The 72,089-nt window shown below is 36.0% G+C and overlaps 1 protein-coding gene across 1 annotated transcript; it reads left to right on the top strand.

Annotated features, from left to right (window-relative positions):
* Positions 1–53,152: 53,152 nt before the first annotated feature.
* LOC126713419 (late embryogenesis abundant protein At1g64065-like) lies at positions 53,153–54,145 on the top strand. Its single transcript, XM_050413172.1, has one exon. The coding sequence runs from the start codon at positions 53,316–53,318 to the stop codon at positions 53,943–53,945; it is 630 nt and encodes a 209-aa protein (XP_050269129.1). The 5' UTR covers positions 53,153–53,315; the 3' UTR covers positions 53,946–54,145.
* Positions 54,146–72,089: the final 17,944 nt, after the last annotated feature.

Below are 72,089 nucleotides of genomic sequence, written 5' to 3'. Positions count from 1 at the left end.
GCTTTATTTCCTAGTTACAATCTAGAAATTGAAAATTACAAGGATAAACATTGGTCTATCAACCCTTGATCTAAGTTCAGAGGTTATGTTACAAAGTGAGAAGGTGTTAGGCACCCACCTTGCCTGGTGGAACTGGTCTTCTAGACTATAGTGGCCAACATTCATATCACATCATCCAATATATTATCAATCAATTTGCATGTTGAATTTAAAGTATATGCATGTGATAAACCCTAATTCAATTTATTAAGCATTTCATTTGGATTGAAAAATAAATTCTAGTGAATGTGTGTGGATGGTGATATCCAAGATTCAAGAATTTAAAAGAATTATCAAACAAACATCTTTTTCATATTTTTTATGTGGATTTAAGTTCAAAACTAGTGTTATGCATGAACATGTGATGAACAACCAAGAACATATGAAGAACACATAAGAATATTTAAGAACATTCAAACATATTCAAGAGAATTTAAATAGTTACTATCATGCTTTAATCCTAAATTATCATCATGACAACACAAAAAACAAGTTAAGGAAAGGGATTATACCTTCATGCAAGATCCATATGGTGGAGGAGAAGACTCTTGGTAGAGGTCCTAAGGGTGGAGGAAAAGAAGAGTTAGAAGAGGAAGAGTGAGTCTCACTTAATACCTTGAGTCTCAAGAAGACCAAGATATAACAAGACTATTCAACTTCATTAAAACTCAAGAGAGGGAAAGAAATGGGGTTTTTGTGTGTCTTGAAATGGATGAGAGGTGGGTTTATATAGTAGTGGTTGAGGAAATATGAATGGGAGGCCATTTAATGAGGATTGACAAAGAATTATGAACCTAGACCTCATTTTAGCCTTTGGGAAAATCTGGTACATTAAATGGAAAGATTGGTGGGAGTGAGGAGCAAGTCAAAATTCGGTTTTCCCGTAGCTGTTATAACAGCTTGTAGAACCAATTTCGAAAAATCATATCTGACTCAATTCTGATCGGAATTGTCTTGTTCTTATACTTAAATTGAAGCGTCGGATGTCTAGTTTCTGAGAAAATTAACCTCATTCACAAATTCAAAATATTCTGAGAGATATCGATGAAATGGTGAGCAGATGTCATTTATTAGAAAATGGTTTCAGCACAATTAACATTAATAGGTCCCAAATCAGCTCCCAAAGAACATTAAATGGCTCCAATCACTCCCATTTCAGATTTAATTGGTTCCAAATTTACTCTAATTAAAAGATAATTGCACAAATTACTCATTGAATAATTAATGTTTAACTATCTAATTAATTAAGTGTGTGCAACATTACCATAAAATGTAGTCATAACCAATCAAATTATGACACATCATTAATCTCAAATTGATTATAATTATAACCAATTGGAATCAATTATTCATAATCACATATAGTCGGACTCAATTTGTGATGATGCATCTCGGCCGTTAAAACTTGATTTAATGATAACTTTCAATCTGATGATCCGATTAGGGCTTATAACCAGTCAATTTGATCGTTACAATATCAAGATCATTTTGGTGAAGTGAGATTAAGGATCTAGTGACTAGAATTAAGATGCATATTTCTAAGGCAAAATTACCTTTTTACCCTCCATGTGAGGCTAAATGCGGGTTGCAAAATTGGGTGTCAACAAATATGTGATAATGCATTTCGGTCATTAAAACTTGATGTGATGATAATTTTCAATCTGATGGTCCGATTAGGGCTTATGACCAATCGATTTGATCATTACAACATCATAATCGTTTTGTTGAAGTGAGATTAAGGATCTAGTGACCAAAATTAAGATGCATATATTCAAGGTAAAATTACCCTTTTACCCTCCATGTGAGGTTAAATGCGGGTTGCAAAATGAGGTATCCACAATACTATGTTAGAATTCATGCATGTAACAAGCTTCATCAATGGAGTGATCGAATCAGATATGAAGAAGGGAGAGAGTTATCTGAATATGCATTGAATTCTCATTGATCAAATAAATAGACTATGTTTCTTATATAGGAAACAAATCGGAGGGAAAGACTAAACACATAACCAACTAACCAACTAACCAATGAAATAAAGCCATCTGTTAACTACTTCTAACTAACTCTTCTATATAGTAAAACTATATATAGCCTAACTAACTAATACATAAACGACTTGTACTTCATCTTCATGTACAAACTTTACACTACTATCTTTACACTACAAACTACAGTAATGAATTACAAACTAACATCTAACATTTTCTATAATTTATGTATAAAATAGAGGAGATTTTGAGTGGTATTGTTTTGCACATAGATGGCGGTTTTGTCTGAGTCATTCTAGTTTTGTTACTCAGTCAATACCACTAAGATTTTTTTACTATTTTATGGATAGAAACTAGAAAGAGAGAGAGTTCGGTGATATTGTGAGAGGAGGGAGAGAGAATGTGAAGAGTGAGTGGATTATATTAGTGTAAATAAATGGGTGACTAGACGTGATTTGACAAGTGAATAGTTTAACTAATAGGACTGTAATTACTTTATTACCCCCAAGTATGTATAGTACAAAGCATTGTGAAGTTTTCTGGTCTTTTTGGTCTCATACTTACTCCAGCGACTCCTAAATCCCAATGATCCCAAGGAAGATGGTTTTATTTTGTCTGATTTTTTTTTTTTTTTTTTTTTTGACTTGAAACCAAACACAACTTCTCTTAATATTTATTTTATTGAATATAAATTTGACAAATTTATTGTTAGATTATATTTCTTTGTCAATATACAGACAAAAGTGTGTGGTGCAATAGGTTATGAACTCACCTTTTTAGCCTTAAAAGCATTTATAAATTACATAAACTTAAAGTTTCTTGGTCTTTGCATTTTGGTACTTCCTTTGAAACTTCGACAACCTCTCTTGCTCACTCACTACTCTCAATTGTTTGTCTCTCTTGCGTTCAGCTAACTCATTTGTTTCAACATTGAAGGAATTTTTATTTTTATTTTTATTTTTATTTTCTTTCATCATTATTTGTTAAATTAGTATATACCATTGCGTTTTGTAGTTGATAAAGTAGCTAACGAATTAGATTGTTTGGGCCCACCTCTAACATCACTTTTTTACCCACCAATAATTGTCTGTCGCCAAGGATTTGTTATAAAAATGTTGTGAAAGTGTTGTGAACCCAATATTTCTCTTTAATAGAATTGTTGTTTACTTTTAAATATTATATTTCTTGTGCCAATGATAATTATGTTTACTTGTAATTGCTTTTGTTGATGAAACCTTACACATTTTTTTGCATTTTCGTATTTAGGATCAAGGCAATCAGGTTTAGGCAATACCATGACAATATCATTTGATAAATACAAGTAATAGATCTAGCTGATTTTGCATTTAAGCACTTCACTAAACATTTTATTTAAAGAAATTTAACTTTTATTGAAGCAAGTTTTACACCCATTGTGTGGAATTCAAGTAAGCCCATTGTGTAGAATTCAGACAAAGGTTTGTACGCATGAAGGGTTATTCATACACCGGAGAGAAGCCGATCGTGATCATAGAAATGTTCGCTACCACTCCAGCAGCAATGATAGCATCTTTAGATTAAATTTTGCTTAGAGGTATTATATTTGATCACTATTACATGTTGTAGGAATTGTAGATTTTTGTTTATGTTTGTAATATTAATCACTCATGCACACCAAGTTACTATTGTATTTGTATATAAATTATTAGTGTTCATTCTAAATGATATAGAGAAATTAATTTTTAATTAAAAATGATATGAGAGAATCATAATTTTATTTATTATTAATATTCTCTAAAATTAATTTACATTTGTCTTGGACGTGCTTCAAAACTAGTAATAACAAAATGTCACACATACAAATAAGAAAAAGATTTTACACCATGAGCTAAGAGGACAAATTGAATGGCGTACTCATTGACTATACACCCATCACCTCTGACCAACTCATGTATGTTCAATGGTACAAGCAATTAATAAGCATAATTATTAAAGGAATAACCGAATTAGATCCCAGGTTACTATATAAAGCTTAAATACTGTTGTGTAATAAATGTAATTAATAGACTTCAAACACTTAATAAATTAATGTTTAAATTATATTTTACTGATTTGTGATACATCAATGTAGGTGTTGAGAACTCTTTGAGGCTTTGAGCACATAATCAATCTCCCACAAGTGTATAATCCCTATCCCACAAATAACAGGTAAAATATAAAGAAAAATTTTGTATAGTGGTCCCAAAATACTGATTAGAAATTTTGAACCTCAGATATCATAAGTCTCATAGGTACTGAGAACTACCATTTATTGTAATTTAATTAAAACATTCGTATTGTCCTGTGAATATTGGGAGGGGAAAAATAGAACTTTGAGAACATTTATGTTGATTCAACCATCTCTTTTCCAAATTGCCTAGTTGACTCGTATGTTTTCAATACCAACTAATTGCACAATACCTCTTAGTTACTTGAATCTCTTTTGTGCCATTTAGGACTTATTAACAGGCATATCCACAAAAAAAAAAAAAAGGACAGATAGAGAATATATCGAACATATTTCATCTTTCATGTGTTAAAACTTAAAACTTTAGCATGTACTTCCTGCGCTTATACAACAAGAGTAAGTTCGAAACTCTTCCAAGAGAATTTTTTAGGACTCAAACGATGACTATCATGAACAATGTAGTGGGTCTTTCCTTTTTCTCTCACTTCAGAAAGAGTAGAAGTAACTCTAAGGGGTTGCTTAGTGGTTCCTAAGGCCTCATGATATCTATGAAATCCTAGATTTGAAACCTCTTGCCAGCATCTTGGGGCCACCCCAAGGGAATTCCTCTCTGTAATAATCTGGTGTGTGGGACGAGAGAATTGCATACACCCAAGAGTAATCAAATACTTGAAGATATCTAGACACCCTAATTTGTCAAAAAAAGAAAGATGTAGAAGTTTTATATATATATATATATATATAACCCAATTGAGAGTGTATATTACATCAATGTAAAATAGTGAGTGAGATGTACAACTATAAAAATATAGATTGAAATGTTAAGTTTACAACATTTTTACAAAACTTTCATAACAAATCATAAATAGTAAGTTGTTATTGGTTCTAATTTGAATTCACAACTTAAATTACTTTTTATCCACCCATATCTGCCAATAACAACCTATCGCTTAAAATTTGTTGTGAAAGTGTTGCGAACGTAACATTTCTCAAATTTAAATCCTCTATTCTACCTTTGGTATTCCACTTTATATTCTATCAATCATAACTTTGTTATCTTTCTCAAAAAAAAAAAAAAAAAAAAAAAAAAAATCATAACTTATTGTCATGTATCATTTTAACTTTCCTTATAAAATAACACAAGTTTAAAATATCTTTATTGTATTCCACATACGTTTTTCCTAATATATAGAGGTTCATTCCCCTTTCCTTATAAAATAACAAATATATACTCTCTTCTTTAGCTTTTAGTTTCTCACCTTCTCCCTATACATTTATATCTCCATTCAAACCTCAATAGTCAATAGACTCAATACACTTAATTTGACCTTATTATGCCCGTTTGGATTCAGCGTTTTCCGTTGAATCCTAGGCTGCGTTTTTTGATTTTTTTTTTTTCCCCAGCCGCACCATTTGACCAAGTCAACCGTGAACAGTGCACGAGTGCACTGTTCATAGACCCACAAATTCCACTTTTTAGCAACTTTTTCATTAAAAATGAGTCTCACGACACTATTCACACATTTAAAAATTATTTTGCTACAGTATTTTCAGTTTCAGTTTTCAGTTTCAACAAAAATAAGCTCAATCCAAACGGACCCATTGCCTTCTTAAAAAAATCAACCATATTAAATTAAACGAGCCTATGCATTATTCCTTAAACGGTATTATCTTACCGTGTTTCTTTCCAAAAGGGTGGCTTTTTTACTAGTATTACCTTATTAAATGAGCCTTTTAATATTATCATTATTATTGCGTAAAATTTGTCATAAATATTACATAAAATTATGCCTTTTAAAATTATTTCTTTTCTTTTAACCACCATGCACCCTTAATGTGATGGGCACTTTACAAATACAAGCTCAAAAAAAAAAAAATTATTATCAGTTTGAATGGAGAGAGTAGTGTAGACTTACTACAACAAAATTTATTTTCAGTGATGAAAATATTTGTCACTAAAAGTCTAGTTTTTCGTTGTCAAGGACCTTTAGTGACGAAATTTACTAATTAGCGACGAAACTCATTTCGTTGCTAATACCCCATCACTAAAGGTCTTAGCGATGAAAAATTTCGTCACTAAAGGTTCGATTAGTTTAATAAATAAAAAACTTTTAGCGACGAAAACATGTCGTCGCTAAATGTTTTCCTCACTAAAAACACTATTCAGTAACGAAAATATTTTGTCACCAAAAACACTTTAGTTTATTAAATCATATTTAGTGACAAAAACTTTTGTCACTAAAACTATTTTCAGGTACATATAGTGACGAAAAAGTTCGTCACTAAAACTATTTTTAAAATCCAGGCACACATAGTGACGTAAATTTTTGTCACTAAAACTATTTCTTAAAAAATTCGGCTACATTTAGCGAAGAAATATTTCGTCACTAAAACAGTTTTTTGTTGCTATATTTGGTGACGGAAAAATTCGTCGCTAAAACTAATTTTCTGTTTTTATTTTTTTCATGTCTTTGATATTAACCTGTAACCTATCATTACATTATTAAAACCTCACATTTGAATAACACATTTATTTCAACACCACATTTATAAGAAAATGATCCATACATTTTACAAGTAAAAAATAAAACAAGTATCCAATTCAATCCATCCATACAATAATTGTTTGCAACAAATACAATAACACAAGATGTTTTATAATAATACAAAAAGTGTAGCATAATATAATTAGGACCAAAAGAAGATGTCCTCAAATGTCTTCAAGTAATGCAACATTAACTATGTTATAAGAAACATTTCTAACGATGCATTAAGAGTAACCACACCAATGAATTAAAATCACGACTCCTAATGTATAAGCTATAGAAAACAAATATAGATTTTCAAGTGTAATGTAATACAATTAGTTTCAAATAATGCATTAAAAAAAAGTAGTCACACCATGTAGTGTAGCTCAATTGCTAAAATAAAGTACTAACCAATAAGTCTTTTAACTTGAAGACGAACCACCCCCATAGGTAAGAGTGTCATCATAACCCTTACACCTCAAAAATTTAAGAATATTTTTTTGGACCTCTTCTTGCTTAGCTTGTGTCTCTTGGTCCCTAGTTCTTGCCTCTTTAAGCTCAATTATCTCACTTTCTAGACGATGGATATATTCCACCGAGGAACTAGATGAGGTGGTTGTTATTAGAGAAGAGGAAGGTCTCATGCCAAGTCCTTTTACAAAACCAAATTTCTTCTTAAAAACCAAGTTTGATATCTCCTCTTGTGTAAGGGAAATTGCATCAGGATCTTGACAATGGTCCTCTTGCACTTTGATAATAGTTTCCTATCATTTGAAAGAGAGAAAGAAACAAATAATCACAATATTAATATTACATATGTTATAGGTTTACAAACATGAGAGGGATGGAGTGATACACAAACATATGTCGCTTCATTCTCAGGGTGTATCCACATATTTGTCTTTGGATTGAAATGAACATCTTTGAAGATTTTGGCCAATTCAGGAACTTGACCTCCATTATTATTTGTCTGATTAATTAACATTTTAGTGTTAGATAGATATAGCTAATTAATCACAACATGTAATATACTAAGGTTTAAGAAAATGAAAAAACACGCACCTCCTCATCTACCCTAATAGCAAGTGCATCTGTCTTGCATCTATATTTGCCTAAAGTTTTTTTCCTATTTTTAGAGTTTTTTGCTGATTTTTATTAATAAAGAACATTCAAGATATTTATTAGATCATGAATCTTACAGTATACATTTACTTCATCTAAGTATTAATCTAATCATTTGACAACATAATATAATAAACATTGGATAATAATAATAAACGTATAAATAATTTACCAGCCATTCCTTGTTGGTCCATTTCCCATCAATGAGTCCAGTCCACTACTCAAATGTGGCATTCTTTTGTAGGTGGCTTCTTGCATAGTCAGCACCATGAGAATTTACGATCTTTTTATAAGCCTGATGCAACTTGTTGGAGTTGGTACTCAATAATCTTCCACATTTTGTACTTAATGTTTTTGTTACCAAGTTAGAATCTCCTTATAGCTCAAACTGGTCCTATGAAATGAAGTGTATATGTCTTATAAAAATATTATTATATGAATTTAATATGCTTAGTGGCAACAAAGATGAGTTAGATGTTATCAATGTAAATTTACTACGACATTTTGAAGCACCACATCTCTAGTAGTAGCATCAACACTTTTCCAATTTTTCACGTTGTAACTAGGCATATTACTTTGCATTTGTATGCCAATTTCATTGACAAGCTTATATGCATTCTTCCGAACAGGAGCATCATACTTTGCAACTATACATACTTGCAGCTTACCACTTTTCTCAACAAGTGCCCATACTGCTATACCACTAATTGTTCATGGGTATTTCTGCTAGTAGACCCTATTTGGACATTATCAATGTTAAAAAATTATACATCTCATGTACATTATAGCTAAATTAAGTGAAGTATAATCTCAATAGTAAAGACAGGGTGCAGTTGTAATGAAGTATGTTCTATGTAATTACCAATTGTGCTAGTTAATGTGCCAGTAGGCTACGCCTCCACACTAGAAGAACTTTGGATGGGAGGATTTGCTTCAGGAGGTGTTCCCATAGATTGAACAGTAGATTGGACCATTGGGAAAGATGCCTCACCTTGCGAGCGTGTAAGTCGTCCTAATGTCATCTATAACTAACAAACATACATATAATGGAACAATAAAGTTATTATCTAATATAATAATTCTAATAACAATAACATCTATTGTAGCAAACAATACATCACATTTATAGTACCTTGTGGATTAAAGAATTAGATGACTCATCATCATTGTCATCATCACCAATAGGTGCTACATAATCATCATCATCTATCACAACATTAGCTCTATTTCTTTTCCCTTTTGCACAATTAGACTAAGCAGAATCCTTTAGAAAAGTTGAGATGTACTTCAATCCCAAAGCATCAATTCTCTCTTGATTTTGCCTCATTCTATCCAATCTTGTCATCTCATACTTCGATATATTATGAGTGTATTTGGCATTTTTGGACATTTTTTGAAACTATGTATTGACATAAAAGATAAGTATAATTGCTACTAACTTTACATATAATAATCTACACCATTATCCATATCAAGCAATTCACAAGTGCAAATTTTTAACACAATTGTTACTAACTCAACACAACAAATGACCACGTCAATATCCATATCAAGTTCAAGATAAATACAAAACTTTAAGAAATTACTACTAACTTTACGTATCATAGTCCACACCATTATCCATATCAAGCAATTCACAAGTGCAAAATTTTAATACAATTGCTACTAACTCAACACAACAAATGATCACATCAATATCCATATCCAGTTCAAGATAAGTACAAAACTTTAAGAAATTGCTACTAACTTTTCATATCATAGTCCACACCATTGTCCATATCAAGCAATTCACAAGTGCAAAATTTTAGCACAATTGCTACTAACTCAACACAACAAATGACCACATCAATATCGATATCAAGTTCAAGATAAGCACAAAACTTTAAAACAATTGCTACTTTGATGACTCATCATAACCCACATCATTACCTATAAAGATTAAGACAAGCATAAAACATTTAAGACAATTGTTATGAACTCTACATATCATAATCCATATTAAGATCAATATCAGGTATGTCATGCTTTTCATTTTGATTAGCATCTCTTGAAGTTCCACCTTCAGGAACAACTTCAGTTTCAACATCACCCATACAATACTCAATATTGTCTTCAACATTATAAGGAACGACATCAACAATCGTTTCTCGTTGGAATGCATCACTATCTTCTGTATTATCATTGGATTCTCCACCCCTAACTTCTGAGACATCAAAAACTCCTCTATGTTGGATGCATTGCACAATTTTCCAAGATTCACCCAATTTGGTATCTTGAAGGTAGAAAACTTGTTTCACTTGACTAGGAAGTATAAAAAGATCATTTTGATACCACCGACTTGTAACAGCAATGCTTGTGTAGTGTGCATCGGTTCTTATCGTTCTCCCTCGACCACTACTACTAGTATTGTACCATTCACACTGAAACAAAACAATTTTATGGTGAAACATATACTCTAATTCTCAAATTTTGCACACATAATCATAGAAGTCGTGCATTTTCCCCTCATGGTCCCCTTCGATACATACACCACTGTTTTGGGTTACATGGCAATTATCTGGGTCCCTTGTATGGAACTTTACACCATTGACCATACAAACTGTGTACTCCTTTACATGCAGCTTAGGACCATTTGCTAATGACCATAACTGTTTAGTAGCTTCTGATAACTCGTTAACTTTCAATCTATTCATCTATAATGACATACAACAAGTGACATTAATTAGTAATAAGTAATGACAAAACTATTTAAATGTTTAATTTTTATTAGCGTGTGATTAAATTTCAAATGTCTTACACGTTCTTTGAACCACTTAGGAAACTCTTGTCATTGTATTTCAGTTATGGTTTCTCTAGTAGAATTATGCAATGTGCTTCTGTGTTTACTATTAAAAATAAGGTGATTTATATTCAACTAAGCATTACAGATAATATTCAAAACTTGATCAAACAATATATGCATATGAAATCATATACTTTGAATAAGGCTTTAGCTCAGGACAATTGTACAACAAGTACCAATGAGCAGTATCAAGCAATGCACGAGACAAGTTACCGTCATTCCGTCTACCACCTGTAGGCTGGGTAGTTTGTGAAAAAACTATCAATCCTTAACTAGATTCACCAAAATTTTCATATTTTTGCCTTCAATTATGCACAATTTCGATCCCATCAATATAGAAAAACTAGTTGTTAATACATTCTTTAAGAATGTAAGCCTTTGCAATCGAACATTCTGGTCAAGCTCGGTTGAAAATGTATTTTTTCAATTTTCCAAGGTACCTATGAGGAAAAAATATTTGAAGTATGTGATTTTATACCATATGGGAAATATACAATTGATGGATGCATTAAAGGATCTAATTACCTTTCAATTGGGTACATTCACTGATATTGTACCGAGCCTTCTAGAATTGCCTCTCAAGACAAGTGAACAACAAGGTGGACCATAACATCAAAGAATGCTAGAGAAAAGATCCTCTCAAGCTTGCATAGTATAAGAACTATACGTTCTTCTAATTTCTCCAATTCACTCCGTTTTAGGGTCCTTGAGCATTAGTCTTAGAAGAAGCTACCCAACTCAAACAATACAATAATAATGTCTTTATCTACAAACCCTCACAACCCAATTGGAAGAATTCGTTGTAATAGCACATGATAGTCGTGGCTTTTCAAACTAGATAATCTACCATTTTTTACATTCACTGACCTTGATATGTTGGTTGCATAGTCATCCGAATACTTGACTAATTTCAAAAGTCATAAAAACCATCCCTCTCATCATGGTTTAATGAAAAGAAAGCACGAGGCTTGTCATATGATCCATCAGGACATTATTTAAAATGCAACGCATGCCTAAAATTCATATTTTGCAAGTCTATTTGTGCCTTGTCAATGTCCTTGTTTTTCCCCTCAATGCCCAACAAAGCACCATAAGTACTCTCAATAATGTTCTTCTCCACATGCATAACATCAATGTTGTGCTTAAACTTCTTATTTTTCTAGTATGGTAGCTAGTACAAAATAATTACCAATGACCAATTTGGCTCCCCAATAAGTTGTCTCTTCTTGTTACTTGGATGCTTTCCTAAAATTATATTAGGCATTTTATCTAGCTACTCTTGTATCTTTCCCACTGATAACTGCAAAGATCTCTTTTGCTTCTCCGATAAACTATTATGCAACAGACTAAGTCACCAACGATGTTCCATAGGCAAATAAGTTCGATGGTTAATGTATCCAATTTTACTTTTCAAAGCTTCTAAATATGGTTCAACGTTGCAAGTGTAACAAGAATGATAACCCTTTGTCCTCCACCCAAACATGTTACCAAATTCAAGATAGTCATGTATTGTCCACAACAAAGTTGCACACATCTAAAAATGCTCTTTACTATAAGTATCATAAGTTTTTACACCTTCTTCCCACAACTCCTTCAACTCGTCAACCAACGGTTTCAAATAAATATCAATCTCATTTCCCGGTTGATGGGGACCAAGAATAAGGAAGGACAACAAAAAATATAGCTCCTTCATAACCAACCAAGGCGGTAGGTTATAAAGGATAAGTATGACAGGTCACATACTATAGTTATTGTTTATATTCCTAAAATGTTTGAATCCATCTGTAGCCAACCCCAACCTTACATTGCAAGGTTCGAGGGCAAAATCAGGATATTATAAATCAAACTCCTTCCACTCCTCATTATCAACAAAATGCCTCATTATCCCATCACCCACACATTTGTCTATATACCATCTCATGTCGTTAGCTCTTTGGCCTGACATGTACAATCTCCTCAGTCTCGGTGTCAACGGGAAGTAACGCAATACCTTATGAGGAATCTTCTTACCTTGGGCACGTGTATCCTTGTACCTGGGCACCTCACACACTGAACATTTATCAAGGTTTTCATTTTCCTTCCAAAATAGTGCATAATCATTTTTGCATGCATCTATATGCTCGTATAACATGCCCAAGTCACGTAATATCTTCTTTACTTCATAAGTTGACCTCAGAACCAAGTTACCTTTCAGCAAAATCTTTATCAGCAATTCTTGCATCATATCAAGTCCCTTATTACTCAAGTTGGTTATTACATTTACATTCAACATCTCAATAACAAACTTCAAGATTCTATAATCAGTGCAACTCAGATACAACTCACGCTTTGTATCTTCCTCAAATTTGTCAAAATTATGCACTTCCTCATCTTGGGTTGCATTTCTTGGTTCTCTTCTAATTCGGTCACCTACCAAGGCAACGATACCATCCATATGATCACCATCTAACATTTTATTATCATGAATGTTCTTGTTCAATACACGAGGTTCTCCATGATTATACCATTTAGTGTAAGATTGCATAATCCCATGATGAAGCAAATGGATACGCACAGTATGAAGAGATTGTCGATAGCAATTCACATAATGAATACACGGGCACGAAATATTACCACTCAAGTCCACAATCGCCCTTGCAAAATTAATAAATTCATTGACCCCTTCAATATATGGATGACTTAATCTGCCATCAAGTTTCTTACCTATTGTCATCCAACTTTTATCCATGTTTGACTACAATTGCAATGTGAATGTTACTTTAGCAAAATATGGACAACTCATGCATAATGTATTCTAACATCTAAGTCTATAAGCTATTTAGATAAAGTTCTATCCCATTCACGAATAAACAAGTCTATATTAATACTTAAACAAATATACATTGCACAATCAAACGCTCCCAATATCAATTTATACCACCTTATAGCACCATGCAAGCCACCAACTTGCTCCAACACAACAACCCACCACAATACCAATTATCAACATCACAATATAAAATGTTTACAAGCTGTTGATACCGTATTTTTTCCGCCCTCAATTTGCATGCCGAAAAATCCAAAAATATTATTTTCTCTCCATGGGGCCATGAGAACATCCAGAATGACGTGGCACAACTCGTTTGGACACCAAAGCTCCCAAAGTGCATTTTTCAGCTAAAATGATCGAAATGCTCCTGGATAACCCTAGGTTAACCGAAAGTCAAGCAAAGTCAAAATCCCCTTAAAACAACACCTTTCATAGTTTTACATCAAACCCGAGCTTTTTGGAGATTTTTGGCAACTTTGACCAAGTTTGACCTGGAGTTTACTCTTGGTGGGCCCCAGAAACTCTAATTTTGATCCGACCGTCAGAACAGGTTGAAACCAATGCCATTGCGAAGATTATCAAATCCTGAGTCCAACGACTATTCATGGGTCGAAATCGGAGTTATAACATCCGAGATATCATGAAAACCGAGTTAACACACCAATCGATGCATCACTAACTTCCTAGAGCCATAACTGTTGATTCAACCATTGGATTTTTGAGCTCCATACCTTTTTAGAAACAGGAAGTCAAGATCTTTCCAAGAGTGTCAACATCAAACCTATCCAAGACAACTTGAAGGTGGCGGTCCTTGAAGGGCCACCGCCTTATAATCTGTGCCAGGGCTATAAAAGGCCCCAGGCACCTCCAAACCAAAAAAAGGAGAGACTTCCTGGTTACATGCTCTCTGCTTGGATGAATTCTGAGCTTTTCTCATCTCTTCCAAATACAAAAAACACATTAAAGCCTCTTAATTCTTCTATCTTCACCAAAAATACAAGGTATTGTTCTTATACCCAATCTTCTTCTCCTTGGATTTTTATCTTGGATTTGGGGTTTAGGGGTGCGGACGTAGCTTTTTAGCTACTATCCACACCCCCTAGCTCGCTAAATCTTTCCCTAGCATTTGTCCTGCTTTCTCTTGCTTTAATAATATGATTTATTGCTTTATCTAGCATGTTACTTGTTCACCTTGCTTCTAGCTTGGTCTTGGTTTATTTCCATATGCTTCCATGTTTGCTTACATGTTAGTTACCCTTTTCTTACATGTTTTATGCTTTGTGTCGTGTTTTCTATGTTAGATCCTTTCTCTTATATGTGTTGATGTTTGGATCTATATGTTCACATGCTTGATATTATGTCTCCGGCTATGCCTTGCTTGGATCTACATGTTTGTATGCATGTTCTATGCTCCTATGCCTATGTCTATGACTTCATATGTTTGTATGTTTGGATTCGTGTTCTTCCATGCTTTTATGATTACACCCGCATGCTTAGATGTACATTCACATGCCTACATGCATATTTCTATGCTTATATGTGTAGATCGATGTGTTTACATACTTAGATTGAGGTTCTCTACGTGCTTTATGCCATCATCTATGTGCTTGCGTGCTTCACACCAAGTTTATGTGTTTAGGCCTAGACCTTGTTTGTCATGCCATGTGCTATTATAGCCCTTTTGTTCCTTTTATCGCATTTTCTTATGTTGTGGCGTAATGGTTAGGACCCTATCTAGACCCTATGGTCTTTGTCATCGTCCATACACCAAGGCCCACATTAAAGGGTTTGGATCATCCTATTTGCATGTCTATGCTTGCTTGCTTCTATGCTTTATGCTTGTGTTAGCCTCTCTAATTCTAGGCTTTGCCATGTTTGGCGCCCTCCACAAGCTTGACCTGGTGTGGTTACATCCGACTCCCATGAGGCCTTGTTTGAATGTAACCATTTGGGAGGCATCTCTGGTTGCCAGGTTGCTCCGTGCATACCCTTCCCTTTTCCGCTCCGCACAATGCTATGCTTACCATGCTTGTTTGTGCTACCCATTGGCTTTCTATACATCTTTACATGCTTGCTCACATGTCTATACATGGGACTTGCTTGCCAGTGTGTCGTCCATGCTTCAACACAATCAAGTTATTGACATTCGATCCAAACCTACATTTGTCCCTCGCAGATACCACCTTTTGTTTGCTTTCTTGCTTGTTTACCTTCTCGCTTGTTTTTTTGCTTTCTTTTTTCTTTGCTTGGATGTCTATCATGCTTATCTGCTTTATGCCTCTTTCATATGCTCTTTGCATCTTTTCCTTCCATTGCTTGTCTGTTAGTTTCTTGTTTTTGCCTTTGCATGTACACACATGGAGCAAGGACACATAGAGTTAGGGCACAGTCTCCTTGGCGCAAGCAAAAAGGGCAAGGATGCAAGCATGTGGATATAAGCCAAGCGGCTATGTTTAGTAGATTTAGGGGTCTAGCCTCTCCCATTTGGTTGTGTACTCCTTTAAACTCCCTTCTTTCCTCCCTCATTTCTCTCTTAGATAGGTTATATTAGGTATATCATGCCATTTACCATTCGTCCTCATCTCTAAAGTATGGCAACCCCTGTTTACTTTCCTACACCTATATTTTGGGCCATGCTTTAGGCATGTAGGCATTACTTTCTTGCTCTATATGCTTGTATTGTGCATGATGTATGTATGTATATACTTGCTCGCCCCTTCCGGTGTGATTGTCACACGCCATCATCGAGAGGGGCCTCCAGTGGGCCCCACGCACGCGAGAGCGTCGCGACGGTGGGTGGTTGAACGAAGGCCCGACGGTGGTTTTCTAGCTATTTACGGCCAAAGCGTCGACGGAAGTATTGAAAAAAACGTTAATATAATCATACAAAAGTAACTCAACATATTCATTCACAATTCCAACAAAATAAGAAACACTCCCAATATAATATTGAACCACCTTATATCACCATGCAAGCCACCCGCTTGCTCCAAGACAACAACCCACCACAATACCAATTTTCAACAAAACAATATATAATTCTTACAAGTATTGAAAACAATTAAATAATATCCATCACATATACTTCAACAATATCCATTTACAATTCCCAAAAAAAAATTTAAAAAAAAAAAAAAAAAAAAAAAAAAAAAAAAAAATCCTAATATGAATTTAAACCACCTTATAACACCATGCAAGTCACCCGCTTGCTCCAACACAACAACCCACCACAAAACCAATTATCAACATCACAATATATAATGCCACAAGTATTGAAAACAATTAAATAATGAAAGCTTGAATTTGTGTGAAAACATGAGTTGTTTAGACCCCTAAATTAAAATTATGGCTCAGTTGATTTTACTCTAACTTAAACTAAGTGCAAAATAGAGTAAATGTGAGGGGATAAACAATATAACTACTCTAAGTCATATTCATCAAATCATAGTATTAAAATAAAAGCTAAAAGAGTAGGGAAGAAGAATGTAAACACAAGATAACATGCTGATGTGTTATCGAAGAGGAAACCGAAGAACTTGGCGAAAAACCTCTCTGCCGCCCTCCAAGTGGTAAATTGATCCACTAGAGAATAAGTTGGAGTACACGAATAACAAAAGACCCTCCAAGCCTAGTCTACCCTATGTACTTGAGCCCTCCAAGCTCCTGCTACCAATTGACTTAACGAAGCCTTGTCTTTTCTAGCTTTCTGGATCCTGCAATATGCCCGATTGCATCCACCAAGCCTTACCGGCTTCTTTTGGCAAATCCTCAAAACTTCTCGAACTCCAAAACACTCTCTACACTTTGAATAGGTGTGGGTTGTGTTTAGGTACAAATCTCCTCTCAAGGTATGACAATGAGAGAGAGAAGAAGAAAAGGCTACAATGATTTCTCACTAAGGATGAGTGGCTCTCTTTCTAAAAGATGGGTGTGTGTTGTAGAAATCCTATCTAGGGTTTTTCTCTCTAAATGACCTCTTTACAATTTATGGGTAATGATGGTATATATAGTATGGGTGAAGGGTAAGAAAGTCACTCTTAAAAATCCTCCAGGCAGAATGATTCGCGGGTACCTTGTGGGAAGGTCTTACCCGCGAGACACTCGCGAAATTGACAGCCTAGCATGACTCTTCAACTTTTAGTCATGTGCTTCTCACGTTGCTACTTCGCGGGTTAGCTTCTCGCAAATCCACTTGATCTTCAATTAAACTTGAGTCTTTACCAACTTAATACTAAACCCAATACAATAAAATCCCACAATATACAAGGAACAAAATTAAGGCAATCATAACACTTTTTGTCATGGAATAAAGCCAACATAAAACATAGTTGTAAATCACAATTGTACAATCTCTCCATTTGGCTATTCCATAACAAAAAACCCTATAACAGACTCTAGACTCTAGACTCTAGACTTATAGTAAAGTGATGAGAAGAATATCATCCTCAGGAATTGGTAACTTACTTTTGACAAATACCAAAATTATGTTAATCTCGATTTTATCTAGAGAAGTCACTAAGGTTTTTGTAATTGGAATTCAAAATAAAATCAATTTAAATAAAAGATACGTAGAGAAAAAGAAAGATGTTGCTTGAAAATCAACTTAATGAGAAAGAAACTTCTAGGAAATCGATTTCACCTAATACCTCACTATGCTTTACTCATCTAGCTAATTGAATTTAATTCTCTCTGTTTGTTAGCAATCTCCAAACTCTTCTAAAAGCCTCTTTCGACAGTCAATTGGAAACATTCTTGTTCATCAATTTACACAAGAGTATGCAATTTAATAAAGCAAGAAAGCATTAAGACCAACGATTTTAATACTACATAGGTTCATACAAGTCTTTCGATCTCTATATTTACCTATGCTAAAAATATTCAAGATCTATCCTATAATTCCCTCTTTCGGCAGCAAATCACAAGATCAAAATCATCTAATTAATGACTAGTTAATTAGAAGCAATAAGCTTAGAATAAATCAGACAGACATGAAGAGAATTTGTTCAAATTAACATAGAAAAGCAAGCATAGTTCGGAACTAGATTACATTGTTTTCCTAGAATAAAGAAAATTTAGTTCATGCTAAAAATTAAATTCAACATAAACGAATTCACCATAATTTTTCTAAGAAGATTTGAAGGAAAAAATGAACACAAAAGAATCTCCTTCAGCCTCTACCAGCTTCAGCATCCCCTCTCTTGTTTTTCCGTGTCTTTTCTGCTTCAGCCCCCTTCTCTGCTTCAGCACCTCTTTTTCTTTTCAGTTTCGGCGCTTTTCTTTCTGCTTCAGCGTCCCTTCTTCTTTTTCTCCAGCCCTCACTTTTTCTTTTCTTTTGACGTGTTGCCCTTTTTTCAGCCCAAAATACTTTTTTAGCCCAAAACGTTTTTCAGCCCAAGATACTTTTTCAGCCCAAAAATCTCTCCCTGTTTGTGGTTCAGCGCCTCCTTCTTTTCTTCCTTTTCAACGCCTCTTTTCTTTCTTTTAATGTGTTGCCTTTTTAGTTCAGCCCCTCTTTTCTTTTGTGCGTGCCTCCTTCTCTATTCCTTGCCAACTTCTAAGGCCATAAAGAAATCTTCCTTTGGTTCCATTTATCCAAGACCCAATATTCTCTCTAACTGCTTCACATCTCTTTTATTTGAGTAAATCTTTATTTTCTTCAAATCCATAATAAAATTTAAATAACAAAAATCAAGTCTAAAATCAACAAAATAAATAAAATTAGACTAAAGTTTAAAGTTGAGAAGTGATAAATTACACTCAATTATGCAAGTCATCAAACACAATACCTGTAACCTGAAACACTTGCACAAAGCGCATTAGACCCTCAAGGTAAATCAAGTAATAAAAGGACAAGTATAATGTAACAAGTAAAATGCGATCAAGTAAACATGTTGTGAAACATATGAACAACTTGATCAAATACAAAACAATCATATGGAAATGACTACAATGATCATATAGCAAAACAAATTATCATTTGAACATACAACCAATAAAACACAATAACATAAGGATATATGCATGTCCAACACATAAGCATGATGCGATGAGTGCAACAAAACATAGATACCAAAAATAACTCAAGGCACCATAAAACAACGAGAAAACAAGCATAAAGTAAAACGAAATTAAACAAGGTTTTCTAAAAAAGGATGTCTTCTTCCCCTTAGTATATGCATCTCCCCTATTGTTTTCTCCCCCTACGAATGTGCAAGAGGTAGAATTTCTCCCCCTAAGAATGTGCACATGAGTTATATAGAAATGACAAAATACACTAGTATACTCTCCAGTATACTCTCCCCCTTTTTGTCACAAATAGACAAATGCAACAATAGAAAGAGGGAAAGAAAAGGAGATATAAACAAGGGTAAAAGATGATGCATGAGGGGTGCAAGATGAATGAGAAAATGAAGCTCAAACAAAAGACAAAAACATAAAATAAAAAAATAAAATAAAAAATGCTACAAAGCATAAAGTAAACATGACATGCTAAGGATGATGGAATAAAGTAGAGACCAAGGCATGACATAGACATAAGACCATGTTATATGTGCTAAGAAGTCTAAAAAAAAACTTAATTAGCATAAGTGAATGCAAAACATGTCAAGTGTTAGAGTGTGTGCAGCAAGGTGCATCTTGTGTGCATCTAGTGTGCATATGAGATGCATGACCAATGCATAAGCAAGCATTCACAGGACAAAGTGTGTAAAATACACAACCAATAATCAATACATGATAAGGATACATAATCATGGTAATCGCCAGAATTTGGTACTCATTGGAGTCCAAAACAAAGAGAAAATGTCATTTGGACATTTTATCAAACACTTGGAGTGCACACATTAAACATATATGTTAAACAATGCATGAATATATGAAAATCTTGCCTAAATACATGTTATTTATGCCACAATAATTAAAACAAAACCCAATAAAAAAAAATTGACAAAAATTAAGTTTTCCAACTCCCATTTGAGAAAATCCCAATTATGAACATAAAACTCCTAAAAACATAATCTAAGGATCAAAATCAATGAAAAGAGCTAAAGATTACCTTAAAGACATTTATGGAATGTAAAACACTTGAAATTAATTGGATTTTAATGTTGAAGCATTAAAATAGTGATTTGGGAGAGGATGAGAGACATTAAAACAAATGTCCCACGAAATACTTTTTAAAAAGTTGATTTGGTGATTTTCGTGGGAAGCTAGGAATTTTCGCTAGTTAGCTTCACGTAAAAATTTCGCTGGTATTTTGCTAGTATTTCGCTGGTAAGCCTTACTCGCGAAATAGTCGCGAAACTCTCTATCCAAAGTTGAAAAACTTGAGAATTGGACCATTTAACTCAAAATTGAGCTTCTACATCAAATAAGTAACGAAAACACCCAGAAAACATGTTTTTCACATAAAAACAACTTGAAAAACTTTGAAAAATATGAGTGATACAAATCACTTCCAAAAGTAAACAAAAAGAACAAATTTTTTTTTGTTTAATCCACATATGGTTGAGCACACACACATCATATTTGAACATGTACAATAACACAAATGAAATAGACATTCATTGAACATTAGACTTATGTGTTGTGTGTGTGTATCAAATGTGAAATAGTCCTTAGTCTAGAGTGAAATTTCTATGATCAATTCAATCAAGTCATACACAACTGGTATTAAGCCAAGTGGTCTATCTCAATTATAGAAATGAACATATATGACCTCACAAAAAATTATTACATATCTTTGAAGCTTTTTCATTTGACTTCTTTACAGTTCATAACATTTGATCATTTTTTGAACAATACATCTCATTTTGAGATTGGTGCCTGAAATTTTTAATATTTTAATTTTGTGAATAAGCCTTTGGCTTTTTGGGCACCATATATTTCAATACAATTCGCTTTCGCTTTTTCCTAGTCAAATATTGGTATGTGTGATGACTTTTGCAACTCATTATCTCTTTTTGAAATTTGACATTTGTTGAACTATAAAGCAAAAACATAAAAAAGTGTGGGAAGATATATAGGCACAAGTCTATGCATGTATCACAACCATCAAGACTATTGATCAATCATTCATAACAAGCTTGAAGATCGATTTACAACAATTACACATAGATTTCAAGATTTTTTCCACAAAGATAAATGTGCATATATAACAAGCTAAGCTTGTAAATGCACTACGGCATAAGTGCAAAGGTACTAGGCCAAACTCACATGTGAAATGTACTTAAACATATACAATCAAACTTTTTGAATTTCCATTTTTTATGTGTTTTTCGATTTTTACACACACAAAAACAAAAACATAAAAGTATGATCAAATACAAAAACAACAAAAACAATGCATATAAAGAGATGCATGATGCACAAATGCATGACAATGAAGCATCTAATGCATGAAGAGTTCTACAAAGATCGAAAGAATTAAATCAAGGACCAAAAGAGTATAAGCTCAACCATAAGAACCCTTTCTCATCCAAACGGAATAATTGTTTGGAATGAGTGTCCCATGAGAAGTGAGACGAGGGTTGGAAGAATGAGAACCGAAGATGCACATAGACAAGGAGGTAAGAACATCAAAAACTTTCTTCAACAACTTACCATTTTTTCCCAAAATCGATTTAGCTTTCATAACACAAATTCTAAGAAGCTCAAGTTTCTCTTTTCTTTTGATTATTTTAAGAGCTTGAAACTTAGAGCAATGAGGTCTTAGATGACCAAAGGCATCACAATGGTGACAAACAATGTGTTTAGGTCCACTAGGATTTTTGGGAAGGAATCTAAAACATTATTTTGTTTTCTCTTCAACTTATGACATTAAGGTCTTATATGACCAATCACACCACAATGGTGGCAAGTTGGAACAAACTTAAATCCATCCAAAACCTTAGGTTGAGACCTAAACAGAGACTTTGGCTTAAGAGCCTTTCTCTCTAGTTTTTGATTTCTTTTGTGTGGAGGAACGTACACCGATTTGTCATTTGAGTTAGAATACATAATAAGCACAAAATCGGGTATCACAACATGATTGCAACAAATATTTTCATCATTTTTAGCAAAAGGTTCAACAATCAAACACTTGGCATGCATCTTAAGAGATTCATATTCACATTTTAGCTCATCAACAAGTTTATTAAACAAAACAAATTTAGTATCCAAGTCCATATTCAAACATTCAAACTCTTTCAACTTTTCACAAGAATTTTCAACAAGTTTCTTATACTTTTCAACCAATTTGTTGGATTCATTAAGCTTAGCAATCAAATCATCCTTTTCACAAAATAACTTACTCAAATTCTTATGAAACTTGTTAGCCTTTTTCTTCAAGAGTTTAATGTTAGCAATATCAACAACACCCAAAGATTCATGTAACATAGCATCACAATCATGAGAATTATCACTCATAGATTTTCACAAACACATGGCATGTTACAATCAACAACAGCCATAGAAGCATACAAAGCACTATCCATGGCAAAACACAAAAGGGGTCAAGGATCACACTTAGGTAATGAAACCAAAACAAGTTTACCCGTTCTAATACTAATTGAAAGCTCGAATTTGTGTGAAAACACAAGCTGTTTAGACCCCCAAATTAAAATTATAGCTTGGTTGATTTTACTCTAACTTAAACTAAGTGTGAAATAGAGTAAATGCAAGTGGATAAACAATATAACTACTCTAAGCCATATTCATCAAATCACAGTAGTAAAATGAAAGGTAAAAGAGTAGGAAATGAGAATGCAAATACAAGATAATATGCCGATGTGTTATTGAAGAAAAAACTTAAGAACTTAACAAAAAACCTCTCCGCCGCCCTCCAAGTGGTAAATTGATCTACTAGAGAATAAGTTGGAGTACACGAATAACAAAAGACCCTCCAAACCTAGTCTACCCCATGTACTTGATCCCTCCAAGCTCTTGCTACCAAATGACTTAACGAAGTCTTGTCTTCTCTAACTTTCTGGATCCCGCAATACGCCTGATTGCATCCACCAATCCTTATCGGCTTCTTTTGGCAAATCCCCAAAACTTCCCAAGCTCCAAAATACTCTTTACACTATAAATAAGTGTGGGTTGTGCTTGGGTACAAATCTCCTCTCAAAGTATGACAATGGGAGAGGGAATGAGAAGAGCCTAGAATGATTTCTCACTAAGGATGAGTAGCTCTCTCTCTCTAAAAGATGGGTGTGTGTTGTAGAAAACCTATTTAGGATTTTTCTCTCTGAATGGTCTCTTTACAATTTATGGGTAATGAGGGTATATATAGTATGAGTGAAGGTTAAGAAAGTCACTCTTAAAAATCTTCTAGGCAGAATGTTTCACGAATACCTCGCAGAAAGGCCTTACCCGCGAGACACTCGTAAAACTGACAGCCTGGCACAACTTTTCAACTTCCAATCATGTGCTTCTCACATGGCTACTTCGCGGGTTAGTTTCTCGCGAAATCCACTTGATCTTCAATTAAGCTTGAGTTTTCACCAACTTAATACAAAACCCAATACAATAAAATCCCACAAAATACAAGGAACAAAATTATAGTAATTACAACACTTTTTGTCATGAAATAAAGCCAACATAAAACATAATTGTAAATCACAACTTTACAAATAATATCCATCACATATAAATCAACAATATCCATTCACAATTAAATAAAAAAAATAAAAAAATAAAAACTCTCAATATAAATTTAAACCACCTTATAACTCCATGCAAGCCATCCGCTTGCTCCAACATAACAACCCACCACAAAACCAATTATCAAGATTACAATATATAATTCTTACAAGTATTGAAAACAATTAAATAATATCCATCACATATAATTCAACAATATCCATTCAAAATTCCCAAAAAAATAAAATAAAAACACTCCCAGTATTAATTTAAACCACCTTATAACACCATGCAAGCCACCTGCTTGCTCTAACATAACAACCTACCACAAAACCAATTATCAACATCACAATATATAATACTACAAGTATTAAAAACAATTAAGTAATAACCATCACATATAAATCAACAATATCCATTCACAATTCAAAAAAAAAAACACACACACTCCCAATATGAAGTTAAACTACCTTATAACTCCATGCAAGCCGAGCTTGCTCCAACACAACAACCCACCACAAAACCAATCATCGACATTACAAGTATAGAGTTTTTTAAGTATTTAAACAAATTTTACTTACTATGCTCAAGCTAAGCATACACCTTTAAGAAAAAATCCAAAGTTTTCACAAACAGTGAGTATTTAACCTGCAAAAGAAAAATCTAATTTATAAAGAGTTTATCAATACACTTACAAACTATATCATCACTACTAGCAATAGCATATAATGCTCAGTATTACAGTAGAGATAAGTATTCTATATCTTGGTAAAAAATATAGAAATGCACTGCTGCTATTTCTATACTTTCGATACTTGGTAATTAATATGGTATTCAAGAAAACACACACCTAATCAAATTGCAAATAGGAAAGCAGCATTATCACAATTGCTCACAAACAATATATACATATACTTTTCTAATCTATCATGATAAAAATAGTATGCAAATCATATGGATTTTCCAGTAATTAATTCCATCTCTTTCCATACCCTTTCTTTACCTATTTTTTAATCCTAGTCTCAAGAAACTTGGGTGTGGTATCAAAGCAACCCTTAAATCCCATAGCTTTTGGAGTAGATCCAGATCAAAACAACTCATAAATTCCACAATGTTAAAACACCCACAAGCTGATTTTAATCCCTAAACTCAAAACCAACAACTAAAAGAATCTGCAATAAAAAAAATAAATAAATAAATAAACCTAATTCAGTACCAAATAATCCAAAAAATAAAAATTTCAAACTTCTTATACAACAACAGTTTATCTTCAAGAATTTTTTATTGATAAATTTTTATTAATACACACAAACTTAAATCATAACATACCCACCATCCTATATACAAAAATAAACGTATCGATGTCTAAAAAGTAGCTCATGCATCTCAAACGTTTTATCTTTCATATTCAATTAGCACATATAACACATCAAGTGGAGATTGGTTATTCTAGTCAAAAAATATATCTATATGACATTTTGTTTTAATAAATCTTTGATTTATAATTAGCAAAACAATTTTTTTTTAAATTGTTTTATATAAGAAAAAGAAAAAGAACCAAAAGCAAGGGGGAGAGTGAGATAAGTGGATGCTTACAAAGATTGAAGTTCACTTGGTGATGGCATAGACAGCATAAATAATCCTAGGGAGATAGCTAAAAAGGGTCAGCAACAAACAAATCCAAAACTTGATCTGAATTATTAATCAATGACATGAAAAATGAATAAGAAAGAAATTGAAAAAATAAAAATATATGAAATGAAATGAAATAAAGAAAATGAAACCAAACTTGAGGAAAACCCCAAGAGGAGGCAAAATTTAGAGAGAACTTACTGTGCAGTGGTTGTGTTGGTGGCGCGGTCTGGTGATGCTTGGTTGGAGTGAGGGTGGTGTTCAGCAAAGGTGTGAGGCTGATCAGCAACGACAGCAAGGTTAAGAGATGAAAGAAAAGCGATGGCGGGAATCGACAATGACAATCAGAGATGGAGCTCAACAGTGTCCACACGACAGCAATGGAGCTCCTCGATGGCGTCCTCGACAACGACGGAGAATGGTGGAGAGAGTAAACAATGCAAAGAGAAAGGGAGAGAGTAAATGGCGCAAACGAAAAAAATGATAGAATTTTGAGCAAAAAATTTGAACCGGGTTATTTATAGTACCAGCTTTAGCGACGAAAATTTTAGACGCTATTGCCTAATTTTCCGTCACAAAAGATCCCACATTTTTGTTACGCTTTTAGCGACGACATAAATTTCGTCACTATAATATACTTTTAGTGACGAATTACGATTTTGTCGCCAAAACTCTGTATTGAAAAACCTGTTTTATGTCATTATTTTTAGTGACAATTGTTTTCTGTCGCTAATGCTCCCTTTTAGCGACGAAGTGATTTTTGTCACTAATACTATTCATAGCAACACCTATTGTGACAAAATGGTTCGTCACTAAAAATTTCAACTTTTACTACGAAAACTTTCATCGCTATAGATTAATTAAGTTCGTGCCAAATATTTCCCCCCAGCGCCCAAATTTCTGATCACCAATAGCAACGAAAAGTAAATGTTATAATTTTTTTTCATTATTAGCGACGAAATCTATATTTCGTCACTAAATCTGTATTTGTAGTGACAAAAATAATTTTCTCACTAATTTTCATCACTAAAAATACATTTTGTTGTAGTAACTGTAGAGTTGGTGTTAGAGTTGGATTTCTATCTTAGATAAAATTTATATAAATATATATATATATATATATATATATATTTATATATATATATATATATATATATATATATTTATATATTATTTTTTAGGTTAATTACAAAACAAATTTTAAGGCTTAATGGAAAATGCGTTAATTGATTGCACTATTTATGGTGACCGCTATACATTCAAAATTAAAAAAGTCATCTTGTGAGTTGTGACTATATAAACTTCAAAACAACGTTGTTTTGTGTGAAATTGGGTCTGTACTTTGTAGTTTGTATACCCTTTTTCATTTTCTTCTTCTTCTTCTTCTTCTTCTTCTTTCTTTTTGTGTGTGTGTGTGTGTGTGTGTGTGTGTTTGTACGCCTTTTTCTAATCATATGAATCGACACCAAATGTTCTTCAAATTTTATGTGATGTAGTGCCTTCCTAACTTCCAAGAAGTTACCATTGTGTAATGAAAAAAAAAAAAAAAAAAAAAAAAAAATCCATTTGAGACAATGTCTTTTTAGCTTCTGAAAGATCTTAATTGTATGAGGAAAGGGGGATGAATCACTATATATCTCCATAGCTTTGGTTCCCTAAAATGGTGAATCCAATTCTAAAAACAACAATAATTAAGTTTTTACCATCTTGAATCTCCCCCACTCTCTCTTTGTTATTTAAATTCAAATACTTATGTTTGTTTTGTGGGATAAAATCCACAAATTCATGAATGAAATTTTGGGGAGTCTCCAATACAAATAGTTTTAACTCAAATCCCCTCCAATCCATTCCTCTCCTTCTCTTCCCAACAAACCAGTTGTGATTCGTGAAGTAGTTGCAATCTTAAGGTGAGCTTTTCTTTCGTTCTTTAATTTATATATAGAAGTTTTTTCCAATGGTTTTATGTTGGTTTATGGTTGGTATGCTTTGAGAGGGTGTGTTTTATTAGGAGTTTCATACAACATTTGAGTTGGTAGTGTGGGTGTGGATTTTTGTTTGGGCGTTGGGACAAGATTGCCAATGATATGATCATTTTGGTACTTGGCTAATGTTTCAGCTCATTAAATCATTATATATGTTTGTGTATCCTATCAATTTGGCAAATATTTTATAAATAAATTACATAATAAATAGGCTAACTGCATTAGAAATTCAACATAAAATAAATAAATAAATAAAACTTCCTTATAACCATTGGATATACCTAAGCTACAAACTCAATGTTGAGTGCTAGGAGGTAAATGGTTTTTTTTTTTAAATAAATATATATTTTTTAAAAAAGTCTTAGTACCTTTAAGAACTGAGCCAGGTCTTAAAGTTAGAGAGGGCAACTCTACTACTAGTAGTTGCAGTGGCTTCGGCCTACAACTCTACTACTTAACCATTGAAGGATTTTTTTTTGTGTGTCTTTGTTGCGTATGTCTACGGTTAGGTAAGGACAAAATTATTTTGTTTAAACATTTTTAAAGGGTCAGATTTTGGGTAAAATAAATTGATTGGATGTTGTAAGGTTGAATTTTATCAACCATCTTGTTGGCTTTATTCCGTGCCAAATTTGCTTGTATTTTAGCAATTAGTAACCCTATATTTAGGTGGGAATCATGTAAGGGTAGTGAGTGAAAGAGTGTGAAGAAATGCTCAAGATTGTGCAAGGGTGCAGAGACTCGCGATTGACTCGCGACTAACTCGCGACTGGCAAGCCGCCAACTGCAGCACACATGTGAAGCATGCAGGGGAGCTGAAGAGTCATACCAGCTGTTGCACTACAGGACAAAAGTCCCAGGCTGGCCAGGAAGTTAGCTCGCGACTTGAACTCGCGACTCAGTCCAGTCGCGAGGCCAAGTCGCCAAACCACCCTGTTTGGGAAAAACTGACTCTTCGCATTCCTTTCTCACCCTACTATATATAGACCCTTATACCCACGAAATTTAGAGAGCTTCCAGAAAGAATTTTGAGAAAAAAACCCTAGAGAAAAACAAGATTGATTCATCCACAATCTTCACATAGAGACTCTTCAAATTCCTCTACTCTCTTCCTCTTCATTGACAAATCCTTGAGAGGTACATTACCAAAACATTTTCTCTCCATACACATATCTGTGAGAAGGCCATTTGGTGTTTGGGAAGCAGTTAAGAAGGGACCAATTTCATATTGGTTGATGCTATGGTCAAGTAGCGAAATCCGATAAGCTAAAAAAGAAATAGGTTCGGCGTAACCTCGTTGGAGTAGGAGCTTGGAGGGCTTAGGTACATTGGATAGATTAGGCTTGGAGGGTCTTCTGCTGTTCATGTATCCCAACTACATTCTTTAGTGGATTGTTTACCGCTTGGAGGGCGGGGGAGAGGTTTTACACCGAGCGCTTCGGTTTCCTTTTCGATAACACATCGTGTGTTGTCCTTGTGTTTGCATCTCTCTTCCCTTAATCTTTTCCATTTAATTTCTGCTGTGGATGTGATTTTATTTGGTTTAGATTGTTTATCAATTCTGTTTTAAGCTTATGTTCATATTCCGCACATTAATTGTTTGACATTAAGCTTGAATTGGTAATTTGTAAATTGGGGGTTTAAATGTTCATAGTGTTTTACACACTAATTGAACTTTCAAATGTAATTCTTTTTACCTTTACTGTTGGAAAATTTTTTATTAGGCTAAATTCCCTTATAATGGTTTGAAATCCATACCCCCCCCCCCCCCCAACCCCAAAACTTTGCCATCCCCCCCCCCCCCTTCCAAAAAAAAAGAAAAAACTTTGTGATCCCCCTTATAATGGTTTATGAAAATAACTTGGGTCCTCATAATTGAAATGATGGGCCCCTGCAAAAATTTTCATAGAGCCTCCATAGTCAGCTTTGATGTTAGTTTTTACATCCAACACAAACTTTTACTAAAACTCAAGAAATCGCGCCAAGTGTCCTTTCCTTTTATTTTCTTATATTAATACAAAAGTACACATTACACACTGAGTTCCTAACTTCTTTGTGTGTTAAATTGTGAAAGTGCATTGTGCACTCTACTATTGCAATGCTCGAAATTCAAGTGGTTTTTTTTTCCCACAAATCTTTTTCTCATCCATAAACTTTTCTCCCATCATCATTTAGGGTTTTTTTTTTTTTTTTTTTTTTTTTTTAGTTGTGGACTTAAGTGTCTAATAAGTTGTGACAACATTGATTTATTTCTAGGAGAGAATTTAGGTTGCCATAAAATTAAAAATTCTATTTGATACTTTCCCTTTAAAAAAAATGTTTTGAAAAGGAGATTGTCAAAAAATTTCAAATAAAATTGATAATGGATGAAATTTATTGAATAAGCATCAAGCATAACTTTTGTAGAAGATTCAAGATTTTTTAAAAATGCTTTTTGGTACATGTTTATAGCAAATTAGATAATTTTTTGTACAATGATTTGAGTCTAGAAAATATTTTTATATTTTTAATTTTTATCATTTTGTATACAATATATTTATGAATTATGACTACCGTATAAATATATAATCCTTCCCCCCCCAAGTAATAAATCCTGGCTACACCCCTGCATACTATTAACTCACCAACAAAAAATGTCTACTTGACAAACGATGTGCATGGTTGGCACACTTAAAGCTTACAGGGAAATTAATTTATTGATACTTTTAAATGCCATGTCAGCATCTAAATGGAAAAAAATATATATATTCAAAAGATAATAATTCTCAATTAAAAAAAAAAAAAGATTTCATCAAATCTTTTCTTTCATTTTATTTTATTTTCTTGGCAACAAAACTAACAATGCACCTAAAACTAATCAAACAATCAATCCCTAATTTCGTCAAATATTGAACCACAAATCAAACAAATTTCAACCACAACTTCAACAATACATTGACATAAAATACTCACAATCCTCAGCACTTCCACAGATCAAAATCCTCGAATTATTTTTCTTGGAACCAGACATCAATACAAACTCAAAAACACCATGTCAATTTGTGAGCATCACAACCCTCATTCCATAAAACCACCATTCATGCACCCTTTAGGGCAGATGGAAGAGAGAAAGAATGTGAGATTGATCTAAAGAGAGAGAGAGAGAGAGTCAAGGGTTTTTGTGAGAAGTGAGCTTTAGCTAAGAAAGAGGCAAGATCAAAGTCACATTGAGAAATGAAGGAAAACCACAACCATGACAACGACAGATAGTGGAAGTGCTAGAGGTGCGAAGAGGCCAACAAGACGTACAAGGTAAACTTGAATCCACTATCTTGAAAGAATCGAAGTTCATACAACAAGACTTACAAGCCCCCACGCTCGACTTCTTATTGCTACCAACCAGTAGAACTTACTGACACAACCACGTGCAAGCTCCGAATCCACGGACTCCTTCTTTCTTGGATTTACCACCAAATACAAGCACACCCGCTTGTGTTTTCTTTAAACTTCAATGGCAGCAACCGAGTTGATCATCAAGGTGTAGATAAAATCTCCTCCTTGAAAACCCTAAGTTTGTGTAAAGGAAAGCTCCTCTAGATCTCACAAGAGATTTACACAAACAGCAATATGAGTAACAATACAACTCTCAAGCAACCAAGACTTTAGAGAGGTTTGGGTACAAAACCCTAAAACCAAAAGAGGCACTCTAATCTCTCTCTCTTCAGTCTCAAAAACGTGGCTTAGGGTTTCCTTTATATAGTGGGAGAAGTAGATCTGAAACCCTAATCCTTAATGGGCTTAAGCTGCTATTTGGGCTGACTTAAAATTCTCCAAATACAATTTTCGATTGATTGAGCCTGTTCTTCGATCGATCGAACCAGGCAGAATATGAAGTCTTCTTCCTGTAACTTGTATGTTTTTGAATCTTGACTTGAATCACCTTGAGCATTGTCTAATAAAACCTATAGACTCTAAGATCTATATCTAGACAAGTTTGTGTTCACGATTTGCCAATTGTTCTAAACATTTAGAACCTAACAAACTCCTCCTTTGGCAATTTGTGACAAAACTTTCATACAAAATGAAATGCTCAAATACAAGAACAACCCAATACAATAAAATGTCCATCACAACAAATTCAACCTAACTACTATCCATCAGTTGTAAGTGTAGACAACAGCTCAATTGAATCAACTTGTATATTTCCTGAAACACTAAGCAAAACGCATAAACGCATGTGTGGAAAATACAAGTAAACAAAAATAAATTCTTGATTTCACATAACACAAAATAAAGACATATACCAATGAAGAACTCATAAATATAAATCAATAAGAAGTGAAACAAGAAACAAATATATCAAAATAAATTCTAACTCTCCCCCTAAGTTAGTTACATCAAAAAGATTTTATATTCTCCCCCTAAACAAAACAAACAGGTCATCTATGTCTCCCCCTTTTTGTCACGTATTGACAAAGTCTACCTAATCAGAAGGTAGACAGAAAACATATGCAACAGAGTAAGAGAAAATAGAGACAACTCCCCCTATGAAGAGCAACAACTCCCCCTAAGAACCACAAAGGTTAAAAAAAATTTCTCCCCCTATAAAAATAGGAAAAACAAAACAAGTTTTGGGAAAACATTTTTGGGGAAAAATAAAGGGGGTGGGGATAAATAAAAAGACACAAACCAAGTTTTTAAAAAAAACTAAGTTGAGGATACACATGAAGAAAAAATATTCTCTCTTTCAATAAAATGCAAACATGGCACTATGTGACCCATAAACAGTTGCACGAGTAGAGAAAATATTTGCACATTGATTATCTATCATATCTCTTAAGAAAAATATTTTCTACATTTCACACATAAAAAAGGCATATACTAGAAAGTACATAGCTCAAAAATTAATCAATCAATTTTTTGATCAAAATGTTTAGGATCAAAAAAATGGTAGAATCATATATAGGATTGTGTAGGATCGTTTGAGATTCCACTAATCCTACCAAAACATAAATTTTTAGTTTTTTTATGGGATAGATTTTTTGTTTTGATGAAACTTTAAGGGTTATTATTTTTCCATGTTGTGATTGTATGACTAATATATATATATATATATATATATATGTATATATATATATGTATATATAATTATGTTAACCTAAGCAAATGTTTTCTAGTTTCTAGTTCACTTGTAATCAAAATAAAGTAATGCTTAATCATTTCTAAATGAAGAATTTGATGTTGGCTTTGTTGCCTTTTAAGATATAATGTTTGTTGGGATAAGATTGATTGACTCTGGTTAATTAATTCAATTACCTAAGTTGATTAATTAGGTCAAATTACATGCAAATCGTGGAGGTACCAACAAATTACCAAATAAACTAAATGCAGCAGAAATTAAATTGACACGGTGATTTGTTGACAAATGGGAAAAACCTCTCATAAGGAAAAAACTCCACAGGGTGAATTTAAGGTCACCACTCCCGAAAATCCACTAATCAATAATCAAGCGGTTACAAATATGAGGAATCTTATCACTACCCTGGCATATGCCAAAATACCAACTTACAGTTGAACCTTTGCTCCAAAACCCAATTGGACTTGATCTTGTAGCAATCTTTTTTCCTTTGTTACATAAATCTTCAATTTGTGACTAACTCATTTACACGAATCCCAATACATGACTAACTCCAGCAACTTAAATGATTATTGTTGGCTACAAAGTTCTTCACTTTATCAACAATGAAGATCAGGAAACACTTGGTTACAAAACCCTAAGGCATACAAATGCAATTGCTTCACATAGAGAATATATGTTCTAGGTCTCTATTTTCATACTTGTTGACTTTTAAAATAAGCCTTATATATGACTAGGGTTGTGAGAAAAGAAACCTTAATCAACAAGTCATCATGGGCTGAATTTTATATTTGAAAATTCTAAAATCGTAGATCTCAATAGATCGAGCTTGTGTCAAGCTTCTCCATTAATCCTCAATAGCAATATCTGTCAAGCTTCTGTCGAGACTTAATGAATCAGCTTTTCTTCACTTGTTTTGTAGATCAACTTCAATGCCATTAAAGATACCACTTGATATTTTTGAACAATATACTTCATGATATATTAAACCTAATTTAGATCTACCCAATTACAAGTAGAGTGTGTTTTGTCAAAGGATTAGCCAATTACATAGAAAATATGACCCTAACAATCTCCCCCTTTGGCAATTTGTGACAAAACCACGAGCATAATTATGAGAGAAGTATAAAACAAAAATCTCCATAACTATTACACCAAAATTACATAAGTTTAACTAAAACAATGAACTCTTGAAAAACTTTGCAAGACGATCATGGCATGAAAGACTTACAACCTGTCGTAGTTGAAACATTTAAACAAGATCCATCAAGGCATCAAGTGTGAAATATAAACAAGTTATATGAAATAAGAAACATGTGTATAAAAAGAGAAAAGAAACAACACATGTGAGATAAATGTGCAAAACATACATCATTATCATATATATCAAATAAGTACAATGTATGTAAAAAGGTCACCAGATCAAGGTACATGTAATGAGAAATATACATAAAAAACCTCACTACATATCTCAAAAATACTCTCCTCCTATCACTAGATTAGCTCTCCCCCTAACAACATGACTACTCTCTCATAACCAAAACTACTCCCCATTTTTGTCACGAGTGACAAAGGGTGAATCACTAAGAGCCGATCATCTCATCATCATAGTCAGATCCGGAAGCATCATCACTCTCATCATCTACACCATTAGAAAACTCCTTAGAAGGATCAGGTGAGGGAAAATGAGCAAAACCACCAAGGCATGACTAACAGCGAGCAATATGGCCGTGTTCACCTAACACATCTCATCAGAAAGATGATCAAGACAACTACCAAAATCAGCATGCATGTGTTGAAGTTGATCCAAGATAGAAACAAGAAATGCCTCTACTCCAGAAGAAGAAGATGGAGCAGACAAGGAAGAGGGTTAAGAGGCATAGACAGCATCCTCTGCAGCATGAATGTCAACCTCCTCCTATTGAGCAGGAGTGGACTCCTCACAAGGCCGCTTGGCCTTAGCAGCCAATTGTGCATCACTCCTCCATATAAATCCCTATCTAATAGCACCCATGATAGAGAAAAGAGGGACAGAAGGAATAGGGATGCGCATGTGTGTGAGGATGCGTATGATAGCTGAAGGAATGATAGTATCTATCATAGATACTATCCTGTGTGAAGGAAGGTCTATAGGGAGACCCTCCAAGAGAGAGAAAAGAAAATGAGTACGAGGCTCATACCGACACCACACTAAATAAAATTACAAATAAACCAATAAATTATGAGGTCTAAAACAAAATCAAAAGGCATGTAACCTATGGCATGAAGATGAAATGCTATGGCCAGTGTATATGAAGTAGCAAAAGTGCAAGAGGTGAAAATGATGAATGGAAACACGAAAAGTGTTACGCATGTTAGAGAGAGGAAAGTCCTAGAACGGTGAACCCAAGAAAATAAAGATTCTTTATCTTTTAAATTTTAATTAGACATTGTCTCTAATGTCACACTTGAGGAATGTCCTAAAATGGTGAACCCAAAAAATAAAAATAAAGAGTCCTTATCTTTTGAATATTTTGAATTTTAGTTAGTTTATATCTCTGATGTGACACTTAAGTAAAGAATTGATGTGGAAAATTAACTTATGAGTATTAAGATTTTATTGTCAAAGAAAGCGTACATGACAGAATCTCATCCTTTATTATGTGAGGCCTCTGTTTTTATATAGAATGATCAATTGATTGATTCATGGCTATGTGGATTTATATAATATGTTTGACAACTATTTTTCCTTTTAATTTTTGTAATTTATTTGTATATATACTTTTTAAAAAAATAAAAAATAAAAAACTCACTTTTTAGGTACAATAATATTTTAATTAACTTTTAGGACCTTTATATGTTTACATTGTACTTGCAATATAAATTTATATTATAGAAATACCAAAAATGACAAATGTTGTACACATTTGCAAAAAATATACAGTATTTACTATTTTTTTGCAAATGTGTACTTGCTACTTTTTATGTATTTACAATGTAAATTTACATTCCGTACAATGAAAAGGAATAATTTCCCTGACTTAGCTTTTCTTTTTCTCTTTTCTAAGCTTAATTTATTTGGGGCCTCTAGCTTTACAATTTTTAGTATCAATTAACTAACAACTAACAATACTTCAATAGATTCTATGCACCACCGCGAATCTTTGATGTGATGGTCATTTCATAAGAATAAATGGTTTTAGGATGGGCAAGGGATAAGGTTCAAATATCTAAGAAAAAGCTTCACACGCATATCCTTATATTATATTAAAGTAAAATTCTAAATAATAATAAAAAATACCATACCAAAAACAAAAAACAAAAAAAGATTCCACACACACAAAAGAGACTTTGATCGGTCGATTTGTAAATGCCCTGCTAAACTAGTCAACGACCCAACAGTAGGCTGAATGACAGCTGAGTGAATTGACATTGTTTATTTCTATATATGTATGACCCAATGACAATGAGCTTGGCGATAGAGAAATATCTTGTTCTTTTCATTCTTCTCTTGGAGGAGAAAGACAAAGAGATCATCTTTTTTTAACTATACAAACTATTAATGATACTAGCAGGCTCTTCATATTTGTTAGGATACAATTTTTTCCCCATTTATAAAAGTATGATACTAGCAGGATCTTCATATTTGTTAGGACACAATTTTTTCATCACTTAGAAAAGTAGTGTGAACTTTGATTTTTCTGTGGGCAATACCAATTATGTGAAGTGTTACCCCATTATTTCTTTTTGGAGAAGTTTTACATTCACAACATTTTAACAATTTTTTCACTACAAGTCCTAGGTGGTATATTATTATTAATTCTAATTTAAACCGATCATTGTAATAATTTTTGTACGTTTTTAGACCCCTTAAAACACAAGTTGATTAATCTAGTTATTTAGCCAAGTGATTACTTAGATAAATTATTCAGATCTAGGTTAATACATTCAAATCATATCATGTAAATAATACGGAAATATATAAAACACACGATATGATAACCCAGGAAAATCAAGCCGGTGAAAAACCTGGGGAGGATTTAACCTAGCTATCCTCAAGGTAAAATAAATCCACTATGAAAGAATTGAAGTTTGTACAATAAGACTTAGACCACTAATGATAAGCCAAAAACAAATTGACCCCTTGTGATAAATAAATCAATTAATTTAGCCAAGTGAATTAATTAAGTTAATTAACATGCAAACGCATAGTAGCACAAACAAATCACCAATAAACTAAGTATACAGCGGAAAATAAATTTGACACGGTGATTTGTTTATGAATGAGGAAAATCTAACAACAAACCTCATCGGGTGATTTTCAGGTCACCACTCCCAAAATTCCACTATTATCAAAACAAGCAGTTAGAAGTAAAGGAATCTCAGTACCTTATATCAACCTACAGTTGAACCCTTACCCCAATACCCAATTGAACTTGTTCTGTAGTGACAATTTCCCATTTTGATGCACGGCTCCCAAGTACGTGACTAACCAATTGCGCGGATTCCAGTACGCGACTTCAATCACCAACTAGAAAAGGTTGTTGGCTGCAAAGTTCGTCATTTCATCCCAACGATGAAGATCAAGAAGATGCTTGATCACAAAACCCTACGGTGCACATACACAGCAACTTCTTCACAATAATGATGAACTAGGGCAAAACTTTGTCTCCAGTTACAAATTTCTTGAACAAACTTTGCTCAACACTTGTGCAACTTATGTACCCTTTTACAGCCCTTAAAATAATCCTTTTATATGTCTAAGGTTAGAAGAAAAGAAAGTTCAAACACATAATCATAGATTAGAGTCAAAACAGAATTGGAATTCTATTTTTCATAAAACTCGATAGATACCTGTCTGTCGAGATGCTGTCGAGCCACGGGGCTGGAACAGCTTCTTAAGCTCGATGGATAGCTAGCTGTCGAGCTAGCTGTAGAGCTTTAATGAACAGCACATCTTCAGTTGAATCTTGGACAGACTTGCATGTCTTCAACACTTGATCTTGCAACATAGTTTCTTGAAGTATTAAACATATTCTAGATCTACCCAAATACAAGTAAAGTGAGTTTTGTCAAAGGATAAGTCAATTACATAAAATAGTGACATATGTTCCTAACAAGTAAATCACATATGTCCTAACAATCTCCCCCTTTGGCAATCCGTGACAAAACCACAACAAACAAATGAACATATAAGAGAAGTCATAAATCACTCAACTCATATTCACTTGTTGAATACAATAAAATCTATCCTAACACAAACTCTTGAAAAACTTTACAAGAAGAGAGTTTATGACAAGTAGACTTTGACAACCTATATTTCTGAAACACTTTAAACAAAACTCATCAAGGCATCTTTGTGAGAAACGAAAATAATAGATTGCATACACGTAATAAGAAGCATGTGCATAAAGAGAGAAAAGAAACAACACATGTAAGGGTAGGTGAAAGAAACATACATCAACATATATAAAGAAGATAAGTACAATGTATGTCAAAAATGGTAATGGTCACATGACCCATGTACAAGAACAAATGTATCTAAAATAGAGAAAAGAAAAAGATACAAGTAATCCTCACTACATCTCTCAGATATCAACACTCCCCCTAACAAAATGTCCTATACTAACTCTCCCCCTAAGAATGATTACTCTCATATCCAAAACTACTCCACTTTTTTGTCACGAGTGACAAAGGGTAAGAGTGTCAAGTAGACATCTCATCGATAGAGCTAGCATCTCCATCACCATCATCTGAAGCATCATCGTCATCACCATCATCATCATTCTCATCCTCAAAATCAGAAGCCACTAGAAGAGGTGGTGGAGGAGAAGCTTCAGGAGCATAACCACCCATGGTCGCCTGTTGTTGTGCAATACGATTGACACAAACGTTCACTTGATACAACTCCGTAGAGAGTGTATCAAGGCGAGCATCCATGCGCTACAGCATGTCTCCTAGAGTCATATCGCCCGAAGAAGAAGAAGGAGCGGATGTGGATGGAGCAGAACGAGACGGAGCAAAACGAGAGGGAGGAGCTACTGAATCCAACTGCCGAGACCTAAACTGCATCTCGCTACGTTTAACAGTAGCGTAGTCTATGGCACACATGACAGAAAAATGGTCGGAAGAGGGAAAAGGAATAGAAAAATGGCATAGAATCCACGTGATAGCCGAAGGGAAAATGAGCTTATCATAGGTAGTTGTATCCCTATACACATCTAAGATAGAAAGAATAAAATGTGAAGGAAAATCTATAGTGAGGTGCTCTAACAAAGAAAGCAAAAATTGAGCATGAGGCTCTGTGATAGATTTATAGTGAGAGAGTGGGTGCAAAACAAAAGTCATCACCATGTTCATGAATCTAGGACCTTTAGCAAAGGGCTTACATGGTGTAAATTGACAATCACCCCAATCTGCGGGACGCTCACAGAAAACGGAAATCATCTCGTCTTTGGACACAGTCCTCAAACGTTCACAACCGAGGTAGTCAAGATGCTCTACCCTCGGAACATGAAGCACATCCGCAACAAGCTACGGTGTGACTACAATGCGCGAACCTCGAACGCGAGTAGAAAAGAGAGGTACTGAAAAATCGAAACCATGCATGTTGGAGTAAAACTCCTGGATGAACATGTTCGGACAAGTGACTGGGACGTCACACAATGACTCCCATCCTCGATTGTGAATGACAGTGGGAAGGTCAGTGTCGGCGAAGTCCGCCAAAATGACTCGGCGTTCCAAATGAACACCTCATCAAGAAAAGTTCTTCGAGAAGTCCTTTCGGGCATCCTCATCACGAAACCGAATATGAGAAGGAGTAGAATCAGAAGAAGACGATGCCCTAGAACGCAAAGGGTTCTGGGACGGAGTTGACTTACGCTTGGGTGCCATAGACACAACTAACGTAAACAGAAAGAGAGGGAGAGAAAGAGAGACAATCAGAATAGTCCCAAAACAATTCAAATATAACAAGTATATTGAAAAGAGAGTACGTATGCATGGGGAATGCATGAACATATGATATGCAAAAGAAATTGTATCATGGGCTTAGCCCAATCCAATCCTACTAGCACACAATCAATTTGCACACATCTAAATGCATGATAATATTGTTATTATGCTAATGTGATGCAATGCATGAGATTTTAAACTCATTTAAGTAAAAACCCATCCTAAAATTTCAACAGACACTCATCAATTTTGAAAAACCCCAAAATTTTTCAAAAACCCAAAAACCTAGGTTTCAAAACATGACTGCATGTAAATGAAGGAGATTAGAAGCTTATTAAGTGAAGGAAAACTTGAAAAAGCTTGAAGAATCACTAGGGAAGAGGTTTGGAGTAAGAGAGATTGTGTTTGGGAGATGAACAAGTGCAGACAGATTGAAGAAATGAGAATCGGATCGCGAAGAACGAATATATAGATCCTCAGTAATTCTCGACAGATAGAGGTGTCGAGAGGTGTCGAGCCATTTGTCGAGGAAAGTCTCAAGAAAAACAACATCAACAGATACAGCTGTCGAAAAGGTGTCGAGAAACAAAGCAAAGACACAAGAAGAGAAGCTCGATCGATCCACCAACTGTCAAGAAGCTATTGAGGGTCTAGGAACTTTCTCGTTCAATCCACTAGCTGTTAAGGATCTGTTGAGATTGCGATAAGAAAAGAACTTAAGAGCTCGACAGATAGCCAGGTGTCAAGAAGGTGTCGAGATTGTTTAAAAACCATTTTTCAAGAAGGAAAAAACTCAAATATGAATGCAATCAAGTATGCAACTCAACCAAAGATCCAATCAACATTTTAAGCTCTTAAAATCATCTCTCAACAAAAATTTTAAGCACAATGATTCCAAAAACACACACACACACTAAACAAGTCTAACCAATTTTATATTTCAAAAACAAGTTAAGACAGTTTAGTGAGCATACATTAACACATGTAAAACCTTGTGATGACCAAATCACATTGTACCTGCACATGTATCAAAAGTAGCAAAGAATATTGCGTGTTGTGTGTGAAAAACATCGCAAGATTGCATAAGTGTATACATGTTATGATGATTTAAGATATGAGAAAATCACTTTAACTCACACACAATCATAATTGTTTGATGAGAACTATCACCTTCGAGGTACATCCTATAACTCCCACATCTCCTAGAATACACGCTTGCAATCATATTTAAAACATTTTTGATCTTTTTGCTTTTCATTTTCTTTGCATATTTTTATTTAAGCAAACCATGCATGGGCATATAAGAAAGAGAAAAGAAATACCCAATGATGGTAAGTATTTGACATTCCAATTTTACTATGCTGAAGCACACAAATGCCATTGACACTGCACTTTTGCTATGCCGAAGCATATAGATGTCATATTATGATTGGCGAGCAACAGTGGTGAGATGGTTATTTATGCCTTTCTATTAGGATTTTCTAGTCCTTCCCATCAAAAAGAGTGATACGAGTGTTAAGTATAAGAGATTACTTAATCTTACTCATCACAAACACGAGCCACAAAGCTCACTTGCTTAGCTGTACATAGAGATGCTCATCTAAGTTACAATAGATACAAAGTTTAGAAAATTTTGTTTCAATGGCCATCCAAGGTACACAAGTACCAATGTACACAAAACACACACTGCTTTTGTATTTTTCTGATTTTTCAATTTTTTTTATATTAAAAACAAAATGAACAAAACTAAAAACAAAGAAAAACATGTTAAACAATGCAAAGTATAAAAACTAGATGCAAATGCATGAGGGAGAAGTAGGGGAGAAAAAGATCAATCCATGGAGATAACACCAATATTTTGACGAAGGAATTCAAAACGATTGCTGTCAAGAGGTTTGATGAACAATTCAACTTTCTGATCATCGGTGTGAATGAACTCAAGAGTGAGAATACCATCTTCGACAAGCTCCCTAATAAAGTGATGTCGAATCTCTATGTGTTTGGTTCAAGAATGTTGAACCGGATTCTTAGAGATGTTCATGGCACTGGTATTGTCACAATAGATGGTGAGATGCTCTTGACAAATACCATAATCATGGAGGAGTTTTTTCATCCACAGGAGTTGGGTGCAACAGCTACCGGCAGCGATGTACTCATCTTCTGCAGTGGATAACGAGATGGAGTTCTACTTTTTGCTCATCCAAGAGACAAGATTGTTACCCACATAAAAACAACCCCTTAATGTACTCTTTCTATCATCAGCATTCCCAGCCCAATCAACATCAAAATAACCAGCTAGGACATCATTTATGTCCTTGCTGTACCACACACCGAACTCAGCAATGGTTTTGACATACTTTATAATTCTTTTTAAAGCAGTCATATGGGATTCTTTGGGATTAGCCTGATATCTAGCACACACACCAACACTGTAACTAATGTCAGGTCTACTAGCAGTAAGGTAAAGAAGACTACTTATCATGCTTCTATATAAAGAAGAATCTATACTTTTGGCTAACAAGTCCACAGTAAGTTTAACATTTGGACTCATAGGGGTTCTAATAGAACTAGTAGATTCCAAACCAAACTTTTTCACAAGATTCTTAGCATATTTAGATTAAGATAGGAATATACCTGAATCTTGTTGATGAATCTGCAATCTAAGGAAGTGCGTCAGCTCTCCAATCATGCTCATCTCGAACTCGGCTTGCATGAGTTTTAAGAAGCTATGAGCAAGTTCATCCTTAGTCGACCCAAAGATGATATCATCAACATAGACTTGAGCAACTATCAACTCGCCATCTTCCTTTTTGATGAAGAGAGCCTGATTAGTTTTTCCTCTTGTAAACCCATATGACACCAAATATTGTGTGAGCCAATCATACCAAGCTCTAGGGGCTTGCTTTAAGCCATATAGTCTGGAAAGTGTGGATCAATGAATCCTTTTAGTTGAGCCACATAGACATTTTCTTTAAGTATCCCATTCAAGAAAGCAATCTTTACATCCATCCGAAAAAGTTTGAACTTCAAATGACATGTTAGGGCAAGGAGAATTCTGATGGACTCCATACGGGCAACTAGGGCAAATGTCTCATCATAGTCTACTCCTTCCATTTGTGAGTATCCTTAAGCTACAAGCCAAACTTTGTTGCGAATCACATTGTCCTCCTCATCAGTCTTATTGCGGAATATCCACTTTGTGCCGATGATGTGCTCGCCCTCCGGTCTAGATATTAACGTCCAAACATCATTCCCCTGAAACTGAAGGAGTTCATCATGCATTGCTACAACCCAACTTTCATCCTGAAGAGCTTCCTCAACTTTTGTGGGTTCAACCTGTGACAAAGAACAAGAATAAAAAACAAAGTTAACAACACATTTATCAACTGTTCGTTTCCTTAATATGAGTTCATTCATATTTCCCACAATAACTTCTGGAGGATGATTTAATTTAACCCTGGATGAAGGTCCTTTCTCTTCATGAGATTCAAAATCTGGAGAAATGGGTATATCTGCAGAATCTTCCACAACACTGGGAGTACCGAGAGCACTTGGAGATGCAGGTTCTTGTTCAACAATTTCTTGAACTTCCTTAGGCTCAAGAGGAAGAATTTCTTTGGGGAATTCCTCAATACCTTTCTCAGAACCGGAATCTGAAGACTCATTAATAACAACATTCACTGTCTCCATTACCTTCATGGTTCTTTTGTTGTATACCCGATAAGCCTTACTTGTGAAGGAGTAGCCCATAAATATACCTTCATCACTCCGGGAATCAAACTTTCCCACATTCTCTCTATCCTTGAGGATGAAACAAGTACTTCCAAAGATTCTGAAATACTTCACATTCGGCTTCCTTCCTTTCCATAACTCATATGGAGTCTTCTTGGTACCGGGTCTGAAGTACACTCTATTAACCATATGATAGGCAATGTTAATGTCTTCTCCCCACAAGTTTCTAGCCATATCCTTATTGTGTAGCATGGCTCTAGCCATCTCCTGAATAACCCTGTTCTTCCTTTCTACTACACCATTCTGCTGAGGAGTAATAGGAGTAGAGAATTCTTAAGATATACCTGATCTTGTGCAAAAGGACTCCATATACGAGTTCTCGAATTCTTTACCATGGTCACTTCAAATTCGATCAATCTTCAGACACTTTTCATTCTGCAGCCTTATGCATAAAGCTTCAATGTGCTTAGGAGCATCAGACTTGGATCGTAGGAGAATGACCCAAGTGTACCTAGTGAAGTCGTCTACCACAACCATGATGTATCACTTACCACCAAGAGATTCGGTTCTAGTTGGACCCATAAGATCCAAATGTAGAAGCTCCAATGGCCTAGATGTAGCTGATGTCTGAGTGCCTGGATGCTTAGCTTTCGTCTATTTCTCAAGCTGACATGGTCCACACACCACATTGCTCATTCTACTAAGCTTTGGTATCCCCAAAACTAATTCATGCTTAGATACAACAAAAAGATGTTTGTAACTAGCATGTCTCATCCGTTGATGCCATAGATCTTCATTTGGCAAACGAATGCTATTGCACACAATATCAGCATCAGGAACCAATCCATAACAGTTGTTTAAAGTGCGAACACCACTTATGAGTTTCTTTCCAGACTCATCCATGACAAGACACTTCCCCTTTAAGAATAATACCATGAAGTCTTGATCAAATATCTGACTTATGCTTAACAGGTTCACCCTTAGACCTTCTACATAAAGAACATTTGCAATGTTTGGTAGTCCAGGTAGAGAGACAATTCCCTTCCCTTTAATCTATGATTTGCTCCCATCACCAAAAGTGACATTGCCACCTTTCTTAGACTCTAAAACCTTGAATAAAGATCAGTCTCCAATCATGTGTCTTGAGCAACCGCTGTCGAGGTACCACAAACATGTGTCCATAACTTTAAATGCGAACTTCATCATAAAACACACTTCATGTTTAGATGACAGATTAGTGGGAATGGTGCTTTCTCTCATCTGCCTTTTTCAAGCTAAGCCTTTAACTTTCACTCTTCTCAGACGAACTCCTTTGCACATTTTCATTCTAAGACAGTCTAATTTCTTCTTAACCAAATTGAGATCTTTTTCAATAGTCATCATAAGAGAATTCAAATAACTTTTAGACTTGTATTTTCTGAGACACTCAAACAAATAGAAATTAGAAAAACAAGATGTATTTGAAAACAAAGATCTCTTCAAGCCGGTTACAGCCATGATAACAAGGGTCAATGGATCAACACAGCAAAGATTAAACCCTAATTAGAGTGTGCCCGCTCTGATACCACTTGATAGGCCAAAAACGAATCGACCCCTTGTGATAAATTAACCAATTAATTTAGCCAAGTGAATTAATTAAGTTAATTAACATGCAATCGCGTGGTAGCACAAACAAATCACCAATAAACTAAGTATGAAGCGGAAAATAAATTTAACACGGTGATTTGTTTACGAATGGGGAAAACCTAACGACAAAAACCCCACCAGGTGATTTTCAGGTCACCACTCCCGAAATTCCACTATTATCAAAACAAGCAGTTACAAGTAAAGGAATCTCAGTACCTTATACCAACCTACAGTTGAACCCTTACCCTAATACCCAATTGGACTTGTTCTGTAGTAACAATTTCCCCTTTTGATGCATGGCTCCCAAGTACATGACTAACCAATTGCGCAGATCCCAGTACGCGACTTCAATCACCAACTAGAGAAGGTTGTTGGCTGCAAAGTTCTTCAGTTCATCCCAACGATGAAGATCAAGAAGATGCTTGGTCACAAAACCCTACAGTGCACATATACAACAACTTCTTCACACTAATGATGAACTAGGGCAAAATTTTGTCTCCAGTTACAAATTGCTTGAACAAACTTTGCTCAACACTTGTACAACTTGTGTACCCTTTTACGGCCCTTAAAATAATCATTTTATATGTCTACGGTTAGAAGAAAAGAAAGCTCAAACACATAATCACGGATTAAAGTCAAAACATAATTGAATTTTGTTTTTCATAAAGCTCGACAGATACCTGTTTGTCGAGCAGCTGTCGAGCCACGGGGCTAGAACAGCTTCTTAAGCTCGATGGATAGCTAGCTGTCGAGCTTTAATGAACAACACTTCTTCAGCTTGAATCTTGGACAGACTTGCATGTCTTCAACACTTGATCTTAAAACACAGTTTCTTGAAGTATTAAACACATCCTAGATCTACCCAAATACAAGTAAAGTGCGTTTTGTCAAAAGATAAGCCAATTACATAAAATAATGACATATGTTCCTAATAAGTGAATCACATATGTCCTAACAACTAACATCCTATTGCTACCTCGAGTAAAAAACATACTTCCATGACTACGTGACAGCTCCGAGTCCACAAACTACTTCTTTTCTTGATCCACTGCAACCACAAGTACTCCCATTTGTGACTTTGAGACTCCACTCAAAAGTTTCATATCTTCTTTAAGCTCTTTATGTAGCAAATGAAGTGATCACCAAGTTTTTTGACATGAATCTTAATTTTGATAACCCTAAGTGTGTATAAAGGTAAACACCTTTAGATCTCACAAGAGATTCAACACACAACATATCAAAAAGCCTCTAAAACGTAGTTAGGGTTTTTCCTTTTATACTTGGAGTAAAACATAAACCCTACACGTCATATGGGCTTGGGTTGAATTGGAAATTCTACAAAAAAATAAATCTGCACGAGATTCGATCAATCGAGTCTAATTTTCAATCAATCGAGCCATGCAGATTTAGTCCAATAAATTCGGCAATCACTCAATTCCAGTTTTACAAATAAACACACTTTGAGTAGCCTAAACCTAGACTCTATGTTTTGATCATGATTTGCCAACACATTACAAATTGTAGTTCTAATACATTTAGATCCTAAAGTCTTAGAACCTAACAATTTTTTTTGACTATCATTAACAACCAATAATAACATACTACTTAGAAAATGTTGTACACATAACATTTTTCAATTTTTAATGGCAAATTTTGAAAGAGTGATACCGAAGGCCAAAAACAAGATCTATTTAAACTTACGGAACTTATCCATAAGCCTAAGAAGTGAATTATGCCAAATGAACTTGGAACACTTGTTACACTGCAAAATTCATGAACCTATGAGCAAACCCATGTGTTGCGACAAAAAGTGGGTAGAGGAATATTGTATTTCTAGTGTGCATACCTATTGTGTAGAGGGATATTGCATATACATTGGGAGGGAACTCCTTTGTAGGCGAACCATACTCAACTAGACTCTCTCGGTCTTTCATCCTCAGTATGGGTTAATTGGCATAGCCATTTGAGCTCTGTTGTCCAAAGTAGTCTGGCTACTGAGGTACACAAATCCAAGGGAGTTGGCTTTGAATGGACGCCCCCAATTCGATCTCTTGTTAGGCTAATCCTCTCTATGAGTGATATCAATTTTATATATTGACACAACTTTTATTATATACCAATCATAACATATCGTGTACATAGGTATTAAAAAAAAATTGTGGAAAAAAAAGTCATTGAACTTACTGAAATATGAAATTCCAGTGCTGTTGATCTTATCATTTTTCCTAATTGATATATTGTATGAGAAGATATATTTACCATTTACGAAACCTGTTAATATTACATGTAAATCTGGCTTAGTAAACCACAAATGGTTGGGTCGTATATCAGAGAATTATGTCTTCTTATACAAAACAAATGTACGCCCATAAAATAAATAAAAACAGAGACAAAAAGCAAAAATAAAAGTCCATACACGCGTAAGTGAACAAATTCAATATTATTTACAAATTGTGTAACCAAGACAGAGCGCCAAATGTCGTCATCATCTTCATCATATATATATTGGTTTTATTTCTGGCAAAAGAATAAAGATCTCCTATTATGCTCCTGCTAAATTCTCTCTTTCAATCAATTATTTTTCTACCGCTATTAAAATCATATTCTAATTCCAGTCTCATTCTAGCCGAATCTCATAGTATAATAACACTATAATTATAATTATAATATATACGAATTTCATCATTTAATATTTATTTTTTATTTAAAGTCTAAAACGCTTCCACTTGTCCTCGTCACTTTGCACCAGCTATGATCAACGTAAAGCAAAATAAACCAATATGCAGTCAACTTCATTCTGCAACATTTTCATTTTTCTTCCCCCAAGTTAATACTATATATATTATTGGACTATTTGTTTTCAAGCTAATTATTTTTAGATTATTTTTTTCCTTGCATTTCTCTCTTAGAACTTGATATCGGCCTCTTCTCCTATTTGATCAATTATCCTGCTAAATTCTGGGTGTTGCTATATGTTACCATACAATACCATCATTTTCACCATTTAATAAGATGTGCAAGGGTTAAATACTGACATGTTAATTTACTTGAAAAGAACAATAACAGGGCTGGGATGATCACAAAGATTAACTTGAAATTTCAATTGCCAAATTTATGCTTTGTTTGTTTCACTATAAAATATTTTATGAAAAATATTTTAGCATTTTATCATATTTATTTCATTGTAAAATTTGGTTAAACCAAAAAATATCTTTTGCTAGCTGTGAAACCATTTGTAAAATGCTGTAAACCTTTAAAAACTTGGCAAAACATTTTACAAAATCACACAGAAGCCCCCCCCCCCCCCTACCATTTAGTGGTTGGGTGGTCAATCCAGCAATCAAAGCTAGCAGCTTGGTCACTAGACCTCCTGAAGGGAATTTAACCGAAATCCCAACCTGTAAGAAACAAAAAAATAGAGAAAACACACGCCAAAGAAAGCAATCAAACGCACAAAACAATATTTACGTGGTTCGGCAATTTGCCTACGTCCATGGAGTTACAGAGATTTCACTATTATCAGAGAAAAGTACAATACACAATGCGACTACAAGATTTTTCACTCTATAAAAAACACGGCAACCGACTCCCAATAATAACCTTAATCACCAAAGTCGGTTCCACAATAGGCTAAACGGGCCAAAAAAAATTTCCCAAGGGCGTTGCCCCCAGACCCCCAAGAGGCTTGTCCATGAGCGCTCCGGCTTTGGCCTATCAACCCAAACCTCCACTCCATGGACTAAGCCTCAGTAAATCTCCCATTAAAAATCACGCAATATTATTCGGGTCGGGTCGTCGAACCAGATCAAACAAACTAGGCTCCACAAAGCCCAACACCTCCATCACCAGCGACTTTGGTGGTTGAGTTACCAGTTTTTTGGTGGTTTATGCTTGAAAAATTTTACAAGTTATACCAAAAACCTAAAAATATTATACTCTAATAAATATGGAATTCATTAGTTATTCTATCTCGTCCATAAAATAAGAGCACTTGGCCCAAACAAATATCCATTTGTGTTTAGACTTGAAGACCCAATTTATCTATGATAGTATAATCTGGGCTTTACGAACGTTTAATTAGTAATTTCTTAAGACTAAATAACTCAGGTTGCATTGCCCAAAAGTGCCCCAAACAATGCAATATATAATTATACAACTCATTTTAGTTAATTCGGCTTCCCCAGATGAAGCAACATATTTGCTCTACCATTTCTTAAAAGTTATCATGATTTTTTAGAGGAGTTTTAATGTGTATTTGTATTAGGACCTCTTTCCTTCTCTTTTGTGTCTGTTAAAAGATGAAGCAACACATTTAAAGGCTTGTCACAATTTACCAAACAAGAAAATATAAAACATTGTCAATATCATATACGTCAAGCTCTTAGAGAAAAGCTCAAATCATATTGGTGGACAACTGGACATATAATAACTTCCCGCTAGTTGTACCATGTCCCAATTAGTCAATTACCATGCGGTGGCGTGCGGCGTGCCATGTTAACCTCACCAAAACTAGTTCTGGCTTAATTAATTATATAACCTTCCAAGCTAAGTAATTCTTCATATGCATTATTGAAAAATAAATGCTTATATTAAATGAAAAAAAAAAAAAAAAGTATTTGTTTTTCTTGCTAAAGATGAGAGTGAGTGTAGCTTTTGTTATGAAGTATTGAAGTGTTGTTTTCCAAGTGAGCATATTATCAAATACCATTTATTAATAATAATCTACACGTAAAGAAAAGTATTAAGATAATAATTAAATTCATCATTTTTAAATAATTTGAACTTTTTGAATAAGCATAATTTTAATTTAACAAAATTATTTTCCAATTACCTTGCGGTGGATGTGTGTGCGGTGTGCCATGTTGACTTTATAAGAACCACAAAATTTGCCTTAATTATAGTTGGGACGCAATCTAGTCTCAATGAATTAAGAAAATCATTAGCAAAAAAAAAAAAAAAAAACTTGGAAAATCAACTTAAAAATTTAAATTAATCTCCTAAAAAAATTTATAACCAAAATTATCGAGTCAATCACACAAAAGAATATTACAAAAATATTTACATAGAAAACTTTTTTTTCCTTGAAGGGAAAAACTATAAGACAAGCTCTGAATAAATCTACTATTATACAATCAATTATAATATATTTTCAATTTATTCCTAACTTGAGATCCACACCAATTAAGTGCAATAATATCTTCTCTCTAGAAATATTACAAAATTATGGCTTTTGAGTGGAGTTGTGGTGTGTCTTTGTATTAGAACATCTTTCTCTCTCCCTTGTGTGTGTGTGTTTGTTTCTCAAAAAAAAAAAATTAGAAATATTACGAAAACACCTAAGATCTTTATCACCTTAAATATAATTATACAACTCTTTGTTGTTGTAGCACCCAAAAAACCTCCTCTTAATTAGAGAAAACCCCAATTTTATCTTCTCTTGTGTATGTCTCACAACTAAAAAAAAACTCCTTGTTTTTCTTTGCTCTCACACACACGCACTATTTTCTTTCTTGTTTTTCTCACTTCACAACATTAATTTCAAACCAAGAAAACTTGAACATAGACCCATTAACTTGACTCTGAAATCTTTGACAAGAAGCAAAAACAGGTTAACTCATACCAAGTCCGTTTAACTTCCAGGTCGGGTTGGGTCAATCCATACACGACCCGGTTTTAGAGTGGTCCTTTTCTTCACACATATATTTTGACTCAAATTGGACAATTCACAATCACATTTTCTTTCAAATGCACGGCTCTATATAGTGCTCCATTATTAAAAACAAAAATATAAAGCCAATATAATCATATTTATTATTATTGAACTTTGATTGCATAAACTTAAGAATTTATATATTATTTCATTTTTATTTTTATGTATTTTGTTTTTTTTGTTTTTTTTTCATTTATTTATATTGAAAGGAAGACAAAGACAATATTATTATTATCATCATCATCATTTTTTTTTCTATGTGAAAAAATATGTGCATGTTAACTCATAACCCATGACCTAAGGGTCTATTTGGTTTCAAAAATGGTGTATCAACTTTTCATTTTCTTTATTCTATATTCAAATCCTAAGTTTAAATATAGAAAAAAAAAAAATACTTATTTTTACATTTGGTAGTATTTGGTAAATTGTTTTGAATACATAATTTGTGTATAGAAATACATCACACTAGGTTTGGTCATTATTTTCTATTTCAAGAAAAATTAGTTTTTCTCACTCACACACATCACATCACTAAAAAAAAGTAACCTTGTGTTTTTACAATATTTACAAATATGCCACTGTATTCATATTCATAGAAAACGAAAATGCTAAAAAGCTGTATTCATTTTTATTTTTTTCAAATCCAACTTTTAAAATACTACAAATGAAAACTGAATACAAATGCTAAAACCAAACCAGTTTTTTCGTAGTGGGACCCACTAAAAACTAAAAATGAAAACAAAAAAACAGCGTTTTTTTTAGCTAACCAAATAGGCCCTAATTGACCCAACTCGCCAACAACAAGTTTGAGATGACTTATTCTTACCTGAACTCAAATGGGATCTGGCCTGACTTGACCTATTTGCTAGGTCTACATTAATCAAGACCTCCAAGTTCTCCGTAATATGTGCACTTTACAAAAACTTTGTAGAGAAAACCTAAACTTTGTTGTCTCTCTCCTTGCATTACCTATCAAGCAAGAATTTTTTTTTTTTTTTTTCCCTCTCAAATACACATTAATTTTTTATGATTCTTTCACTCTCCTCATAATGGAGGGCCTCTTGGCCAAAATTATCAAATTCTTTGTAGAAATGCATATTTATAAGAATTCAATTCCTATTACTTGATGGAGGACAAGGTTAGGGGTGTCCACGGGTCGGGTTTGTGCCCAACCCGGAACCGACCCGATTTAGTCGGGTGGATTAAAATTTGACCCGAAACCGACCCGGACGACTAGCCGGATTTTTCGGTTCGGGTCTTGTCGGTTTCGGGTCGGTTTCGGGTTTCATCGCCGAAGCCAAAATCTGGCCGATCCGGCGAGATCTGGCCGAAATCTGGCCAAATTCGAAGAGATTTGGCCGAAATCTGGCCGGATCCGTCGAGATCTGGCCTAGATTTCGTCGAATAACGTCGAGATCTCGCCATCTTTGATCTGGTATGCTGAATATTTCGCCGAAAACGTTAAAGGTTTGGAGATTTGGTCTGGGTTGCTTAATATTTCGCCGGAAACGTTTAAAGGTAACGGAGATTGGTTTGGGTTGCGTAATATTTCGCCGGAAACGTTAAAGGTATCGGTTCGGGTCGAGTTTCATGGGTTTTGAAATGCAAAACCGCCAACCGACCCGCCGGGGGTCGGGTTTGACAGTTTGGAACCCGCGTCCGACCGCCGGAGTCGTCAGATCGGGTGGTGGCGGGTCGGAATCGGGCGGATTGGGCGGGTTGGCCGGGTCACCGGGTCTGCTGGACACCCCTAGACAAGGTATACATTATTTCTTTGACAATTAATAGATTTTCCTTCCATACCAAATAATAATCTTTTTTTTTTTTTTTTACACCATATAAACAAAAGTAAAAATAACCAAATTAATTTTCTTTCTTCAAAATATATATATTAAAAATTCTTTTCAATTCACGATAGGAATTTGAGACCATTTCCAACCATCGATCGTAGCCTTCCATGCTAAGTAATTCTTAATGCATTATTGCAAAGTGATTGATTATTTAAACAAAAGGTGTTTGCTTTTTAGCTAAGATCAAACTAGTTGTAACTATTGCTATCGAAGTGCTATTTTCTGCCGGTGCTGTACATATATTAATAATTTAATATTATCTTATCTTGAGCTTTCCCCAAGACCATGACACTTTGGGACAGCAAAAACAGGCTGCAATCATGATTTCAAAAATAATCAAACATAGGCCGGCGCTTATATTCAGACTTGGACTGACCCACTAAGGTTATAAAATTCAACGCGGTGGTTTAAACGTAGACATATCACATGCTATATGTAGTAATTCAAAAAACAAGCCCTTCATATTTGATATTCACACACTAAAAGCCAACCCATTTTAAGCTCTTCACTAAAATCCTTCTCAAAAAAATAGAAACCCTACAACCGCAAGTTCCTCAACCATTTTTGTCTTGAAAAAAAAATGTCGACAGACGAAATTCCATTTGCATCTAGCAAATTACATCCGAGAAGTGACGAAGAGATTGCCATGTTCAAAGCACTAAAGAAGGAAAGAAGTGGTAAATGTTTTGTTTATGTTTTTGCAGGTATTGTTATCCAATGCATCATCATATTAGTCCTTGCCGTAATCGTGTTGCGTGTTAAAGTTCCTGATGTTAATTTGAGTTTGGTCACGGTGAAAAATCTGAAGTATAATGGCACTGCATCATCAACTTCGTTTAGTGCCACCTTTGTTGCTGAGGTGACTATTAAGAATAAAAATTTCGGTGGGTTCGAATTCAAGAATAGCACCTTGAGTGTGCTATATAGAGGCATGGTTATTGGTGAAAGAAAAATAGGACATGGGAGTGTCAAAGCTAGGGAGGGACAAGCGATGAATGTTACAGTGGAACTGAGGTCGAATAGGTTACCGGATTTGAACAATCTTAGCAGTGATATTAATTCAGGGATGTTGAAGCTGAGTAGCTCTGCCAAGTTGAGTGGTACAGTGCACTTGGTGAAGATTATAAAGAAGAGGAGGAACACAGAATTGAACTGCATAATGACACTAAATTTGACAAGCCGTGCAGTCCAGGATCTTCAATGCCAATAATATGATTGTTTTGTGGGTTTTTTTTTTGTTTTTGTTTTGTTTTTTTTTTTTTTTTTACCCTTTTTTTTTTATGTATATATTGAAAGTTGAAGTTTTTTTTTTTTTTTTTTATGAGGAAAGTTGAAGTTATTCTTTGGTTTGTGGGCTTCAACATTAGCAAATGGTAAATTATTATACATCGAGTAATTCTTTTGAGAGAACTTCTCTTGCCAATTCCGTACTGTTAAAGAACAATTGACATTGCTATATTATATCACTCAGGAAAAAAAAAAATTGCTTTATGTTCAACCTTTTTGAGGCTAAATTATATTGGTTGATTACATCTCTAATTCATGATGATTCAAGCACCTTAAAAAGCTTGTATTGCTAGCTCTATATATAGTTTTTTTTTTTTTTTTTTAAATAGCTCTATATATAGTTAACTAATACTATAGTAGCTTAAAAAATCTATGAAAGTGAGCTTAACATTTCATTGGCCACAGAGAAGAAAAAAAAAAGTGTGACAAGTGAAAGGAAACTGAATTGAATGCTCATGTGCCAATGAGCTTTCGTTACGTGGAGAACTATATCTTCTTTGGTATTTCTATATGTGTTGATGCTAACAGCGTAGCTAGACAAGTGTACATTCATTATGGATCTATTTGGATACAGCTGAAAATTGAAAATTGAAATTGAAAATTGAAAATACTGTAACAAAATAATTTTTAAATGTGTAAATAGTACCGTGTGACCCATTTTTAATGAAAAAGTTACGAAAAGTGAAATTTGTGGGTCCGTAAACAATACACGATCTGTACTGATTGGCTGAAAAAAGTTTAAAAAGTCTAACTTTGCGGCTACTGTTTATTGAACAGTAGTCACAAGTCTAAAAACGCGTGAAAAAAAAAATGGAAAAACGCAGACGCAAACATTTTAGCCTAATCCAAACGTAGCTTATGTATACTTTTTCATTATTTTGATTTCAATGTTACCGACAGTACAGAACTGTCGGTAACATTGAAGTTATGTTTGAACTTGTAGATCACCCTTTGTTTCACGTTATCATCTTAAATTGTAAAGACGACACACCAACTACTACCACGTCAAGGTGTGAAACAGGTCATCTCCCATACATGTGAAAAAGGACCAAAATTTGCTTTCTTGTTGGGTTAGGCAACCTCACCTTCCTCTCATCTCATGCGTGCCTCAAAGATTCCTATGCCTCTTATTATAGTCTTATTCTGTGAACTGTGTTCACTAAAGCAATGGAAGGTGCAGTTTTGTGTGTTTGAGAGTTGTTTACAACAAGAAACAGCACCACATCCACATGCATGTCTTGGGTCCAAATACAATTAAAGGCCTAATCTTTAACAATAAACGAGACAGACTTTACTTTAACAAAAATAATATCTCTACAGTATTTTTATAACACTTTTATTATAAATTTTAAGTGATTAGTTATTTTAAAAGGGCAAAAAAATATTTTAAATAATAAATTTAAATTAAAATTAATAATAACTTATTATCCAGAATTTATTGGGAAAGTATTGTAACTTATCATTAAATGACTGGTCCAAAAAACTCATATAAGGGATGAAATTTAATTAGGACAACTTGCTGAATGGGCCCAAACCTATTATATTATTTTTCATCTTTTCCAAGCCCACATAGCAGGCTCATGAGAAAATTTAGGAGTTATGCTTTGGAGTTTGGACTTTGAAGGGTAACTTCTGCAAATAGGCTTGGATGAATTTATAAGACTCGTGAGCCCATGAATAATGCACCACATAGTATATTTGTCCCCAAAAAAAAAAAAAAAAAAAAAAACCCATATAGTAGCCAAACACAGGAAACGAGATTCATGATGATTGACGTGATTCCACAAATTTAGCAGTTTCAGAAGACATCAATCATTTTAAAGCAAAAAACCGAATGGAACGAAGCCAATTGAATTGTCTAAATCAGTGTAAAACCATTTTAGCCCGCTCTCCCACGAATTCAATCCTACTACTCAAAAGCTCCAATTTTGCCCATATCCATGGGGCAAACCAGCCTCAATTTCAATTATAGGTTTTTATAATGCCTTTAAATCCAAATAATAATATATTAAAAATTGAAGAGTAGTATTTATTATTATACTTCTTTTGAACCACATCAGCATAATATTTTGGTCTATTTCGGTCCATTAAGTCCACATTAGCCTGATTCAGTTCATTTGGAGCTATTCAATCTAATTCGGCCTGCTCGATCCACTTTGGTGCAATTCACTCCATTCGGTCCAATTCGGTCCATTTGATCCACTTCGGTCACTTAGGTCCAATTTAGCCACTTAGGTCCAATTCAATCTATTTGGTCTATTGGTCTAGTTCAATCCATTCGGTCTACTTCAAGCCATTTGATCCATTTCGGTCCATTCTGTGCAATTCGGTCTACTTAAATTGATTTTTTTTTTTTTTTTGTCCATTGTGTTTTCAATTTTAGGCACAAAATTATTGTATTTTTTTTCTTAATTTTTGTGTTGTAAAGTATGAAATTTTATTCTATTTGGGCCAAACCCTTTAGTTTTGGACTAAAGTTCAAACAAAATGAACATTAGAAATTTTATATATATTTCTTCTAAAAAAATAGATATATCAGAGAATTTTTTTTTTTTTTAGAAGGAAAAAAAAAAAAAAAAAAAAAAAAAGCTCCAATATATCTATTTAATAAAATCTGTTCAAAAATTGTAAAAATAAAATCATGCATCATTTAATGATGGGAAAATTTCCCATTTTAACTTGGCGGTAGTTTTAGGTGAGAATTAAATGATTCCTTAAGTTTCAACAAAGTTAGGGAGATAAACACATTTAGGGGTGACAAAATCCAACACAACCCGCAAACCCAACAAGATCCACTCATTTATAAACAAGTCATAGATTGAAGTTAAATGAGTTTGGGTTATACTAAGCCCAACATGATTGACCTATTTAATAAACATACAAACTTGTTTCCCGATTAGCTTATAAAAACTTTTTGATATGGAGGAATGTTTTTCCCTTGATTTATGGTTGAATTTTAATTTTAGATACATGAGAATTGATAATAGGTCAGATTACCCATTTAATAAACAAGTCGTGTTACGGTTTAGAAATCCTAACCCGTTTACTAACGGGTCGTGTTCTGTTTTACTGGACACGAACCTAACACGCGAACATAAATTGCCACTTTTAAACATATTGAATATTCTCCTTGAGTAGTTAATATAATATATAGAGACACACTTAAATACAAAAGGACTAAGTCTAATGAGTATGTGTTCAATTATATTATATTAACTACTTATTCTTTTCATCATTATTCAATGTGAGATTTCACTCACACATGTACACCCAGCACAAAGAACAAATTTGAAATTATGTTTTTATGTATGATAACAAATAGGGAATTGAGAAAATGCATTTCATAAGCAAAGAGGGAGTAAAAGTTTAATATTGTTACCGCAAAAATAAATAATAAAAAATAGAAATAAAGGAATATAAAGGCGTTTTCAAAATGAGTTAAAGTTGAGGACCTATTGAATTACAAAAGGATCCATTGAAACTTGGCTACAATTACTGTTATGATTATATGAAAGTAATATGCAATTTGGGTGTTCAAATAAGAAAATAATACATAATATGTTTCAATTTAAATAATATTTTTTTATTACTACATGATGGCCCACGCCCAGCCCGATCAGCAAATTCAGGGTTGTGCCCAGTCCTTGAGCTAGTCGTCTATTGAAGCATACCCATAATTTGAAACAATGATTTGTGTGCGGACCAAGTCATTAAAATTCAAAAATTACTATACCCTTGATCAAGTGCTTTAAGACCCACCCCCACGATCCTAACAACGAAGAACAAAAGCTTTCAAGTTGAAAACTGACGGAGTAACAGCCAAAATTGGAAATTAACTCTATTTGCCAAACAATATAAGTAGTAGGCACTATTGCAAAACTATATTTTTTACTAACATCTCGAGTTTAAAAGACTCGATTTAGGGCTTATAAATCGAGTCTTAAGGACTCGGTTTCAGTGTTCTGATCACGTCTGATTTGGCATTTCTTCCACATGGCATCCACCTGGAAATCGAGTCTCTAAAACTCAATTTATAAGCCAAAAAAAATTTAAGTCTAAGTCTCTCATGTACAAGCCATTCCCAGAAACACCCAAAAAAAAATTTTAACAAATCCCAGAAACACAACAATCCCAACACAATGAAACAATTTTTCTGGGTTTTTCTATTTTGACTAAAAACTGAACTTGAAAACCCAAATTAGATCCGAGAGAGACAGAATCCGAGGAGACCTAGATTAGATTGAAGAGAAAGAATCTAGAGTCTCAGATCAGATAGGAGAGAGAGCTCACCTCGCCTCACCAGGTTGTTCACCAAATCCAAAAAACTCTGAGAGAGAGATACCAATCATAACAGATGAAGGTGAAGGAAGCCACCATCGCGATAGCGGTGATGAGAGGCCGTAGGCAACGATGCAAGGGCTTCAGCTATGATGGTCATGTCTAATGAGAAGGATCATTGTTGGCTGTGCGATTGAACAGAGAGGAAAGCGATGCTGGGGTTTAATCGAAGGCAACCACTGTTATCGGAGAAAGGGAAAGAGAGGCGATGGATTGCGAAGGAGGTAGGCAGAACAGCGGCGAAGTGCGCCGCCATATGTTGCCGTTGTCCATGCAGTCTCGTGAACCTTGTGATCCTCGCCCTCTATAAGGTTCCCGCCTGTCTTTGCAAGAAGGCTTGGAAACGACACCGTTTGCTGAAGATGAAGAAGATGGCTTTCATTTTGCACAACAATAGTGAGGGCTCTGGGATTTCTTAAAATATTTTTTTTTTTTTTTTTTTTTTGGTATTTCTGGGAATGGCTTGTACATGAGAGACTTAGACTTAAATTTTTTTTGGCTTATAAATTGAGTCTTAGAGACTCGATTTCCAAGTGGACACCAATGTGGAAAATACGCCAAATCAAGCGTGATCAGAAAACTGAAATCGAGTCTTTGAGACTCGATTTATAAACCCTAAATTGAGTCTTTTAAACTCCAGATGTTAGTAAAAACTATAGTTTTGTAATAGTGCCTACTAATTATATTGTTTGGCAAACAGGGTTAATTCCCAATTTTGGCCTGGAGTAACAATTTATTAGCGGTGGTGGAGTGAAAAGTGGGAGGATAAAAAATAGTAGGAAAATGGAAAAGATTTTAATTTCTTTCCTTTTTATTTGGTTGGGAGTGAAAAAGTGGAGGGATGAAAAAAGTGAGTTTGTTGAAATTTACTCATATACTCTTGTTAAAAAATGATGTCTAATTAAAACAAACAAAAAAAAAAAAAATGAGAAGCAACCAAAAAAAAAAAAAAAAAGCAATCACCCAAATTTATTAAATATATATATATATATATATATATATATTGATGAAGCGTGAATTCGTCAGTCGAAATGGGCAGATGAAACTCCCCGTCAGCACCAATGTATCCTTTAAGAGGGTCACTGGTGTGGTGCCTGCCACAACGCCTCTGATGCCAAAGTTAGAACAAAAAAGCAATTCGTGAAATGGAAATGAACTAGAATAGTAATGGGTACTTTCTTAGAGTGTCCATATGTGTACCTTTTGCTACCAATGTGAGGGCTTTATATATGTGATTTTGGTTGCTAGCCGTTGGAGTGTTAATGCCTTTCTTAGTAACGCCTCTTGCCCAATAACGGGGCTTTTAATAGGCTCCCAACGGTCTGTTTTGCTGGTTTCGTAACTGCTCAAGTTACTGGCTGGCTTCATTGAATGATTTTCCTGCCTTCGTCAATAATGACTGATTTCCTTGTCACTAGGGATGACCTCGTCATTAGTGTTTACTTCGTCAAGGTAATGCATTCTCGTCACTCCCATCATTTTCCCCCCAGGTTCTGTGGTCGTCAATGATGTGTCATGAGGGCCATAGAAGGTGAAAAGTTATTCCTGAGTTGTCTATGAAGCTTGGGGTTCTGCTCCGAACTTAATGCATGATGGCGGCGCAGTACGCAATGTGGCCACGTGGCGCGTGTTGATTGAGGGCGTTGATGGCATGACCCTTGGGTTTCCCGCTATTTTTCAGTTTCCTTGGATTTTTGGCTTCAAACTTTTCTTTTCCTTTACTTTAATTTTTGCTCTAAGTATTATCTTTCTCGCTTATTTCTGCGATCACTCCGACTCTGCTCCGGCGACTTCGACCTTGCTCTGACGACGCTTCTTTCCGAATTTTTCTGGCTTCAACCATTTTGCTCTTCAAGGTATGTTACTCTTTTATTCCCCTTCTGTTCCCTTTCCTTAATAATCTTCTTATGAGTTCCTGATTTTTTCCTTTGCCCTTTGCTTTTGTTGTTTTTGTGTTTGATTTTTGGTTTTTTAGGATTGTGTACCATTTTCATGGTCAATTCTTCTGAGGTTAGGGTAGCTTGCCCCTCGGTCTCTTTCTTTTTTGCTCACTTAGGGGTGGCTTTGGGTATTTCCGGTGACTTTTTTCCTTTGGTTGGGGACTATATTTTTGAAGGTTGTGGGTTGAGTGTAGTTTTAGGGGAACTATCTCCAATATTAGGCCAATCACTTGCTTGGTTTGAGGGAGAAACGAAGAGAATGTCAGAGGTGAGATCTAGCGAACTAGAAACTGAGTTGTCGTCCAGTGAAGGCCCGGTTAAGGGTGATACGGCCGTCTCCGTCCCTCGTTAGGTTAGGGCTTTTTATGCCCTTGGGGAGGAGTGTGGGCTGGACGCTGACACCGTGGCTAGGTTCAAGGATAGGTTTCAATTTCCTGCGCAAGTCCGTGTTCGTCGGCCTAATCCTGAGGATCAGGCCTGCCACTTCTTCCCTGGTGAAGTATGCTTCTACAAGGTTGCTTTTACTTGTGGGCTTAGGCTACTTGTCCATCCGTTGGTGATGGAGCTTTTAGGTTATTTTGGAATTGCTCCCGGGCAACTTATGCCCAATTCATGGAGGATAGTGATCAACTGTATGGAGATATGGTTGGCCGCTAACGAGGACATGATCAAGGTGAGTGAGCTTGTCTACCTTTATCGTCTAAAGGAGTCAAATGAGTATGGGTATTATGAGCTAGTCCCTTGGACGAGGAGGACTAGAATCGTCAAGGGTTTAGCCTCGTCATTCAAGTACTGGAAGTCTCGTTTCTTTTTCATGTCCGGGGACGATTTTGAGATCCCTTCTAGCAAGACTTAGGGTGATATCCCAAGGTTACTCCGTCGGTGGGGAACCCCAAACTTAGGTGCGTCAATGTTTCTCCTCGACTATTAATCTTCATCTTGCATATATGGTCGTCCTTAACCCCTTTGGTCATTTTTCTTGGCAGTTAAAAGACGCCACAAGCTAAAGAGCAAGTACCAGGGTCGTGTTGAGAAGGCGATAGAACACGCCAGATCGATTGAGAGTTAGGAAGACCTCTTGGACCCACGGACGCTCGCGTTCTATTGCTTAGGCCTGGACCCATCTCCTACGTCTTGCGCAACATTAGTATTGAGGAGAAGAAGAGTAAGTATTTACCTCGTCAGTATTGATCTTTACGTGTGTACTTTGGATTTCTTAGTTTCTTTTTTTTTTTTTTTTTTTTTTTTTTTTTAGAGATGAAGACCAGGTTCAACAAGGACATGTACACTAAGATGAGGTCCAAGAAGGACGAACCTTTGGCAAATATTGGCAAGAAGGGGGTCCGTATCACGGGTAAGGGTCCGTCAGTTCTCCCATCTGCAGACGCCATTCCCATCGTCTCTGGGGTCGAGAGCGTGCGGGTGGCTTCTCCGGCTACCTCGGTCGAGGAAATCCCCACCCCTTCCTCTAAAAGGCAGCGAGTTTCGGCTAAGGAGAAGGAGAAGGGGAAAGTGGGTTTGTCTGTCTGGGATGACGAGGGTGTGGTCGTGGAGCGGGCACATGACGTTGTAAAGGCTAAGGACCTCAATGTCTTTTCTGGAGTGCCTCTCAACGTAGTGGCGAGTCAACACGTACACAAGATCGTCCAGGTAAAAACACTTCTGCATTCTCCTTGTTCTCCTTATATATAATAATTTTTTATTGACGGGCTTAATTTCCCTCGTCAGGTGTTGGGGGAGAGCCTTCACCTAGCTTCTGAGTGTCTTACTCAAGAGGCTAAGGTGGCATCTTTGGCATCCAGGATGGAGGCCTTGGAGAAGGAGAACTCCACGTTGAAGAAGAACCTTATAGAGTCAATGGACGAAGCTGCTACTTTGAAGGAAAATGTCAAGGCCCTAAATGCCGATCTTAGGGTTGAGCGTCAGCTAAACCTAGAGAAGGACGACCAGCTTCAGGTGGCCAAAGAAAAGCTTAAAACGATCGCTGCTAGGTCCGTCGAAGCCATCCAGCAAACTGAGGAGTACTCCACAGTGCTCTTTAGTTGGTACTTCAAAGGCTTTGAGCTCCTACATAGATATCTGGTCAAGCATCCTACCGAGGTTGACCTGCCGAGCCTGGATCTGGAGGTGGTAGATCAAGAGATGGCTGTGGACGAGGCTGCCCAGTCTTCGGTTCCTGAAGGCGACACCCCTGGTGATTCACTCCCATCTGGTGACGCTCCTGCCGCTGACGATATCCCTGCTGATGCTCCTACTGATGCCCGGACCTGATACTTGTGTAATTTTACCCTTTATGTTTTGGGCTTCTTGATAGCATTCTTTTTTTTTTCTTTTAATCTATTTTAAGAACAATGTTTCTTAGCCTAGTGTTTTATGGGTCTTTAGGAAGAACAAGGATAATTGCCCGCTATTTTTGGGCTTTAATTGGCTTTATGATTTTGCATTTTCCTGTCTGTATGACTATGCTTTTGTTGGTACCTAACATGCCTGTGAAGTTTTGAGTTCGTCCATACCTTGTACTTAGCATAAATTTCTTAGTTGTGATTTCTCCATTCGTCCATAATTTGTTTGTCACTCTTGATCCTTTGGAAGGGCTCGGATACAGCCTGAGTTTTGTTTTGATTTGTTGCAAGGTTCTTGTCCCTTTTCTTTTTCTCCCTCTCCTCTCTTCCTTTATTTTTTGTGGATTCGTCAGTAGCCTGAATCTGTTAGTTACTTGTTTTTGTCGAGGCGAGGCCTTCTTACTTGACTTGTACTTATTCAAGGGATATTTGTTGTTTTTTTGGCTTCGTTAGTGACTTACATCCGTCAAAGCGAAATCTTATCACTTAGCCATTTTTTGGTGACTTACATCCATTTAAGAAATCTTGTCACTTGGGCTTCGTCCGTGATTTACATCCGTCTTGGCGGAATTTTATCACTTAGATTTTATACGCCTTACACCCGTTGGAGGGATCGTCAGTAACTTACATCCGACAAGGCAGAATCTTGTTACTTAACTTTTTTTTATACCGTACGATTAGATAGACCTGCTTACACAAAGACATTAAAGGAATAATTTTTTTATTAACTTCAAGAATGAACATGTCTATTTGTTACATCTACTTGTGGTACTTTTTTAAATGCTCAATGTTCCATGGTCAAGGGAGTCTTTGTCCGTCCATGGTTTCAAGGTGGTAACTGCCTTGTCTTGAGTAGTGAGTAACTAGGTAAGGCCCTTCCCATGTGGGACCCAGCTTTCCTTGGGTAGGGTCTTTAGTTGCTATGGTGGTCTTGCATAGGACGAGGTCTCCTATGTCCAGTCGTCTGAGTTTTACCCTCTTATTGTAGTATTCGGCCATCTTCAGCTGGTACTTCGTCATCTTGCTGGATGCATTGTCTCTTACTTCGTCCAGACAGTCCAAGTTGAGTCGCAGTTCATCGTAATTGAACCCTAAGTTAAATGTCCCTCGTTTGACGCTTGTTACTCCCACTTCGACCGGGATTACTGCTTCCGTGTCATAGGTAAGCCTGAAGGGGGTCTCTCCTGTTGGGGTTCTCGCTATGGTTCTGTAAGCCCACAGGACATTAGGTAATTCTTCTGGCCAAGCACCCTTGGCATCGTCTAGCTTGGTTTTGATAATCTTGAGCAGCGGTCGATTCGTCACTGCCGTCTGTCCGTTTGCCTGGGGATGCCCTGGGGACGAGAACTGATTCTTGATCCCAAGGTTTGAAAAGAAGTCTTTGAACCCTTCGCTGTCGAACTGTCTCCCATTATCTGATATGATCATCAAGGGAATCCCGAACCTACAGATTATATTCTTCCACACAAAGCTCCGCATTCTCGCCTCGGTGATCGTTGCTAGAGCCTCTGCTTCAACCCATTTTGTGAAGTAATCAATAGCAACAAGTAGGAATTTTACCTGACCTTTACCTTAGGGTAGTGGGCCGACAATGTCGATCCCCCATTGTGCAAATCGCCACGAGGAGGATATGGTCATCAGTTTCTCTGCTGGAAGCCGTTGCACGTTCCCATATCGCTGGCACTTGTCGCACCTCTTGACGATCTCAACAGCGTCCACCTGCATAGTTGGCCAGAAATATCCTATCCGTACTACCTTGTTCACTAGGGATCTGGGGCCAACGTGGTCGTCGCAAACTCCTCCATGGATTTCTTCCAGTATGTATCTAGCTTCTTCTTCGTCGACACACTTCAAGTAAGGCATGGAGAAGCCTCTCTTGTATAAGGCGTCATTAAGGATCGTGAACCTGGCCGCCCTCTACTTGACCTTTTTAACTTCTTCTGTTTTCTGAGGGAGGTGCCCATCCTGGAGGAAGGACATTATGGGTGTCATCCAGCTATTTGCGCTCTGGATGGTAAATGTTGAGACCTCTTCAATGCTGGGGTGTTTCTAGATTTCCATCGCCAAATCCATGCTAATCTCCCCTTTTTCTGATGACGCTAGCTTCGAGACTTCGTCTGCCCCCATATTCTGACTTCTTGGGATTTGCACGAACTCCACTGTTTCGAATTCCCGAGTTAGGTGTTTCGTCAGCCTGAGGTACTTCTGCATCCCTTCTTCCTTCGCTTCGTACTCCCCTCTAATCTGTCCGATCACTAATTTTGAATCATTTTGGATCAACAGGTTCGTGGCTCCAAGTGCCTTTCCAAACCTCAATCCCGTCAGTATCCCCTCGTATTCAGCTTCATTGTTGGTAGCTGGAAATTTTAGTTGGACCCCATGTTTCAGCACCTCTCCATCGGGGGTGGTTATGACGACCCCTACTCCCCCCTTCCTCTGGGCTGACGAACCATCAATTTGTATCGTCCATCTATCTACTTTGTCAGTGAGTCTGTCTTCGTCCGGAATGGTGAACTCTGCAATGAAGTCCGCCAAAGCTTGCGCCTTGATCGCCATTCTGGGATGGTACTCGATGTCAAATTGACTAAGTTCAATCGCCCATTGGACCATTCTTCCGTCTGCCTCAGGCTTGTTCATTGATTTCTTGATCGGTTGGTCCGTCATTACAAGGATGGGGTTTGCCTGAAAGTATTGCCTTAGCTTTCGCGAGGCTACTATTAACGCAAACACGATCTTTTCAATCCTTGGGAACCTAGACTCAGCCCCTTGGAAGGCTTGGCTGACGTAGTAAACTAGGAGCTGCTTCGCGCCCTCTTCTCTAATCAGGGCTGCACTTACTACCGAGGCTGACACTGCCAAGTATAAGTATAAGTCTTCCCCTTCTTTGGATGGGTTTAAAAGGGGTGGACTGTTGAGGTAATGCTTTAGTTCCTAGAACGCTGCTTCGCATTCGTCGGTCCAGGCGAAAGCCTGCTTCAAGGTCTTGAAAAAGGGCAAGCATTTATCTGTAGCCCTGGAGACGAACCTGTTCAAAGCTGCTATCCTTCCTGTGAGTTTTTGAACTTCCTTGACGGTCCTGGGTGACATCATGTCGATGATGGCTTGCACTTTCTCTGGGTTTGCTTCTATTCCTCTTTGGGACACCATGAATCCCAGGAATTTTCCCGAAACTACCCCAAAAACACACTTACTTGGATTCAACCTCATCTGGTGTTTTTTGAGGGTTGCAAACGTCTCCTTCAGGTCGTCCAGATGTGTGAGCTCTTCCTTGCTCTTGACGAGCATATTGTCCACGTATACTTCCATGTTCTTGCCAATCTGTTGACTGAACATTTTGTTCACCAACCTCTGATACGTAGCCCCAACATTCTTCAATCCAAAAGGCATTACCTTGTAACAGTAGAGTCCTTGACTTGTGATGAAAGCAATCTTCTCCTGATCTTCCTCAGCCATCCTTATCTGGTTATACCCAAAGAAGGTGTCCATGAACGTCAGTAACTTGTGCCTGGCTGTAGAGTCCATGAGCTGGTTTATTCTCGGTAGAGGGAAGCTGTCCTTTAGGCATGCCTTATTCAGGTCGGTGAAGTCTACACACATCCTCCATTTTCCGTTTGCTTTCTTTACTGGGACAACGTTCGCGAGCCATTCAGGATAGTACACCTCCCGAATGAACTCGACCGTCAGGAGTTTGGTAACTTCCTCTGCGACTGCTTGATCTCGTTCTGGGACGAAGGTTCTTCGTCTTTGCTGGACGGGTTTCCGTTCCAGGTTTACATTCAACTTATGCTGGATGACTTCTGGAGCTATGTCCGGCATGTCCTCGTGGCTCCATGCGAAGACATCTAGATTCTCTTTAAGGAACCTTATGAGTCTTGTTCTCATCTCGGGGCTTAGCGTCGTTCCTATCTTGGTCGTCTTGTTCGCTTCTCCTTCTACTAATTCCACTGTTTCTAGGCATTCTGTCTTCTTCCTTTTCTTCAATCATCCACGTGTGGTTCTCCTTCGCAGCCAAGACGGCTTGATAGCATTCTTTTGCCAGGACTTGATCTCCTTTCACTTCACCGACGCCATTATCTGTTGGGAATTTTACCTTCAAACAGTAGGTTGACGTCATCGCTTTCCACTTGTTGAGCGTGGGCCTCCTAATGCTGACATTGTAGGATGAGGGGCAGTCCACCACTAAGAAGTCTATCTGACGGGTCAACTGCACCAGGTAGGCCACTACCGTCACTGTCAATGTCACTATGCCCCTGGGGTATACCATGTCTCCGCTGAAGCTGACGAGTGGAGAGTCAAAAGGGCGCAGTCTCCTCGGATCTAGTCTCAGCTGCTGGAAGGCTGAGAGGTAGATGATGTCTGCAGAGCTGCCATTGTCAACGAGGATCCTCTTGGTATTGAATCCTTCTATATTCAGCATTATGACCAAGGGATCGTTGTGGGGCTGCTTCACTCCCATGGCGTCTCCTTCATTGAAGGACATGTCCTAGTATGTTCATCTGTGCTTAGGCGGAGGTACGGTGTGGACACTGTTTACCTACCTCTGGTATGCCTTCTTGAGTGATTTAAATGATCCTCCCGAAAATGGCCCTCCTGTAATCGTCCTTATCTCCCCGATCACCTTGTGCGGAGGTTGGGACGGACGATTGTCATCCCGGGAAAAGGACTCATGCTGGCCTTTATTATCATCCCTAAATTTACTATATTCTCCCTTCTTCACATATTTCTGTAACTTCCCTTTACGTATCAACTCCTCTATCTACTCCTTTAGGTCTCTGCAGTCTTCTGTGTTGTGGCCATGATCTTTGTGGAACCGGTAGTACTTGTTCTTGTCACAGACATTGGGGGATGAGTGTAATGATTTGGGCCATTTAAGGTAATGCTCGTCCTTAATCTGCGTGAAAATTTTGTCAACAGGCATAACCAAAGGAGTAAATCTTACTGCCCGAGGACTTTTATCATCTTTCCTCCTATTCCCCTCATTGTTCCGACGGTCCGGTTGCTCTCTCTTTTGCCCCCTACGGTCGTCTTCTTTCTTTGCCTTGTCTCCTGGCTTCTCTGCATTCTTTATGGCTGCTAAAGCATCTTCTGCGTTCATGTACTTCTGTGCTTTCAGGAGCATTTCCGCCATCGTCTTTGGTGGATTCTTTGCGAGGGAGGCCATGAGATCTCTGGACCTCAGTCCCGCTTTGAAAGTCGTCAGTTGCACCTTGTCATCGACTTCGTCCACCTCCAGAGTCTCCCGGGTGAAGCGTTTGACATATGACCTCAAAGTTTCCTTTTCTCCCTGTCTAATGGTGAGTAAGTAGTCTTCCGGCCTCTTTGGACGTTGCCCCCCTATGAAATGATGCAAGAAGGCATTACTTAATTGCTCGAAGTTGTCTACGGACGAGGTTGGCAACTTCGTGAACTATTCTCTTGCAGCTCCTTTGAGAGTGGTGGGAAAGGAACGACACAGTATCTCGTCAGGTGGTTGTTGAAGACCTAGAGTCATCTTGAAGGTATTAAGATGATCTTGAGGGTCCCTGAGTCCATCGAACGGCTCAAGTTGAGGTAAGCGAAACTTTGACGATACAGGGCATTCAATTACCGTCATGGTGAAAGGCGAATCTGTCGCCCTTACCATTCTGTCTACACTTCGATCCGTCTTCTCCTTAATGGCGCTCCTCAATTCGTCCATTTCTTTCCTCATCTCTCGAAGGAGATCTGAATTCTGCTCGTCCGGAGTAGTTGGCCTCTGAGGGGTACCCCTCCTGTGGCTATCCCCTTCTCCTTCCAGGTTACCCTTGGACCGATTCTCTTCCTGTTGAGCCTGTTGGACTTGCTGGAGTCATAGCTTCATTTCCTGGTTTTGCTTGGTGAGTTCTTCAATGGTGGCTGCAAGGGCCTGAACTTGCTGGGCCAAGGCTGCTGAATCTAGATTGGGTTCCATCTGAATGTAGAGGGTTGATGGAAACTATGTTTTCAGATATGAATCTGAAAATGTTGTTCCCACAAACGGCGCCAAACTGATGAAGCGTGAATTCGTCAATCGAAATGGGCAGATGGAACTCCCCGTCAGCACCAATGTATCCTTTAAAAGGGTCACCGGTGTGGTACCTGCCACAACGTCTCCGATGCCAAAGTTAGAACAAAAAAGCAATTCATGAAATGGAAATGAACTAGAATAGTAATGGGTACTTTCTTAGAGTGTCAGTATGTGTACCTTTTGCTGCTAATGTGAGGGCTTTATATATGTGATTTTGGTTGCTAATCGTTGGAGTGTTAATGCCTTTCTTAGTAACGCCTCCTGCCCAATAATGGGGCTTTTAATAGGCTCCCAACGATCTGTTTTGCTGGTTTCGTAACTGCTCAAGTTATTGGCTAGCTTCATTGAATGATTTTCCTGCCTTCGTCAGTGATGACTGATTTCCTCGTCACTAGGGATAACCTCGTCATTAGTGTTGACTTCGTCAAGGTAATGCATTCTCGTCACTCCCATCATATATATATATATATATATATATATATATATCCAAAAAAAAAAAATCATGTCTAGTTAAACAAAATGCACCGCACCGCAGCCTCAAGAAATCAAAAACAAAAAACCATCGTTTTGAAGCACGTGTGCAACTTGCACATGGGCATTTTTGTCATTCATCCATTAGATTTCTCCTACTAAGTTTACTTCATTTTGTGAAGAAAACTTTTGAGTAAACCTAGAAAGAAAACACCCAGACCCCACCATCATTTTCCCCTCCCAACCAAACACCTTTCAAAAAAATTTCCATCCTCATTTTCTTAATTTATTTTTTCCATCTTTCCTAAAATCCACTCTAGCAAAGAAAACCCAATTCAACAGGACAATCCACTAAATTTGTTTTGTCACAGTGACCCACTGGCTCTGTGGGTTCAACTTCATGATCGCCAAACAATACACTCCCGAAGGACTATGGATTCTAAACTCACGAGTACACGGGACGAAGACTAAGAGCATGTCTCTAAATAGCTTAGCATTTCTACTTCTCCAACCTTTTTGGAAAGGTGTGCTTAATAGCTCCTTATATAAGCTCTCTCATTAGGAATAATCCACAATACTGGACTCCCTAATACTTATATCCTGACTTTTTGATTTTGATTGATCGAGGGACATTCGAACTTCAATCAGTTATCAAAGAACAACCAAACTCTGCAAAACTTGCTTTCCTTGAGTTGCTTATATTATAAATGATCATGATCTTGAATAAACTCCATACAAACTTATTTGATAATTACTTTATCATGGAATTTACCAACTCTGAAACCTAGTACTATACTTCTGGAATGGGTCAGTTATTGTGGTGATTGTGTCATTTATTACCATTTGGTGTTGGTTGCAATAGCGCGGGGACGTGGTTTAGTATATTTAAATATGGAAAGATAATATATATATATATATATATATATATATATATATATATATATATATATATAAAGAGTAGTGGATGATGTGATTAAGCAAAAAATTTACTCAAATAGGTGAGTTTGAGTTGACCATAAATTTTGGGTATATAAAACTTATTTACCTATTTAAATCTGTCTAACCAATTAATTATAACCCAAATTTAATCCAACTATATTATTATAGGTAAAACCCAACTCACCCAATTACCTAATAATCAATGAATATAAATAAAAAAAAGGTTTGGCTTACCTCCAATACTTTTTTAACTGGAATCTCCTTTTGTTTTAATGAAAAACTGTCACATCACCCACTAACTAAATAAAATGTGGAAATTAAAATCCAATATCACTTGTCATTGTGTATTTAAAACAAATGAGATCTCCAATTAAAAAAAGTATTAAAGGTGTTGATGGCCATTTTGGAAGCCCAAGTGGAAAGGAGAAGCCTAACAACACGGATAGAAAAGAGTTGGCAAATGGATAGAAAACTCATTAAGTCCAAGCGGCATGAATAATGGATTACAGGCCCATGAGATAAACAAATGGGCATTGAAGGGGTAAATAGGCTTAAAGGAGTCCGGAAAGAGAGAAAAGGCAAACCATGGGCAGTATATGATGTGGAAAAGTGAGAATGGATCACAGCAGGCCCAAAATAATGAAAGCAAAGAAAGTAAGGGGTTGATGGCAAGCCCGTAAATCCCAAGGATGAGGGATAATGTAATTGGGTCGGGGAAGCCCAAAGAACTCAGTAAAAGCTCATGGGAATGCAAAGTTAAGAAAATGGTCGAGGAAGCCCAAGAAAAGCAAATGAGCCAAGGATGCCCAAGAAAAAACAAATGGGACACAAGAGCCCGCCAGTGATGTAATAAAAGAACCAATGGTCATACTGGGCCATTGGAAGAAGAATAAACGGCAAGCCCAAAGAGGCCCAGCAAGATTGAGGCAAACAACTTCGCAGCAGGAATGATAGAGTGGTATGGCAGGAGATGGTAGCAGGAGATGGTAGCAGGAAAAAGGGTGGGCTGAAGAAATGCAAAGCCCATCGTCAAGCAAGGCCTAACCCTTAAGTGGGGCAAGCCATAAATGAAAGGGGAACCAGAAAATAGTCAAAAACGGGCGGCAGACTATGCAGGCCAACCACAGCAAACGCATGAGCAGCAGGTAGATTTTGAACATACATGGAAGAGAGGCATGCGCAAGGCTCAAACCTCACCAACCTGTACCCAGCTAATACAGGACATGGTGAGGTCATGGGTCAGAGGTAAGAGGGCATGGTTTGACGGTGGGGAGAGAAGAAAAACCTATTTTGAGGTTCCTACTCAGGCACTTTTGAGGGAAATGTCTTGCTGGGATGACATACCACCCAGAAGAAACAAAGCTGAGTTGGAACCACTAGGTACATGCCATGAGGGATAGGGAGAGAGAAGGCACCCACACCATAGTAGGAAAGGGTGTCACGGCAGACAAACAAATAAAATAGTTTTTTTTTTTTTTTTTTTTTTTTTTTTTTGTCTAGCGATGGGGAGTGGCATACAGACGAACCAGTGGTGGTCGGCAAGTACACCCAGACCAGACAAAGATGGTTAAAGGCTAAAATAGTAAAATCCGATCACGGCAGACACTATAAAAAAGCCCTTGCCGTGTATAAGAAGGGGACAACACAAGCACCATGATATTAGGAATTTGAAAACCAGGAAATAGAAAACAAGTATTAAGAAAAACAAGTAGAAAGAAAAAAGATAAGAAAGGGGAATATTAGAAGAGAAGGAAAGAAAAAGATAGAGAGTTAGAGCGGCAGGCATGCACCAATAAGTTGATTCCCTCTCAAAGTCCTGCTCTCTGTCGGAAATAAAGAGTTCTCTTGTGCACCAGCCATTCAAATCCGCTTCCCTCAAAGTAATTAATTTCCACGGCAGGATCTCCCTGGAGATTATTCACTTTGAGAAGAGGCGTTCTTCCCTCTCTGGTTTTGGTCCTGCGGATCAGATTTAATCTGATTTCTTTCCTTTTTTAATTAACCCATATACT

Source organism: Quercus robur, chromosome 2 (genome assembly GCF_932294415.1).
Source record: "Quercus robur chromosome 2, dhQueRobu3.1, whole genome shotgun sequence".
NCBI classification, from domain to species: Eukaryota; Viridiplantae; Streptophyta; class Magnoliopsida; order Fagales; family Fagaceae; genus Quercus; species Quercus robur.
This window is presented reverse-complemented; position numbering and strand designations above follow the sequence as displayed.

Coding starts and splice junctions, on each gene's coding strand:
- LOC126713419 (XM_050413172.1), top strand. CDS start 53,316: ATGTCGACAGACGAAATTCCATTTGCATCTAGCAAATTACATCCGAGA.